The sequence below is a fragment of the Nipponia nippon genome, unplaced genomic scaffold (assembly GCF_047370975.1).
Source record: "Nipponia nippon isolate SJK-2023a ecotype South Korea unplaced genomic scaffold, ASM4737097v1 scaffold_11, whole genome shotgun sequence".
NCBI classification, from domain to species: domain Eukaryota; kingdom Metazoa; phylum Chordata; class Aves; order Pelecaniformes; family Threskiornithidae; genus Nipponia; species Nipponia nippon.
This window is the reverse complement of record NW_028262302.1, coordinates 10,546,666-10,618,754: the sequence shown is the minus strand read 5'-3', so window position 1 is coordinate 10,618,754 and position 72,089 is coordinate 10,546,666. Positions and strand designations below refer to the sequence as shown.

The 72,089-nt window shown below is 36.9% G+C and overlaps 1 long non-coding RNA gene across 1 annotated transcript; it reads left to right on the top strand.

The window, feature by feature from the left end:
• The first annotated feature begins 20,855 nt into the window (after window positions 1-20,855).
• LOC148056819 (uncharacterized) lies at window positions 20,856-49,906 on the top strand. The gene is made up of 4 exons (XR_015702211.1): window positions 20,856-21,034; window positions 35,109-35,163; window positions 36,819-36,962; window positions 49,618-49,906. It is a non-coding gene; the product is annotated as an uncharacterized LOC148056819 (long non-coding RNA).
• Window positions 49,907-72,089: the final 22,183 nt, after the last annotated feature.

The window sequence follows — 72,089 nt, the reverse complement described above, 5'->3', positions numbered from 1 at the left end:
AGTGAATGACAGACAGTGTTACAGAGTAATTTCAAATCAAACTAATGTAGTATTACTGCAGGCCTTGATAAAGGTATACCTTAATACAGGCATACCTTAATAAAGACATTTGAAAAACTGGGAAGACAGGCAAGATTCTGGAACAAATTCTTTTTCTCTTATAGAAATGTCTAGTTCCTTGATCAAGGTAAGATGTACTTTACTGATGTTCATTGATTGTATTGTAGTAGTGATTTTCACATTCTGAGTTAGCTCACTGCTCCCAGAGCTACCAGCTCAGTGAGGGGAAGGAGCTGTCATGACTGACAGACCTCACTCTTTGCAGAAAATGGAATAAAAAAGACTGGTAATTACCAGTTTGCCTTGATATATTTTAAGCAATTACCCAAGCATTGAAATGTCATTCAAAATAACAATATTTGCTGATTTAACAGGTCTATCATTTTAAAAGGTGAGCAATTTCTATGAACTGGATGTCAGAACCTGAAATAGAAAAGCCTAATGAATTTCCAGGTCTTTCTTGATTTTTTTGCCCCCAGTTAAATAAGTGACAATAGGCTGCATCTATCTGACCCCCTCCCCTTATTCCTTTTTATTTCATCTTCCTCCAAATTTAGCAATTACCTGACAGCAACCACGAGCACTTTGCTTACAGAGCTGGATTTACCAGAAAGGCTCCTAGAGTCTTCCATCTACTTGCTCTCTAGATCCCATTAAAGAGAAGCTGCACAGCATATATCCCTCAACCCTCCTCAAAATGTATCTGGATCTGTATCTACCCTTTGATTTCAATGCTGTTGTGAATTTTATCATAAGAAATCAGACAAATAGAGCCTGAGATTCTTTTGGCAAAGATTTACATCTCTCTGGTGCTTTACATTTAGGGCGGGGGAAGAAAACAAAGGAAAGCAAAAAACATGAAAAGTCTAACCAGTTGTACGAAACACAGGGTGGGGGGGGTGGGGTGGGGGGCGGGATGGGAGAATCCTTTTCTGACCCCCACAGGCAATTAGCTTGCAATAGTTAGCCATGCGGCTTCATTGGTTGCTCTCTGCTAGACAATATTTCTGCCTTCTCAACAAGCCCCCACACCATGTGTTCTAATCAGCTAATTACTGCTATATTTCTATCTTATCCTATTCCACCAATGGTATTAGAAAGTAGATAATGCCACAAATCTTCAAACCAACTTTCACAATCAAATGGTCTGTGACAAATTCTTCTTTGGGATTCATACAGGTACAAAGGCCCCTTTGCTTTGTACTTATATTATGTCTAACAAGTACCTCACTATGCTGAGAGATTTCAATAGATTAAGTCTGACACAGGTGACCAAAGGACTTTTTCAGAAGCTGAAACTGAAATTCTTTAATCTCTGGGGCAGTCTGGAGTGGGTGGTGGGGAAGGGCACTCAGCCACTGTTTTCTCCCTATTTTCATTCATCAGGGTAGAGTTTAGACAGCTATTCTCTCCAGGGTCTGTTTTGAATGTTGCTATGAAAAAATTGGTGAATTTTAATTTTTTTTTATTTTGATGTATTATAGTCCCAGTTTTTCAATTTTATACTAGCACATTATTTAGTTTCAGCTATAGAATATTTAAGTTTCTGGTGTTTGTTTTAATGGGACATTTTGGCAGATTACAACCAATGTAAAATTCTGTATTTCGTATCATTTATTTATACACAAGCAATATAGAAAATGCATCATTGTTTTTGTCATTAAAGTACCTTTACCAATATGTTTTGTTTCCAGATCTATCTTTTGATGCTGAAACAGTTCTTCTTCCCCAGTTTCAGTGAAATATATATTGACACATAACTCCTTTTTACACCTCAGGAAGTACTCTGATTAAGATCAGTTCATGCTAGTGAAGGACAAATCTCAAAAGGTTCAGATCAGATCAATCATGCATTTTTTTACGCTTACACAAATATCAGCTATTCTGAAATAAAACTGGTCTGGCAGTTTCAGAACTAAAAAGTTTTCTCATGAGATTTTTTGGTATTTCTGAATCTATTCCCAGGCAAAAATGTTGTAAATTTTCACTTTTTCTTAACTTTTACTTCCAGTCCCTAGTAGATCACACCCCAACATTTTACAAACTCTAAAAAGTGATTTGACACAAAATTGCTTACAAATGTGAAAGCTCTCTTCCAAATGGAAGTAGCTGCTCTAAGTTGTCTGTTTGTTTTGGGTTTTTTTTCTGTGGTGAAATTTTTCCAGGAAGCATTTTGGTTCCAATTCTGCTTTATTTATTTCTCATCCTGTTGGCTTTACAGTCAGTTTAGGCTACTGAACCACCTTGAAAGAGATCCCCAGTCTTTATTAGAATAAATTATTATTATTTTTTAAGCAATATGTAAGTAACTATTCATTAATGATTAAAAAGGTAAAAACTAGGGGAAATCCAAAACATAATTAGTAAAATTTAGAATCTGATTTTTGCATTAAAAACATATATTTACACATATACTTTCTAAAAAGCAAAAATTTAACTACAGCAAACCAAAATATTTAGATTGACTGTCTACATATGAAGCAGACAAGACAGTCTTATTTGATCTCATACAGAATGTTTTCTGTGAATGTATTTGCTCCATAAAATTCTGAGATCCTATTCTCTAGACACAGAAAGAGGTTTAATCTCAGATCAGAATGTGGTTAAAAGACTTGCATAGCCTGTTTAATTAACTTCTTTCACCATTGACCACAATTTCAATCATTTGCAGTAGCTTAAATTTCACAGGTGTGTTTGTGTGTTTGTTTGTTTTTCACTCAATGTAAAACAGCAACACACACTCTTCCTGGCTTATTAGCATTCTGCCCTCTCAGCAGATTATTGCCCTTCTGTGGAGGAAAGGCTGAAGGGCTGAGTTTGAGAAGCAAAAGGCAGGGAGAAGGAAGACTGCCATCTACTGAAATAGCTCTTCCCAGTCCACCTCCAAACTCAGTTATACTCAAAGACATCCAAGCTGAAGTTGCTTGCACCAAGAGCTGCAATATCACCGTTCCCCCAGCAGTGTAATTGCATATGCTGCTGTCGAAGGTCCCGAAGAACCTGCTACTTATATTATGGAAAGCTATGAACATCAGCAAACTCCTTACTTTTCTTTTTGTTGTGCTGCTTTGTTGGTTGGGGAACTCACCTAAATACATGTGGCAAAGCTAAAAGGAAAAGGCATATGTAGTGCTAACATCTCTAGTGCTACTTCCTTTAGAAGATATGCATGCAAGTGTTAGAAATTTTCTTGGCACTTACACCCAAAGACATGTGTCTGACCAATATGTTAGCAGGCATGAGGCCATTTGGCAGATGGATATGAGTATACTTAGCCAACAAATATGTTCATCAACTGTATATGCTGAAGGCATAATATTCACCTGGGGAATTCAAAATGGATCTCAGGCCACGGGAGTTTCCACACCCATGATAAAGCTAGCAGATAAAAAAACGCAAAGCCCAATGATTTAAGATATAAAATTTCTAATTTATTCCAAGTCAAAGTGATGTTCTTACTACCTAATTTGACTTAGAAAATGGATTTTAAAATGGGGCCTTTGAGGTATGTATTGCCATTTCTAATGCTGAGATTCCCTTACACTTTCTACTAAAAAATTGCAATCAACATAATTCTGACTGTAGCCTGGTTGCAGATAATTTTTATAGTTAGTTCATGTAAATATTCAATGATATGGAAAAAAAATCAGATTGACAAACAAAAAAATTTGGACAAAAGTTTCTCTTCTGTAAAGCATGCGATAATGCCTCATTTAGCTCATTTTTTGTTTGTTAAGACCTACAGTCTTCAACATAAATGATACAATGCTCACTGACTTTAAAACATTTCAGCTGAAGCGCAGGGTGATTATCCCATCTAGATTTTGCTTTCCATACTGATTTGATCCATTTAAGACATTATGCAGGAATATATGAGAGTATTAGTATTCACTCCTAAATGGAAAATAAACCTCAGTTAGTGAAGTGCTGTAGGAGCAGCACCAAATTTTTTCAATTGCACACTGGAAACTTGAGTAAATATAATTACTCCATCTGATTGTCCATTATTAAGCTATCTGATTTCTTACATACTCTTTCTCCTCATTACAGCTCACTAGAAAAATGAAATATGTCCTCTGGAAAATTGAGGTCCCAGACACAAAGGTTTCTTATTGTTTCTAAAACTTAAACGTTATCATGAAGATAGATTTTTAAGACATTGTCATTTTCTGATGAAGAAGTTATGTTCTGAATAACATTGAACTTTCCTTAGATATATGTGCAGAGAATGAGATTCACTCCCAGTGAAGGTTAATGAAAAGACTTCAAGGCTTCCACTGCTCCTATGGGCCCCCTAGACCTGTGTTGTTATAAATCAATGCTAAAAAAGGAAATGCATTTTTATCTCCTTGCTCTGTATACATGATTCCTGTCAAGACTGACATGATGTACACTTCTTTTTAGATAAGCCCTTCCATTGTTTGGAATTATGTTTTGAGTTCCTTTTGTTAAATAACATTTGAATACTAATTAAAAGGATCTTTCATTTTTCCATGCAAATCCTTGAAAACTGTTTTCGACTAAAAAATTTAATTGTTTTGTTTGACCTTACACTGTACTGCCTCTGGGAAAGCTCTCCATCATCCTTATTACAAATTTACTTAATGTGATCTCTTGTTAGCAGATGTGTTCTTTCTTTTTTTGACACTCATTATGTTGTTATTATGTTTCTAACTATTTCATTTCAATAGCCTCACTTATTGTTTACAGTGTTGCTTTCTTTATGGAAGCAATGTAGTATACATTCCATGTTTCTATTCACACATTTTTTGTAGCTTTTAATATCATCTGTTAATTAGATGTAATCATCTGCCTTTGGTTTGCATTTGCTTTTTATACACTCTCTTCAATGAGGGCTGTAAGTGAGGAATATCACTCAGTGCAGATCCAATCCTGGTCAGAGGTATTCATTAAATAAATTCATTAAATAAATTAATTCAATCAATTTATTAAATAAATGCTTTCCATGAGAGACCATAATTGAATGTGCCAGAAACAACACTTCATCCTTATGTAATAATTTCAATTTGGACACCGTAACATTACTTATTAAATTCTATAATATGGGCTTAAAGCACTGTTATGTAAATGATATTGTTGTTTTTGTTGGTGAAGAAAATTAGTATAAAATGTAAGGGACTAGATTACTAAATAGATTATGTTATCATCTCTAGTTCATTAAATGATCACACTCTTACTTGTATATACAGAGTACTTAGATGCCTATTTTCTATCAATTTGAAGTTGTCCCTTTGGATCATTCTGCATGTATTACCTTAGGAAAATGATTTCTTCCCTATAGATGGACTTTCTAACTTTTACTCTCACAAGTGTTTCACATTGCACATAGGAAAGAGAAAGATCATTTGATACGTGTTGCCTACAACTACTGTAATATCTGAGTATGGTAATATCTTCACAGAATTGAAAGTTTGCTCATTACAATAGACAAGGCTTTGACTTACTGTTTACATTCCCTTTTTCCTAGGGTATTTATATGTTTACTTATATATTTGCCTTTGGAAAGATTGTGTCACATTGAATGAATATGACAAATTGAACAACTGAGCAGATGTACTGAGAGTTTAGCAGACAGGCATGCATTTTCATAGATGAGGTGTTCCACATCCATTGCATTACAGGGATGTTGTCCAGAAAAAATGGAGAAAAGAACAAAAAGAGACCCAAAACCCCTAATATTAGAAAACTTCTATAATATTTTGCAATGAGTTGAAGATCTGCAATTAGTTATTAAAAAAGAAACATCTTTCAATCTAACAGTGCATGGTTTCACATGTTACAATTACTGTTACCAGGTGAATTTGGCTAAATCATACTTAATCATATAATAAAATTAAGAGAGATCATGATTTAATGTTAAAGTCTGAATATGCTAATGCATCATTTTGCATCTTAAAGAGATACAACAACAACTGCTAAATATTTTGAACATATTCACTTTGTCTTCTGAAAACAACAACCCTAGTAATCTTCTGGGCAGTTTCTTGATTGCATACACAAGAACAGCAGATCACAGTAGTGCTCATTTTATAAGTGTCAGATCTTGTGAAACTGGAAATATGAACTGTCAGTAGCAAGTTAGGGATCTTACCTTCTCTGCACTATGCATGGGAAAAATGAGCCACAAAAGCCAGCGGAGTGAGTGAAGCTCTGCAGAAGGCAATTGGTGTGGTGAGGCATGCTGAATTACTCCCTGCCTGTCACAGGGACATAAGACTTGTCTCAGCAGTGTAATACAGGGTTTTCTAGGGATCATCAAACCAGCTCTGAGGAAGCTGGGTGTTTTTGCACAGTAAAGTGGGGTGCCACTGAAAGATAATCATTTGGATCTGGGAAGCAGTACAAACATGCCAGTTAATTAGCTCTGCTCTCAGTTTACACAGCTGCACTGCTCCACGTTGAGTATGATGCTGTACTGTATGGTGTAGGCATGCCCTTGGGACTCTCCTCTGGAGATACCTAACCCTGATTTCCTCTTTTGAGATAGCCACCCAAGCAATTCTTCAAAAACCATACAGTTATCAGTCCTTTCAAAAACCAGCTGGAGCAGGTGGAGGTTGAAAACCCTCACTTCTATGCACAGTTCAATAGTTACCATCATATTAAAAAGAAAACTGGGAGAATTTCATTTCACTACCTACCCTGCTCATATTAAGATAAGACATATTAAATGGAGAAACTTCAACAATAGGAACTAGCTATAACTTCAGACTAATCATGCATAGTGCTGCTTTGCTTCCCACCATCGAAATTCTTTCACTTTGTATAAAATATCCCATTTCCACTGGTGCTGGTCTCCCAACAGGTTTCCTCCTTCTTCCAGGTGAGTGCCCTAACTGCTCAGGCAGAAGGTAAAATTATAGATAGGAATGGGAGACAGCACAGTCATTTTGTTTCCATCCTTTTTCAATGATGTTAAACAAAATAAATCCTTAACAAAATTTGGTTAACTATAAACTGTATCACAATATATAAAGTGGTATAAACTGAAGCAGCCTTGCAAATTCCCAAACAAGTTATTTTGTTACTCACGTGATACCCATGAGGCACTTCAAGGTCCTGCTATGGACAAATCTTTATTAAACACTTAAGCCAAGTCATCAGAAAAAAATAAGATATATCCAGTTTAAATGCCTGACATTTGCATTGAAGCTCTGCAGAAATTTCTGTGCAGAATGTAAATATTGGGGAAGTTTCTCAGTTTTCATTGTCTTCATCTATGAAACTCTGTCCCTGCTTTTTTTTATGTTATCCCCAATGCATGTGAACCTTAAGTCCTCACATTCCTCATACATATACTCTACGTGAAAATGAGTCAGTTTTGTAGGTGTGTCACTGAAAAATAGGCATGAAAAGATCTTGACAATTCACGTAGGTTTTGTCCCTTCTCCAGCCCTTATCGTTTCCAAAATCTAGGCTGGTCTTATGAATAACTTATGTTTTATCTTTCTACAGCCTAAATAAACAAACATAAATAAATGCTATTTACACAAAGAGTAAGTCTACAGCAGCTTGTGAGAAGATGAAGGCTTCTTGTCTTAGATTAAAAAATAACCACAATAGTTTGTGAACTCTGGGACTTATTTCTAATGCATGGCATTTGCTACAATAGAGGAATGGCAAAAATTGTTTATCAAAGGATTTCCATTTTTGTTTCTAATTTGGGTGCAAAAATTTTAGAGTTCCTTTTCAGATTATTAGAAGCACCTTGCTGACATGAATTGTTTTACAACCTTTTTTTTTATAAATAAATTTCCAGAGGATTGTTATTGTGCTGTGAGGCAGGCTGTATACAAAACTGAATGGGACAACACAGAATATTTTTAAAAGATGGCAGACAGTGATTTTTTCTAGTGAAGTACTCGTAATTTTCCTTTTGCTGAGACAAACCAAATTGATACGTGAGAAAAGGAATTAGCGTGCTAATTAACTGCACATGTGTTGTGATGTTTACCTATTCAGGTGGGAGAGACAAAAAGAGACAAAGGAAGGAGAACTATAGGGTATAACATTTTTTTTTTGTGTGTTGCAATGGGGAAGAAAGAATATCTACATTTTTTTTTTCAAACTTTTCAGAAACACTCCACTGCAAATGTTAATCCTGAATAAATAAGTTCCAGCTGTTTATGTCAGGCAAAATTTCTACACTCCTGTATATCTGAAAAGGTTTTAACATGATTGTGCTGATGGATTCTAGCAAAATTAACCTTCCCATGGAGTGAAAGGTACTTATAAAGACTCTGTAGCCATGAATGTAACCATTAAACTGCAAGTTCACCAACCCTCACTTTCCTATTCTGGTAATTTGTCTCATCTCTACAATAAATTTTTTATTTAAACATCTTCGTTTAGTCCATTCTTTTGGAGATAGAATGGAAGAAGGGCAGGATTTTCTTCAGAAAATTATTCTTCTCTTCATCTTCTTCTCTTCTGTCTCTCCTTTCTGTCTTTTCTGAAGCCCCTACGTCCCTGCAATCTGAAAAACAAAAAGGGAAAATGCAATTTCATTAGTATGGATCTGACCCAGCATTGAAAGGCATTTCCTCAGACCTTAGAGATGATACTTCTTTTATTGCTCAAAATGAAACAAAAGAAATTAATGCTGAATAGCAGTCACTGAATTGATGGTGGCTGTCCTCTGTGATTTCTCAGATTACCTGTGCTGAGATAATGGTTGAGTGCTTGGCTCTGAATTGTTACATCCTCTAGTGTTGGAGCTTATCCACTAACTTGCATTCAGGTCTCTCAAAGTATTGGGTTTGGTGTGCTTTTGTGGCATATTCTGGTCACCTAGGGTTTCAAGCAAAGCAGAAATCAGATCCTGGGCTAGTTGTTTCCATGGTTGTATAAATGTAGAGAAACCTCTTTACATATGTCCCACTCTTCATCATCCTTATTCAGTGTGTGTGAAGAAAAACCAGGATACCTGTACTGTAGTATTCTTTCACTCTGTTTTAAATGGCTGGGGACTTCTGTGGGCTTAGTATTCAGAAAATGGAAGCAAATAGAACCTTTCTTTCTAAAATCCAAGAGAACTCCACACAGAAAGATGAAGCCTGGGGTCAGTCTTTAGGACATACATACCAGAATTCCAGGTAAGTTGCAGTTTTTAGGAGTGGGAAAAGAAAGCAGGGAGCTCAGAAGAAGGAAAAGACTAAGACTGTTTCATGACCTACAGCTTCTCAGTATATACCTGGAATCAAAGTCTATGCAAAAACAGGAAAGAGGAACTGATTTTTTTTTTTTTTCTACAGGAACAATCAAGAAGGCTTCTTAAGATGGGCTGAATGGATGCTTGGGCATCACCACTATTTTTTTTTCCCTTTTTGAGACAAAATATGGACTTACAGAATTCTCTTTAGTAAGCAGATTATTATACTAGTGATATCTAAAGCTGAAGTTATGGAGAACTGTAAGTTGTCAACAGCTGATTTGGAAAACTAAAATAATACAGCTAGAAAATTTCTATTCTTTAAGTTGTATCAATGATTCAGGAGAAAATTTGAGAGAGGATAATATATTGTTTTAGAGCTTAGCAACAGTTGAATCAGACCACACTTCAGTGGGAGTCAAATTTTAAACGATCAAATAGAACTTAACTAATATGAACAAGCCTCATTTAAGTTTTGAAACTATATTAAAAAGAATAACAAAAAATAAAAAACCCCTCAGACTTATGCAATAAAATCTTTGACATATACGCTTCTTGTTTTCTCCAGAAATCACTCTAAAATCCACATTAGAACAAAGAACTACATGGATGAAACCTCTGCTAATCTTGAAAATTAATTACCAATCTGATGCATGAGTTGACCATTTCTATATAGCTTTATACAAAGACGTTGTATACTCTACAGCACAAGGAAGGAAATTTGGAAACAGTTCCAGTAAAGTACTAGGTATGAGGATCTTCATAAGGTACTAATCGCTACTTCTTTACAGTCGTAAAAGCAAGGCCTAAAGAAATTAATTCAGATAAGCTTCTGCCCAAGAACAGAAATTTGTAGAGCTTTATCAAACAGAACAGGTATTTCTACATTGAATAATTCAGCCAATGAATTTTTCCATTCTCATTAATTATCTGATGATAAAAATTTATTTTTCCAGTTTAATTATTTTTGTATTATTTATAAAGATCTTCAATAAACAATCATGAAAGTTTGAAAGGAGCCGTAAGGTCATATGTTCTTTTGGGTCTCTCTGCTTGCTTATTTCTTGAAGTGTATCTTTGCTCCAGCAGTGTTTCCAGAGACGAAACACCACCCTCCTTTAATAACAACATAGTAAGGAAGTTTTCATAATAATATTTTTATTCAATTAATTTAATTCGTATTTTAATATTAATATTAATTCCACGAATAATTTAGTTCCTTTCATGCTACACAGTCAAAGATGGATGTAGTACTTCAGTAATGCCCAGAGAGCATATTGTCTTTTTGTCTTTCCTGTACAGAAGGTCCCATTGAGGTGAACCAAAGTAGTAATGTGAACAGATGAAGGATAGAAAATGTTCATATTCAGTGTGAATGCCCATTTTGGCTTTGTCAAGTCCTCTAGAAGCTAGAAATACAAATATCTAGGAATCCAAGTGACTGGAAAAAGAAATGTTCCTTTTAAATAATTACCAAGTAAGGAAGAGTCTTTTTTTTTTTCTTTTCTTGTCTTTTTGAAATGGCAGGTGAAAGGACATATTTTATCTTTCCAGAGTGTTGTTTCTTGTCCACACACTGAGTTCAGTGAAACTGTAACTTATTGATTTATCAGCTCAGACTTACTGTTTCAAAAATAAAGATTTCTCTGAGCTAGAAGTTTATTCTCTGAAACGACTGTATTTACTTGGATACTACTGATTTCAAAGGGATTCATCTGTTACAACGATGACTAGTATAATCTTCTTTAATTTGGTAGACAGAAAAAAAGTGTTCTTTTTAACAGTTAAATATTTGCCAGTCATTTGCAACAGAAATCTTAAATTTGCATTCAATTTTCAGGAAAAATTGAACCTGAACATCTGATGGAATTTAAAATACTCTTTTCTAATCAAATAGCTATTTGTTCATCTGGAAGATGTGCATTTCTTGATTCTAAATGAAAGCACCATATGGTTTGTCCAAGGATAAACTACAGTACCAAAATTCATGTAGTGGAAAAGCTGTTAACACTATTCAACTGGTCTAACTTTGCAGACCCAAGAGGATCGTTTCTCATCATCAAGGAGCCTAGTATAAGTTATGTTATATGGAGTAGTAATTAGACAAGAATATAGAATTCCCCTAATGTAAAACATATTGGGATCTTAGCCTCTAAATATAGCAACAGTTTCCCAAATGTATGGCTAAGGACTAATGTCGATAGCGGGGTTTTCTTGCCCCTGTCCCTTTTTCTTGCCAAGTAAACATGCTTATCTATAGCAATATTCAGAATTGAACAGTACTTGCTTATTTTGTACATGCAAATATTTTCATTTTATGGTAATAGAAAAGAAGGTACCATACTGGTACAACTCCAGTTGTGTTTCAGTGGTTTTGTTGGAACCTGTGGTGGGTTAACCTTGGCTGCCAGACCCTAAATCAGCTGCTCTATCACTCCCCCTTCTCAACAGGACAGGGGGAGAAAAATAAGATGGAAAAGCTTGTGGTTAAGATAAAGGCATGGATATCACTTACCAGTTACTGTCACAGGCAAAACAGACTCAACTTGGGAAAAATTAATTAAATTTATTGTCAATTAGAAATAGAGTAGGATATTGAGAAACAAAGACAAAACTAAAAACTCTTCCCCCCATGCCCACTTCTTCCCAGGCTCAACTTCACTGCTTCATTCCTGACTCTTCTACCTCTTTTCCCCCAAGGGGCACAGGGGGATGGGAATGGTGGCTTGCAGTCAGTTCATAACCCAATCTCTGCTGCTCCTTCCTCTTCACCCACTTCCCTGCGCCATCATGGGTCCTTTCCATGAGGTACAGTCCTTCAAGAGCACTCACAATCACCATAGTTGACTTCAATACATTCAATAGACTTCAATACATTCAATACATTTAAGGTTTTCCTTAATATAGCCATTTCTTTAATATCACCATGTACTAGTAAAGGAGGTTTAGAGGTGATCTCATCACCATGTACCAGTACTTAAAGGGGAGCTACAAAGATGATGGAGACTCCCTTTTTACAAGGAGTCACATGGTGAGGACAAGGGGTAATGGGTACAATTTACTTCCAGGGAGATTCTGATTGGACAGGAGAGGTAAATTTTTCACAATGAGAACAGTCAATCATTGGAATAATCTCCCCAGGGAAATGGCTGACTCCGTTACACTGAACACATTTAAGACTCAGCTGGACATGGTGCTGGGCCATCTCATCTAGATTGTCCTAGAAAGGTTGGACCAGATGATCCTTGAAGTCCCTGCCAACCTGGTATTCTATGATTCTATGATTTTATGATTCTGTGATAAGAGCAGACTGCTTCTGCATGGGCTCCTCTCCATCGGCCACAGTTCCTTGGTCTTCTTCATGGGTTGCAGGAGAACCTCTGCTCCAGCACCCGGAACACCTCCTCCCCTTCCTTCTTCTCTGATCTGGGTGTCTGCAGGGTTGTTTCTCTCACATTTTTTGTCACTCCTGTCTCGCACAACTGCTGAACAGTGTTTTCTACCCTTTCTTAACTACATTTTCACAGAGGTACCACCAGCTCAGAGGACAGGCTCAGCTGTGTCCTGCGGTGGGTCCATTGGAGTCAGCTGGAACTGGCTGTATCAGGCACAGGGCAGCCCCTGGCCTCTTTTCACAGATGCCACCCCTGCAGCCCCCTGCTACCATAAACCCAATACAGAACCATCCTGGAGAACATCAGCTGACAGTTTTGACCAGAATGTGTTTTCATCAAAGAAGATCTTCTCAACATGCCTTTAAGTGTTGTAATTCCATAGGTAGGTAAGGTTTAATTTTTACTGGCACTAATGAGAATAAGAATGAAATGAAAATAAGAATTCAACTCCAAATCACCACTTCCTTCCCTAGGCTTCCCTTAATTTTTTTCTATTACTTTTTAATTGTAAATTTCCTGCTACTTCCACATCTTGGACAGCAGAAAGCTATGCAGGCACTGGCAGCAGAACAAGAAAGTGCTATGAGTACCTGATTTATTCACTATAAAAATAAGAAACGTGGCATAGAGACAAAAGCTCTTTGGACCTTCTAACTGATAACAGCCCTAGCACTGACTTCAGGTTCCAAATACAGAACATGTCACATGATGGGGTGGGTCATCCATTTCACCTGAGCATCCAAAACTTTCAAGTACTTGTTCCAGAGCAAGGTACCAAAATCAGTAAACTTCTGTTAGTCTCTAAAATAAAGTAAGATTTTCTGATTTCAGCTTTGTCATCAGGGTTTGTTTTGAGACAGGCTTGTTAAACTTGGAGGGAAAACTACAAGGCCCAGTTCTTTCTCCTACTGATCAACCTCAGCAATGAAAGAATTTTAAACACTTGTCTAATGTCTGCCCCTAATCACCAAAGCCTACCATAAAGTACGTATTTTGGTTTTATTTAAGTAAGTTCAATTAATGGGCCTAAACTTAAGCATATATTTAAGTGCTTTGATGAATGGGAAAGAAGGAGAATGCTTATCTAAGCATTCATGGCATTTTTTGATTGATACAAATGATCATAGTCTGGGATTTCTTTTTTATTTCCAGTTGCAGATAAATAGCAACTGTAAGGTCTTAAGGGGAAACTCTTTTCTCATTTACTTTGATGTTCTTTACACTTAATTTTCTCTGACTTTCCTTTGTTACCCCAGATTTATTCCAGTGTAGCTGAAAGCAGCAGTTGGCTCTTACCAATTGAGACAGAAATAAAAGCAAACACAATTTAAATGCCAGTTTGAAAAACCCTTGCCAGACATTTATTGAAAAGAAAAGTTCATTTTCTAATCTCTCTTCTTACTTTTTCTGGACAAGGGAGGAGGTGGTAGTGGGGAGTATGATATCGCTGTTTATAAAGCCAAACATATCTGCAATAGGGGATTAACATTCTTTTTCCTCCCAGAAACAGGCCCACTTATATTCTCTTGGAGCTCTGTAGGTGCTCTTAGATAGTGCAAAAACGTTAAAGAAAGATAAATGAAGCTACCATTTTAGTGAGAAGGTTTTGAGATTTTGGCAGAATTTGTAAAAATGTGTTTGAAGCCTCCGATTCCTCTTCAGTGCTATAGATAAAGAAGTTAAAACCTTAATGGGAGAAGGGATGCTGACAAAGTCTGGTAACTAAAATTAAATCAGCCAGTATCAACACGTTTAGTTGACAAAAAGGCAGGAAGAACAATTGGGGTAATTATTTTTCAATTTTTAATGGTCTTTATTTGTGATTTTGTGTTGATGTTTGTTAATGATAATTGCCTTTCCCTGTACTGTTTATTGTTAATGAGCCCCTCAAAATAGAGCATAAATACTGTAAAATCACAACAGTAATTATTCTGATCTACTTATAAAGGAGTATTAAAAAAATAAACAGGACACTGGTGAATTTAGGGCTTAAATGAAGTTTGATAAATGATTCAAAACTCTGTTTAACATCACAAATCTGGGGCACAGACTTCCATTTATTTTCTGTAAAAATGATCCAAAGCAGTATCTTGAGACAACGGCCCAGCTTTCTAAACATTTCTAGTTCCACTCTGGTTGGTATTTGAAAGCCATAGTGAATACTTAGAGATGTAGCACTGAGAAGCTACCCAAACAACCTCAGCGCCAACTTTTATATCTCTATTAGGGCACAACTTTAAGTCCCATCAAAAAGGACCAGCTAGACTATGTAGTGTCTACTGATGCAGCTATATTGCTTCTGAAACAAACCATTTTGTACTTATTCAAGGATCCTCTGAGTTTAACCATAGGGTGTAAACAAGCCCAGAAAAGAAGGTGCTCAAGCATCTCTACCAGCACTGAGGGGGCAGTAGGGCCCCTCCAGTATAGATGTGGTCAGAGACAGGGAAATTGTAGGAAAGCCCTTGAGAGTGTCAGGGTAGGTTTGCACTATTAAATTAAGCAGTAGGAAGGAATGTTTTCAGACACCAGATCATCATGTATTTTCAGAATAGTTGTAAGGATGTTTTGTGTACAGCACTCCCAAACAGTGTCAAGGTATAAATCAGGATTTACTATGGTGTAATGAACGTTACCAGCAGGCAAAGTACATTCAGGCACCCTATAGTGACAACTAGGAAAGTTCAATAGCACGGATGTGGAACATTGGTCCTGGCTGGTCTCAAGGCCAAGGAATAGTCTCAGGTGCACTAAATCTACTGGTATAGATTTAGCCACAGATTACTTTAAAACAATTAAGGAAGTGCACACTAAATTCCATATATATGAAAGGGATTTAAGCAATTACTCCCGTTTTCTTTAAAGTTACTGAATCAATGGAAGCTAGATCTTTGGATTTGGGACCACTTTCAAGTCACTGTGATTTGTCTTTCACCACTGGCTTCACTGCGAGATTAACATCCTACTTCAGAGAGACATAAGCCAAGTTTTTTAAATGTTATTCCTTTAAAGCAAGATTTATATGAACAATATATCTGCATTAACTAAATATATAGGCAGATATGTCTGTATATATTTGTGTACATCATCAGATATAAAAAAATATTTATAAATATATAAATACATAATTTCACAGGTATGTGAAATTAGTGTTAAGAAGTTAAACATTAGTTCCCATATCTCCTCTCAAATCCATTTTGAACCAATTGCACCATGGAGGTCACAGAGGAAAACCTTCATTCTATTAATTCTTAAAGTAGTAGCGAGTAACCTCAATACTTTTCTTCTTCAGTGAAGGGTTTTTAATTGCTCTGTACTAAGGACCCACCATTCATGTCTCTCACACATGTTACCTTCAATGTTACTTTCTGTGATACAGTGGAGGAAGGCAGAGAACTCTCTCTTGTCATAACAATATGCTGCTGGGAAGGGAAAGGATCTGTTCCCAGATCTGAATGTTGGGTAAGCACTTTTCATGCTCAAGAATCATGAAAGCCTGTTTGCTTTATACCCATCTCTATGTTGTCTTGTGTTTCCACTTTATAATTCAGCATGTCTTCCTGTGAGTTCCTTTCCCCTAAGGAGTGACAGAGTTCAACGAGTGCTAATTCTCCAAAGCTTTTTGAGTATGTGTATGCTGGGCTGTCAAGATTCCCCAGACAGAGTGCACGGTGTAACTGCTTAATGCCTTTCCATCTCCCTGCCTTGGCACATTGTCCTGAAGTTGCAGTGCACCAGCTGCAGGTTCCTGCAGAGTGCTTTGTTAAGATGTGGCATGCGGCTCCACACCGCTTCCTCTGATCTGCCTTACAGGGGTAGATTTCTCAGTGGTCTCTCAGTTTTGTGCTGCACAGTGGAGAGGGTGTGCAGCTTTCTAAATGGGAATACATTATAGAGATCTTTTTGTTTAGCTTGGGATATTAGGAGGAAAGTCATTAAATCGTATGGGGAAAACATGACTTTGGTGTCAGACCACATCCTCTGATATAGAGTTAATTTCTAACTTACAAGCCTCGCTTGCCAGGGCTGTCCATGCAGCTATGACGTTTCCTTTGTTTTCTGTATAGTTTCTTTTAAAATTGCTAAGGATGACAGCTCTCAATAAATATTCTGCTCTCAGAAATGAAACAAAGGACATACTTATAAGGTAGGATACTTGTTCACATCAGATCAATTAATTCATGAACCTATCACATGCTCTTTTACATCCTTGTCTCATCCTTTAACAATATTCCGAACTTATTCCAGTGTTTCCTTGAATTGCTTTGGCACATGGGGCTTCTGTGAAATCAGGGTACAGAGACAAAGTAAAAGATTGACATTTGCTATATGGGAGTACTAGTGATGTAGCAAGAGAGTCTACACCTTTTGCAGGTCTCCTTTACACTGGCTAAGCTGGTACACAGTGTCTCTAAGGAATCCCAGATCAGATCCATGATTCTTTATAACAGGCTTCACTTTTGTTCCTTCTCTTTGTTTAGCCTATCAAGGATGATCCGACAAAAAGGGTACATACCTTTTTGGAAGATAAAACATTTATAAAGTCCATGGTGATGAGAATGGGATTGTAAAATAAAAAAAAAAAAGGCCCATGAAATAAAGAGGTCAGGTACAAAAGAAAAAGAAAAATGAAACAAAGAACATGAGAAAGTATGGAACATAGAACAGAAAGATTTTGCAATACCAGAGCTAGCTCCATTACAACGAGAACAATTGTGAGCCGTAACATACAATGAACTACTGTATAACATTGTTATTAAAATAATTTCTTCAAATTGCTGTAAAGGCCTGAATTTACAAAGGACAGGAGGCTCACAAATTAATTGGAATCAGACTGCATTTCATTATTACTGTTGTCGCTGTTATTGTTGTGGAATATTTCAGATGATTTTTGTCGTGGTTTAACCCCAGCCAGCAACTAAGCACCACACAGCTGCTCACTCACTCCCCCCCGGTGGGATGAGGGAGAGAATCAGAAGAGTAGAAGTGAGAAAACTCGTCGGTTGAGATAAATACAGTTTCATAGGTAAAGCAAAAGCTGCGCATACAAGCAAAGCAAGGAATTCATTCACTACTTCCCATTGGCAGGCAGGTGTTAAGACATCCTCAGGAAAGCAAGGCTCCATCACATGTAACAGTTACTTGGGAAGACAAACACCATCACTCCAAACATCCCCGCCTTCCTTCTTCTTCCCCCAGCTTATATACTGAGCATGATGTCATATGGTATGGAATAGCCCTTTGGCCAGTCTGGGCCAGCTGTCCTGGCTGTGCTCCCTCCCGGCTTCTTGTGCACCTGGCAGAACATGGGAAGCTAAAAAGTCCTTGACTAGTGTAAATTCTGCTCAGCAAGAACCAAAACATCAGTGTGTTATCAACATTATTCTCATCCTAAATCCAAAACACAGCACTATACCAGCTACTAAGAAGAAAATTAACTCTATCCCAGCTGAAACCAGGACATTTTGAAGACCTTACAGAGTTGTAATTTGTTCATTCCATTTAAACAGAAAAGACATAGGTTGCCTTTACAATTTATGTTAATGAATATAGTACTTTATTTGTGATTAGGTGATTCTGCCGCACATGGTATAAATCATAAGTCCTGAAAAGTTGTTTCTATTTCCCTCCTTGCATGTTTAGAGTTAATTCCCTCAGAACCATTCTGTAACACATTCCTATAACTCTCCTGCTCCAACACCTCCTTATCAGTCACAATGAAGAGAAGATCCTTTCTCAGACAGTGACAACTCTTGGACAACTGCTAACATCCCTTTTTTTGCCCGTTGGAAAAAAAAAAAACAATGACCAGAATTAAGCTTCATTTTCACAGGCAAGTAAGCAACGATAAGAATGAATTACTGCTTCAAGAGGGCCATCTCATTCTTTTCTTTCCCTTCGGCTGCCCCTTGACCCTTTCGGTAGTACTGAACTGCTTTCCAGTCTCATCACATCCCAGATAACTCTCCTAGTAGTATCTTTCATAATAGAATATGCCACAGTTATGACATATATAAATGATAAATTGCAAAACAGAGGCCTAGATATGTTAAGTGATTTATTTAAAATCACCTAGAGGGACAGTGACTGAGCTAGAGCTAGACCGAGTATTGCATCTAATGCAAGGTAAAAGATTTGCATTCTGCCATGGAACCTTTTTCTCTTTCTCATTCTCTTTCTCTCTTCTGTGTTGCAGCTTTTATTTTCTCCCAGAATTATATATGTGTGAAGTAAGAGGTTTCTCTCCTCCCTCTGAGCACAGACACCAGTCTCTTTGGGGAAGGAATTATGAGTTTTATTTTGTAAAGCCTTATCCTAGCACACTTTCATTTGTCATAAACTGAACAAATAATAACAATAAATAGCAGTAAGAATGACTTTATTTACATTACCACAAGTGTGGAAGAAAGCAGTAATTTACCACTACTTTGTAAGCATAAATAATACTTGTACAAGACTTTTTAGTTAAAGCTCCTGTAGCCAGCTGAAATGTCAGGGGGAATCACAAATAAGCTGAAGCGAATTGGGTCGCAGCTAGAGTCCTTTATAGGTGGACTTTGTTAGATTTTAATATGAAGTCAGATGATTGCTAGTGTTACAAGAGAGAGTTGAAGCGCTCATTCTAGCTACTCAAAGGGTAGTGTAGGCAGCTGACGTTACTGCTGTCCATTCTATCTTTGTGTGGAAACGTGTATGTATTATGGTTTAATGATTATGGTGCAGTGGACAACTGACTTCTGCCAGCTACTGCCATTTCTGTCAGTACGTTTTTTGGTGGGGGAACTTATTAATACAGCATCCCAGTCCATACTTCAGTATTGTACTGTGAGCTCTACAGATATACAGAAATATATTACAATGCACCAGCAAGATTTCATTCTTAATCTTAGGTCATTAGAATCTGATTTGGGACTCCTAATTAATTTCAGCCTGTCAGGGCTGCTATTTGCATCTATTCCAGACCTGCACTGACATATATATGACATACGTATATGACATGATCCAGGTCTCATATCTAATCTCCTGCACTGTTCAGCCTCATGATTAAAAAGCAAGCAAAACAAAAACACCTTTTAACATGCTTCCTAATAGCAAAGAATTAATAGACCTTATAACAGAAAGGCAGATGTTTGGGAATAGATAAACCATAACACAGCACAGTAAAATAGTCTCTGAAGACAGCACTGTACATCAAGGCCTGCCAAGTCCTTTTCTAAACCCCATTATTGGAAAGATTGTTAAGAGTACTTAAATACACTGTCAGTATGGAGTTGTTTGCCTCCAAATTGGAGAAAGTTTACGTGAAAGTCTCACACAGTGAGGAAAGAGGTAGCAAAGACAACAAAGTGAAAAGCTAGGAGACCACAGGGGGAAGCCAACAGACTGTTCCACCAAAAAGTTGTTAGCAACTATTCAGCCAAGACTTGGGAAACCTTACTCATTCTTTCATCTTCTTTCCTTTTATTATTCATTAAGTGTGAACGTTTGTACATATGCATATGCATGTATGAAATTAGTGCTCACAGAAAGGATTCAATTTTCTATGATGAAGCATAAAATCTTACAATTATATGAGACACCGTATTGTAGAGGTGAAACAGTTTAAGTTCTCCGCACATTGCCTTAGTGAGATGTTCCAGTTCTACTATCATCTCCAGGATTGAATATCTATACGGTTCTTATACTCTTTCTGCTCACTGTTACTAAACAGGATTTTTAAAGAAGCTAGAACAATTAGACACAGAAATTCTGATGGGATTGAGGATGTAACATTCTCAGATCATTTAGGATGTATAAAAAGAAGTGCTTTTTAGCTTGTGAAATAATCATTTGTAACTGTGCAATGTCACATAAAATGTCTGTAACTATCATGTTTTTCTTCACACTGCTTCTCTAACTAGACTTTTTTTTTTTTTTTGTCCATAATATCCCCATCAGCAAATAGTGAGGCCTACGGTTCCCTATGGTTCCTGCGAACCAGTCTATTGATAGTGGAGGTATGAGTTTTTCTCTTCTTGACAGAAACTTTTACCAGATTTTCACGCCTTTATCTCTTCCTTTTCTTCAGACTGGTGCTGAAAAAGTGTCTGTAATGAATAATGAATAAGTTTCCAGTACCGGAACTCACCGTGGTTAATCCTTAACAACCAATGCATCTTGAATTTAACTACAAAGACAGCAAAGTCCAAAAACAGATCAGGTGCTGCCATCAGATGAAAGTAATGTAAGTAATGAAATACTAAAGAGAAAGAAGAAGCAGCTTATTTGTTTCCATGTTTTATTTTTTTTTGTTTTTAATTATTATTCTCAAACTGATTCTAGAGCTGATATTTATGCATAAATTAATTGGGAAATAAAATTAAGGTTAATCCAAGAAGCCCTTCCATACACCTGTGGAGATACAGAGGTAGGATAATATCCTTATTGTTGTGTTTGCATAGCAGTATAGGATGGTCACATGTGACCTTAACCATCTGTTCCAGATGATCCAATGAAGTGAATAGTTTATAAACAAATTAGAAAAATGAGCTTTATAATTAAATGTAGAAAACACATTAAAAAATAATGGTTATTTGGGCTAATTAAATAGCTATTTATTAATATTTAAGACTTTGCATTGTGTGGTTTTAGAATACTTGGAGTTTTGCAGTTATTAATTATTGTTTTTCATTTTATGGTTATCAAACTACATAAGGTTTCACAAGTATTTGAAAACTAGGTTATTCATACATTAAAATAAATGACAGGTTCTTAATGTGTATTTAGAATTAAGGCAAGCAATATATGAAGGAGGGAAAAAGTAAGTACACCATTTTACAGGCATAGTAATCTCAGAAGCTGTGTCTTAGATGATCTCATGTCTGCAGTATCTAAACAAATTAGTGGAGATGAGTTACAAAGAGGATAAATAAATATTCAAGTTCATGTAAGAACTTCAAAGACTGTCAAGAAGTTGAAACTTGTATGAGTAAGTCTAGCACCTGGACCTTGAAGTATTTTACCAAAGGACAAAAAACAAGTACCACTGACAGATTGTCTGTAATTGCACAGTATAAAATGAAAGCAGAAGCTCTGACTTCTAATTGACTGGTCTAATCTCTCTCCAAGGAAGATTCAGCTGCAGTAGAAATGACTATTCAGACATTTGCTACTGTTTTAGCAATCTTACAGTTCAAGAAGAAAAAACTAGATAGTGAGTATGCTGGAATAAAGGTGCATATTAAATAAGGTGATAATCATTTTAGAGATATTCATCAGGAAAAAGTTCAATCAATTTAATTAAATTATGTTCTTTTCTGCAGGAGAGTCAGCATAGTGGGAAAAGCTCAGTCGAGCATCAAAGCATTCATAAACAAAAAAGCCCCCCCCCCCCCCGACATTGATCTAAAAATGCCTCAACTATGCTGAAATTCTGTTTATCATGAAATTTTCAAAATCTGGGTCAAAATATATGTATTTTCTGTAGTCACTAATGCTGGCAATTATGTCTAGTTACTTGTGAATGCATCTTGCACAATTTGCAATTACTGTACAAACTAGAGAACTATCTAGGGAGTTACTATTGTGTGCAGGAAGCTCAGCAATCGTGTTTTCTAAAAAGAGTAGCTGATTGAGCTTTCATGTGCCCCACTTCTGTAAAATTATATATGAATCGTATTTTATTTTGCTTTTTGTCTCAATACCTATTTTTAATCCTTTTCTTTTTGTCTAAGTGATAAGAACACACTCTTCTGAGACAGAAACTAAGGCTATGATTTCAGTAGGGATGAGGGTAAGCCTGTGCAATCAGACCTGTTCCTTAATATTTCCCATTTCATCCCAGACTCAGAGATTGACCCAAGCACTTATAACAAGTTCAGAGCTTCCCAGAGTTTGGGATCTTTGGTTATCTTTATGCTCTGTTATTATGGTGATTTTCACTCCATTCTCTTCTATACTGTAAAGTAACAGAAGGTAATATACTACTTCATAATTTTTACCTCACTCTTTTCCACCAGTACATCTCCTTCCATTCTTATGACACCTAGACAGGCTAGATATATCTACAGTTCTTATAGGACGCAGGAAACTCTGACTGAATGCACTTAAGTTTACTGCTTACCTGGTTTATCAGACAGAAATATCAGAACTGAACACTTTCTTCTTAATTTTCAGTGACTCTTGATTTTCTAAACTTTCATGGGAGGTGAAAGTGATAGACTTGATTGTAATACAAAACAATATATCTTTATATGTGTCTTAAAGAGAGTAAATGCAGGTTCTTCATCTAGTACAGGAAGTTCCAGATCCAAAGGCTGAACGCTGGAAATTTCTTATCTCCATGTTTTTATCTTTTTTTCCCCTCTATGTTTTGGTTACCACTGTTTCTGCTAGTGCTGCTAAGCACTAGTTTCAAGAAAAAATGGAGATAGCTGTAGACTTGGTTCATTGAGATCTTTGAAGACTCTGGTTTTATGGAAATCTCTCTTTAGTTTCTATTCAGATCTTGTCTGCCTGGCACTGACATCATTCCCAGCACTGTATTCTTCCCAACTTTTATTCAGTAAAGTTAACCTCTCTTTTCCTTTGTGATCTGTTGCTGATTTCCACATCTCTGTGCACCTACAAAGAGTTTTGAACTGATTACATGCAAAATATAATTGAGCTGAATATTATTGTAAGTAATTTCAGTTGATACTGATTATGTTTGTACAAGAGAAGGAAAAAAGTGGTTTCAACAACAGGCACATAATTCATCAGAAGAAAAGCTGCCTTTTATGTTGTTTGACAAAATCACATCTTGGCATTTCAACACTTTTCTATGTTCTGAATATGCTACTGACTATAAATCATTTTTATTATAGCATGCACTGTTCTTGATAAACTTTTAAACACTATTTATTGTGCTACCCATACAAAACCAGTACCTTTTGGCTAACAGCAATAGTTTGTCTCACAACAAGTAATGATTTTAATAAAAGACTATGGGAAACATTGATACTCCAAGAAAGCCTAACAGTACCCCCTGATAGATGTTTTTCCCCTCCAGACCAGTTTGTTATACACAACTGCCTAATTCTGTCCTTTCTCTGAAAAAGTCTAATTATTTCCTCCCAACAGTTGTAAAGTAATTGTTGTTGTATGACCAGCAAATAGCTATGCAAGCAGTCAGGCACAGATAGAATAAAAAAAGGCAAACTGAACAACACCAAACCCTTTGATTCTCCCACATTCAAACACCAAAATAATTTTTCCATGACTAACAGACTCTATTGAGACCATTTAGTGTCTCTGTCAGTTGGACTTTGGAGGCCACATATGACAAATTTAGCTACCCAACACTTCATACTGGATTGATAATCCTAATAGTACTTGAGTGATATAAGAGATAACAGAACTCTCTTAAACTCATCCACTTGTGGAATACAGGATAAGCATTAAAACAGTGCGGATGGGCTTGGAGTGGAGGGATTTGTTGTTTCCACACAATTAAGTTTCTAAGAGGTCTTCTCAAACCCTTAATCTAAAATACAAATCCCAAGAGGTTTCATGCCTCTCCCTCTTGGAGACTTCAGGCTACAACTCCCCTTTTTTGAACAGACTTATCTTCTGACAGATAGCAGTGGTCACCTTCTTACTCTACTCATTTGTGCAATTGCTTAGAAAACACTGATACAATTTATTACCGTTTAGAAGGTATCCGAATAGGTCCTAGGAAAAAAAGAAGTCTACCCATTGCCTTCACATCAAAATGTCCTTCCTGCTGCCTGCTTATGCATTAGGATAGTAAGTGCTACCTTCAATGATATGTCACAAACTTTCTTTTGAATCTTTTTTTGAGTTGAGAGTGAGATACCTTGAGAGACAGCGTAGAGGAAGTGCATACTGTTTATACTGTGGTCATAAAAAAAATAAAGCTACCTGACTCTGACTTCAAAGGCTTTCAGTTCAAGACCCTTCATGACATTCACATTCAATAATCTCAAAAAAATCACAAATCGTATATAAAAGTATCTTAACTATGGACAGTTTACCTCAGCAGCTTCAGAGAACTATTTTTCTTAACACACATAGATAGAAAAGTAATTCATTAAACTTCTCCCACAATTTCTTCAACTCCTTTTAGATAGTGTTGACTTCACACCAGCAACTCTCTCAACTTCGAGTAACCAAGTTAACCTTTCTTCCATTATTCAGGACTCTTTTTATGTCTCATACCATCTGATGCATGTCAGTTATACATCCTATTAACTTGATATTTGTAGGCAGATGAACAACTTCTGCAGAGATGTCTCACTATCCAGAGAAGTAATCAGATTTTATTAATATCTTTTCACTCTTCTCTCAAAGACCTGTGTAACACTTGTTAGGATCCTATCTAAATTCCATAAGACTGTGAAGGAGGTAAAAGCTACTATGTTCCTCTAATCTGACCTGCTACATTACTTGGGCAAATCATTTTCACTGTGACTTCAGGAAAATGGTAATTTGTAATCTTATAGATGATTTAAGCTATAATTTAAACATTTATGGTGACTTCTTATTGGTAAAAACCACAAAGCGTGCTTCTGGGTATTGTAAACCCAAAGCATTAAATACTTAATCATTATTAATCATTACTATAAATAGCGCATGGAATTTACAATTATTGAACTAAGTTATGCATACAGAACATAAACTGACTGAAAGAAGCTTAGTCAATGAATCCAGGGAACTATTGCTGTGCTCCTTCAATGTTTTTATGTGAACAGGAAAATATATGTCACCTGAAAAAGCAAACATATGAGTTATTTCCATTGATATGAAAACATAAGTTTTCCTTGCTTAATTGCAGTGCTTCTAGAACCTATTCCACCATGTATGAAGAATTTATTTTGTCTGGAAATGAAACAAGTCAGTGAACTTATTTCTCACTAGTAGGTTCAGGTTAAGTCACATAGGTATCTACATGTAAACTAAAATCTCTGCTGCCATGCTAGTTAACCAAGACCTAATGAATAAAGTCAAAACAGCTTAGGCAGCCATTCAGCTTATCCTAAAACAGACACCTACAGTATGTTCAGCAAAAAAAGTCTGTTAGGCTGCACTGAATATATCAGCTAGCTCTTTGTTAACCACAGAGGCAGGTCTGTCACTTCACTCACATGTAGACACTGACCTGTAGGCACCTAATCTCAGATTTCTGCACAAAATTCACCCTGTCTGAGTGTAGTCCTTCTTGTTTCAGGGTAGTCCTTCTTGTGACTGCAATGAAAACCATTAAAAAACTGTAATGCTATTAAGAATCTTCTTGTTAGGAAGCTTAGGAAACAAGAAGAATCACTGAGAATGTACAGTAATCAAGACGGGTAATAATGAAAACGTATAAGAAAGCATTCAGTGTTGTGAATCTCCATCAGAGATATATCTGTCCTTGAATGCAAAATAAGCCGCCATAGTCATGGAGAAAGATGTCTTTATGACAATACCTTTCCATTATTGTTATTTGAGCAGATAAAGAAAATATGTAAGAAGCATAGATACTTCCTACAGTATAGATACTTCCTACAGTATAGATAGTCTTTTATTACACATTCTCAAGTTTCTGTTCTGCAGTACGTACAAAGACACAGTACCTAAAAGTGAGTCCCATAGTGCAGTATCAGTCATTTTAAAGAATTCAGCAATCCACATAAGTTTTATGTGGATTGAGGCTGTGATGCATTACTTTACTTTTAAAAGTAATACATTTAGGCCAGCTATAAAGTAAACCCAAGGCAAACCCATTTAAATTCCTGAATATTCCTTAAGAATAAGGAAAAAAATGTTCCAAGCAAATATAGTGTTTCAATTTCAAATTTATAAATCAATTTTCCAAAACAGATTTTTTACTCATTTTACATATGCACATTCAGTGTATGAATTTTTAATACTCAAGTGAAATAGATAAACATCTTTGTGAATACATAGCTACTGATCCCACAATAGAGTGTCAAACATTTAAAACAGCTGAGTAAAAGCTGTATACCTCAGGCTTCCTAAACTGTTCTTAAAGAAAAAGTCGTGTTTGAGTTTAGCAATACAGAAACAAGTATGTCAGCAGATCTGCATGCTTCACATTTTAATAACTTTAGAGGTTGTTTAAATGTTCTTTGAGCCTTTCCTAGGGTTTAGCCAGAACCATCACCACACACAGCAAAAATGGAAACAAGGCACCATTATCAACTCAGCCATCACAGTGTGTCTTTTATTTTTATATTGGCAGACCTTCAATACTTGTCACATTGTGAGCATAACTCCCTATTAAATCATGTTGTTGGACCTGAAGGGAGAGGAAGAAAATGAACAAAACATGAACCAACTTATTTCCCAAATCAGTTTGAAAACTTAATTATGAATTAGAAATAAGATAGTCTGTTCATGCTTTGGATATTTAGAGGACATTTTAAAAGAAAGAATGGCTGAGCCTTGTCAGTTAAAACAATTACTGACCTATGATTTCAAGCTAAATTAAAACCAGACTGAACCAAAACACTTCCTGTTACTTAGACAGTATCAGTGAAATGTGTAGGACCCTTTTAACTGTCACAAACTTCACTTCCACACTTTTTAAGCTGTTTTTAGTAGTCACTTCAGGAGAGATCAACAGAACTTGACATCTGTGGTGTAACCTCTGAGTTAGTCATTTGATTCAATTGCCTCTATATAGGCAACTAGTGACAGACATTTGTAATATCTGCTTGTGGGTAAATGAATTATGTCAATGAAAACAGACATTTGTAGGATGAAATTTGTCTGAAGAAGGTCCCTAAGACATGTAAAGTAGACTGTTCTGAAGCACCTAGGGTTCTTTTGTGGGTGTCTGATGTTAGATGAGGAAAATCCCATCTGAATTCCTAATGGAAAAGTTTCTGATGACTTCCATCAACTACATGAGAGGTTATGCAGACCTCTGCTGGCAATCTTGCACTAATGGGGAAGCAAAGAAGGTGTAAAGACACAGTAGTCTAAGATGAACAGAGTAGACAGTAACTAGCCTGGGCCAGTGGCACTAAAATAAGATAAATAAGTGGACAGGAACTTAGAAATAGTGTCCTATCATGTGTATCTGTATAGCCCACGTAGCAGAAAATCTAGACCTCAGATATTTACTGCTTCCTGTTATTCAGAAGGAGGGGAGGTGTTGATTTTTTTTGGGGGGTGGAGTTTTTTTCTGTTTGTGTTGTGGTTTTATTCTCCCAGAAGTTGCAGATGAAATAATTAAATTTCCTGCAGGTTATTTTGTCCTTATACAGTAATTAGAACTAGTAACTGCTGGATAATATTTTCTGACAGTTTTTTTTTCTTACAAATTCCAGTTTGAATTAGCTGGTAAAGAATTTTAAGAATTTAAAACAATCATCCAGAAACTGGGACTCAGTCTGAGAAACAACTTTCTTAATGATGTGATGTATCAGAATGAATGTGAACTTTTACTGTTTGGGAAGATTATACATGATTCTGTGACTAGTTAAAGAGGGAAATAAATTGAAGCAAAAATAATAATAAAATAAACAGAACAAAACCCCACAGCCTTATATATATGTGTGTGAAGTGATGTACTACTCAGACACTGAAGAGAATAATCAGCTGTTCCCTGCAGTGATAAGAAAAGCCTTAACAGCTGTGAACCAATTATGGCCCCTGAAACCTTCACCAAGCCCTAATCAAGAAAAGTGTTTGTTATTGTCTTCCAGACATTGCAAAGTAAACAAGACAACTGAATGCCTTGGAGGCAAGGAGGAAATTTCTTAGGCATAAAACCTCAGAACTGTCTTTGAGTGTGTTTGTATTCCTCTCAGAAGATGGAGAATTTTCTGAAATAATAAATTAAGTGCATTCCCAAAGAGATTCCCTTAAGAAATAATTCTGACATTAAGTTTTCAGCTCCCTATCTTTCTGTTACTGAACCTTTAATTCTTTTCTCCATGGAAAACTTTCATCACGCCCCACTTTACCCATCTGAGCCTACCCCACCCCTTCCAAATTCCTAAGTGAAACCATACCCATAGCCAGAAATATTCGTAGCACTTGTCCAGAGTACTTAAAAGTTTGCAGGAAAAGGCTCTCATTGATCAAACCTGACTAGTTTACTGCTGCAAATGTTTTCAGTGAGCTTCATTTAAAACTTGGATTAACCAGCTGCTGTATTTGGCTCCAAAGATCCTATCCAAGGAGGGTGAGGTCAGGGAGTCTGTGTGAGCATGGGAAGCTACAAAGGGCTGGGATCTTTGAATTCAGTGTACTTGAAGAAGTAAAGAGCCTTAAATCATGGTGCAAGGGTTATTTTCTGTTGGTAGAACACAGAAACATAACTAGAACGAAGTTAGTGACTAAACCACAGTACTGAGACCAGCTCCCTGACTGCAAGCTCGTCTAAGATTTTGTTCACAAGAAGCCTTGAAACTGTTTTCTCTCTGGACACGGCATTTGTGTTTGATACTTACACAATCCAACTTTATCACTTCAGGGCAGTAAACAAAGTATATCTTAGCCTGTAGTGTTAAATAATTTTTGGCACAATTAAGTAAAGCAGAGCTGGAATGAGAGAAGATAAACAAATTTCACTTGCAATAAACTAAAATGAACCATCAGAGATACACAGTTGTTAGTGGGAAATTTGGATAATTTTTGTAAAAGATTACACCCTTTCTTGATTTAAGCTGAAAGCAGAAGTCTGTGAGATTGGGTTAGCTTTCTTAAAAACATTTCACAAGGAAGTGTTCATTTCTTTGTCTAGGTCCCCTTTCTAAGTTTCAAGATCAGTCAAATTCAAAAATTAAAAAGCAAAATCTAGACAGAACAGTTGACTCTGACCTGATTTTGACATGGAACCACAAATCGTCCCCAAATTCATTCCAGTCTGGACCTACCTTTCATTCAAAGATTAGAAAAACCTCAGTAATCTTCTTGATGAATCTGGGCTCTGGGCAGAAGTTTCAATAAAACTCTAGGCTAAATTATGGTCGTTCCTGAATTTGTAACAGAAGATCTACAAATTCCAGAAGTCAAATACCTCCAATATCTTACAGTATTTCCCATTTGTCCTTGGAAATGATTTATCTTACTTGCTGTTTGTATTGGGTAGGTATTTCAACCTTTCAAAATTTAAACAGAAGAATCATGGATTGATGAGGGTTTATCAAGTTCAAGATCTCCTGAACTGCTTTGCTGTTATAAAAGCTTGGCATGTACATGGGACAACTGTGTCAAAATTTATACTCCTGCACAGCTGTGGGGAAGCTGGTCTGACATTAACTGCTGCTAAGGGAGTGGACCTAAGCTGGGAATGCTAGAACTATAGGCAAGATAATTCAGAGGACATGAGACTATATTCAAGTGTTTTTTGTGGTATGCCCTGAGGCACTGGTCCTGCACTCATAGAGACCAGAGATCTGTCAGGACGCTCCACAGTAGTCAACCATCCAGTGCCTGATTTTCACCATCAGTAAAACATGGAGGAGGAGGAATGAAGGGAATATTTAAGAGAGTGAAATAATGCAATATATCTAGGCCTCCCACTGGGGATGGAAGTGTCCAGAGGAAACTTGAATCTGAGCATCAGAAAACCCCTGAAATTTGGTATAAGTTAAGTTCATATCTTACTCCTATTTTAAGTATCCCTATATATCCAGTTTAAAAGGTGATATTAATAGGTATTATTTAAATAAGAAAAATGTGATTTGCATGGATTTAGAAGGTAGAATACTCTTCTGGTTTCTGTGTTACTGTATGAGAGACAAAACATGCATTTGAAAAGGATACAGAGTATGCGTTCACCAAGGATCAATACTTGGTCCCAAAGAGACCAAGGATGTGAATTCTATGAAATTTGCTGTCACTTCATGGAGATCACAGGATCTGTCTTGTTTTCTTGTTCCATAGCATCCATAGGAGTAACTTTTGCACCTTTCTAGAAAGCATATAGCTGCCAGAATATTTCACTAGACTTTCCTAGCCATAATTCAATATAAGATAATATTTCATTTTAACTGCAGTAGAGGGAAACACAAATGGACATGTCGGTCTAGAAAAATATGAAGTATGTTTGCAGGCATGCTCTTTGGATTCTGAACATAGATTATTGGAGAGGGGAAATGGTTTTTTGAACCTGTGTTTGTGTGTTTCTTAGTCTTGAAATTTCACCTCATGAGTCTCAGTGGAATGATGATTGATACCTTTATAAGTGTATGATGAATAGGAACTTCCATCCTTTGTATCCCTTTACTACCTTGAATCAAATACTGAAATACTTCAGTTTTGCTCTGAGAATATTTTCGTGGTAGTTTTCATGTTTACCTCTACTAGAGCTTATGAGATAAGTTCTTCTCACCAGTACTTATTTTAGCAGAAGCTCTGAGGATGCCAGAACAGCAAGGAAACCAATCAATTCAGTATACTCAGAAATGAGTGATTGTTGTAGGTCTTTCAGTTTTTAATTTTTCTCTCTTAAGACCTGTTTGTAACATTTTCTTGGTTTTGAGTATGTCAGTGTGGACAGGAGACAATTTCATTTCGTTCAGACTAACACAATTTAAAAATAAAAGAGTCCACATGTACAAAATGTATCATATTGCACAAAGGGAAAATAATAAACAAGTAAATTCTAACCAATCTCAGCAACGCATGTGTGACAGAATGCTTTTTTTTAACTGTTTCAATTTTACAATCCCTTTGAAGTGTATCTCCAAAGTGCTGATGTCAAGAGGCACTGATGGATTGTTCAGGAGAAATTTCTGCTGTTGTGCAATTTAAAACATACCTTATTCAAAACAAACAAAAAAGCACAAACCTTCATATTGCAATAGTAAATATGATTCTTTTCAAGTATACTTTGTCCAGATCTGCTGATTTTAGTTAAAACAACAATGCCAACTATTTAATTGTGCTTAACCTATTTTTTTTTCACTAAAATCCAGTTCCAGGTTGAAAACGTTTTTCTTTCCTGATGTGAGTATTTTTCCCATTTGGCAAACATCAATATTTTTCCTCCTTAACACAGATTAATCTGGCATGATGATTGTTTTCTTGTAACAGTTATAAGAATTATGATTTTTCTAGCATCTTAGCAAATCAGTCTTATTTGTTCAAACTCATCTGTTGGTTATTATAATTCATTTTTGATTTGCACTCGTGACAAGAAACACTCTCTGCTCAGAGTTAGGTGCCTGTTGTACTCTATAAAATACAAAAGAAAAAGGTAGAGCCTTCCCAATAGACTGATGAAACCAACATCGAAGGACTTTTGAAGGCCAAAGTTAACTGCTTTGTTAAATGATTTGATATACAGGATTAATGGCTTCATTTTCTTGATTTTCTCTCTTGCTTCAAAACAGTGGAGAGAAACAGCTCATTTAGAAATACAATTATTCATTTATTATTCATAATATCCTGTGTGATCATCCTTGTTCAACACATTTGATATATTCTTGTTAATTTAAGAATTTTGCATTTCACTTTTATTATTTGTGCTAGAGTTATACAAGCATTGTGAATGAACCTCCTATGAACTAGTGAGACACACTTAAGAAGTACAGATTTAGATTATAAAACTGTATTAAGCAGCCACATCATCCTAGAGTGTTTTCAACATACTGGATAACAACTATCTGCTCTTTTCCATAGATGTCTATTAGTTATTTTTTATAACAAGATCTTCCTATTCAACCATTTACTACACACTCTGTTTCAGAAGCCAAAAATGATTGTGCAAAATTATTTTATATATCTGAAATCTCCAAAACACTTTCCCTTTATTTTCTTTTGCTTCATATTTTTACCACATGCAGTAGGTAAAAATCAGAACCTCTGCTAATGTGTTTTTCATTAATTATAAAAATTTTCCTAGAAGCACACATGACTTGTTTAATCTGCATTTAAGGACAAAACTAAACAAAAGTATAATAAATCTGTAAGGAGTTTGATTTCATATCTTAAAAGAGAAAGATAAAGGTTGTTTAACACCTTTTTTAGGTATCATTTTGTCCAGATCAGGTAACATAAAACTCCAAAAACAAAACGTTGTTGTTGTTTGGTTTGGTTTGGTTTGGTTTTGTTCTGTTTTTAAGTAATTATGAATTCTTAAATTTGCATTCAATAGCTAGATTCTTGTTCTCCCTAGTCAACATATTTGGTACTTAATCCCTCTAAAAACACAACCAAATCAGGACCTATAGGTGGAAGGATCCTTGTATTCCAGCAGGATAGATTGTGATTTGGATGGTACAACAGACACCCGGGAAGAAGCAAACAATTCTCTTCTGTTTAGTTCTCTCCAGAATGGAGAAGAGTTTGTGGAGGGATGGAGGAAAGAGAAGATATTGACTAGCTAGCAATTATGGTAGGATGCGCATAGCTAATATAAATTATTAATGGCATAAAACTTCTGCAAATGATTTGCCCTATTCACTAAGCCAAGAGCAAGAAGGAAGAAATTTTCCTTAATATTAAGAATACTGAGATGTCAATTTATATGGCATTGCCTCCTGGCAGTGATTTCTGTCAACAGTAAATTTGTGCTCTGAATATTAGTATTGCTCTGATTCAGCACTCAGATAATAGAAGAATGTGATAAGTGACAAGTGTTATTGTGAATTAAGTGCAAGTGGTCATTCTGTCCTTTCGGAGTTCCACTTTGTTCTTTTTATGAGTTTAGGAAGATTATAACTTTCAAATTAGAATAAATAAATCAGAACCTGCTGTGACTAGAAGTATCCTCCTGGAAAGAAGTGTGTCCAGTAAATTTACAACTTCATATTATCTTCTTTCCATAGAGATCTCTTCAGTAACACAAGATTCAATCCACTAATTTGAGTTATCTAAAGGAATCTAGTCTAAAATAGTCATCTAGGCTCTCTATCCCTAGTCAAGGAATAAATGCTATCAGAAAGTGTTTTGTCTGACCATGTACTTAAGGTGATAGAAAAAATTCCCTGCTGGATGTCATTGACGGGCTCTGAAATGGAATCAATTTTGAACTGGTGACCAAAATATTGATCAAGTAAAACTGAACTTTTTATTTTTAATAGCAGTAATAGTAGTGGTAGTAGCAACAATAGACTTAATATAGAAACAATAATGACAACAGCAGTCATAACAGTAACAGTAATAAGGGCTAAAAGTAATAATACTAGTCATGGTAATAGCATTACCGGTCAGTAATGATATAGTGAAATTATACTAATTATAGCAGTAATTTTGACTTGCATAATGTTGAAGTTTCAGTTTTTTAGCATAATTTTTAAGGATAAGCATCACCACATCTAATTTCTCAAGTAGCTGTAGTAGCAACCAAACAGAATATTACTTTCTTAGTCACTAGGAGGAGTTATTCTTGTTAGAGGAACACAAAGAAATCTTTCTTTAAGAGAAACATGGTCTATTCCCAGACTTATAGGTTTGTCAGTCGGTTGCATTAAAGCAAAAAAGAAAGAAAAGACAAGAACAAAATGCTTTAAGTATCTTGCTTAGATTCAATACCTTTTTTTTCCAATTAAAACACAGATTGTTAATTAAAGCTTCATTTATTAAAGTAAAACAACTTCCAGAATGAAAAGGTGTGTTGCAGTAATGAAAACATAAATGGTAGCAGATGCAAACTTACACGTGTTTAGCATTCTGAAAAACTTTCCCACTTTTAAGCTGAGCTTTCCAGCTTTTCAGTAGCACCTGCCTTCCCAGCCATGCCTGGTACACATACAGGTTAAGTATCATAGTGATTCTGTCCAGTGAGCCACTGAAAGTTCATACTTGGGTGCTGCCATACCTGCCGGCCTTGAAAGAAAGCAGTGAGAGGGCTGACAGTGTGTTACAGACCTCAGGCTGCATCGTGAGGAATAGTTGGACTTTGGCTGTTCCCCAAAAAAAATCAAAACCAGAAACCTGAAATGTAGTATAGAAATGTCAGGAATGTTGTTCTGCAGTTGGGCTTGAGTTTCACGTAAACAGAAACACACAGTCTTCCAGTAAGAGATTTTATTAAAAAATCAAAGGATTTCTTGCTTGAGAAGATGTTTAAAGACTGAAGACTTTTCGTTGCAACCTTGTCAGTTTTATAGTGAAAGAAAAAGCACAAGATGTGACACCTTGCATATGTTCTGTATTGGAGGACTTTCTGGATATCTTTTTATTTTCCATAAGAAAATGGTGCTTATGATCCTTATGGATCTCATGAAAATACATGAATGTGGGTGCGAATGAGGATACAGATATGGTCCTCTTAGTGAATTGTTTTCCTGTTCTTTTCCTCTAGCCATCTAGCTCTATAGTAGCCATCAGTGCTATTATTAGAGCTAATTGCAAAACAGAATTATTAGCTTGTGATAAATCCATTTTTAAATGCTGTTTTATTTGAATCTGGATGAAAAATAGAAGTCTCTGTTTTTTCTTTTTTAAATATGACATTAAATATATTATGTGTATTTTAATGTATGTTTTAATTGTAGCAATAAACTTTCTGACATTAGTTTTTACCTACCATTTAGGTCCTGCACACTGACAAAAAGAGGAGAAAACAAAGACGTTTATAAGTTTTGAAAGGTACATATCTCTAGAAGCTGTGTAGTTTTATTCAAATAACTATGAAAAGCTAAGAAAGGTTAGGTAATTGTTTTGATGGGTGTTTCATAGATAAAACCCAAGATTCTCCAGAAAATAGAAATAATATATTAGAAGGGGTTAGTAGAACCTGCAAAGATTTTTCAGCATCAGAAAATAAATATTCTTCAGGGATAGATATACTATAAGTCTGTCCCATTAACACTCACATCTAGAGAGTGTTTGCAAATGACCTGTATTTCAACGTATCTTGAATCTTATCTGAAGTTGTCACATGTACATGAATACTTCTCTTCATTAAGAGCTAATATCATTTTGGACACATGGCATTTCATTACCTAAGACATGGTTTATCAAACATGACATTACTGAGTTGATACCTAAGCTTCACTAATATACAAAACTAAGCTAAAAACAAAAGCAAAATGGGTTTACAATATGTATTTCTTTGTGAGGTTTTGGAATAAGCTTGCAATCAGGACAATAGTGTTAAAAAAGCAAAATTATATTTGAGATGTAACTTAATTATTCAAATAGGATTCATGGCGTAATGCCCTTTAATAAATACATGGATTCCACTTGGTTCTTTATTTCTGTGTTCCTAAATCACTATTTTCTTTTAGTCGTTAAAAATTTTATTAAGTTGCACATAAGCATGTATGTGAACATGAGTGACCTGGCTAGATTTGTTTATTTATATTTTACGTTACTAACATTCTGGCTGTATCTATCACAGGATATAAAATTATTTTTCCTATTTTGTTCTCATGAAATTTTCCTTCATACAACAAACATTTGAATCCCAGTATTTCAGATGTAGATGATTGGGGTGAAATATAAAACAAAAATGACAACTGGTTTTATGTTTAAAAAGCACACTATTACATTATAGTAGCTAGGGCTGAAAATGTAAGAGGTTAACCTCTAAACATAATTCCACACATACTCACGTATACATTCCCACACAATCACAGACAAGCCATACATAAAAATGTCTCAAATTGCTAAGAAATAAAAGACCCATTCCTGGAGCTCTTGACTGTCCCACACTGTGTTACATAGTATGGAGTAATAGCTGTTTCACATCACGAAGCCATCAGGTGTTTCAAGACAAACGAAATATAAAAGGCATGTTTGGAGGGGGAGGGAGGTTGTCAAAGTTTGAATGTACCTATTGAATCTCAGTAATTGCCACTTAGTGTTCGATTTAATGAAAATCACTGAATAAAGGCAACTATTTCCTTTGTCATGGCTCATGTTCCCATTTGTGCTATACCTTTCTCTGTCTTCCAAAGTCAAAGCCAAATCCTCCATTTCTATTGGAGTATCACTTCCTTCCCTTCTCTTGCATTCATCACCTGCATCTCGTTCCCACACACTAAATGGTTGAGTTAAAAATTACTGTTTCCAGTTATCAGCTCTGAAGATAACAAACTTGCTTTTGACTCAGCCTTAGACAGACTGAAAAGACATAACCACAAATGCACTCAAAACTACATGTCTCCCTGTGCGTTCTAGCAGAAATATTTGGCCTTCGCTATAGAGGTTTTTGTCATTCAAGCTCCTTGCAAAGTGACCATTTGTTTATCATAGAAGAGACTGTTTACATTTTCTTTTTTTTTTTCTTTTCTCAATAGCTAAAAGAAATTCTGACAAACCTACCAAACTCTCTGTGTCAATATAGCAATGGGAGAGTGCTGTTTTCATCACACTCAATTTTTCAAATTGTTTAAGTCATGTTCTGATGACAGCATTGGTAAGAAATCAAGAGGATAAACATGGTAAGAAAACTATTTATTCAGATGTTGATTTATTTTACTGTTAACTGCTACTGAGTCTCTCTTGGTTAAGGTTTCTTGAGGGACAAGGGGACTCCTTTATTGTTTCAAGAATTAGTTTTTTAGAATTTAGAATCCTTATAACTCAGTTAATTTCTATCTGGAACATTATATTAAATTTCAAAGCAAACATTCCTTAAAAAGTTTAGAGATGGAAATGGGATTGGAAACAAGTTTGCTGAAACACCATGAGAAAGACCTTTTTATCTTTCTCTTCTCAGGAATTACACTGAAAAATAAGATGATACTTAACTATATTTCCTGTACTGCTGAAAATTCCTCAACTGAATTTAGGGTTTAAATTAGCTTTAATTACAAAGGTGGGGTACAAATGAGGACATACAGAGGACACAAAATTCTCCATTGTTTTTATTCTTATTGAGAAACAAAAGAAAAATGAGGAATGAGTTTTGGAAGAGGTGATGAAATGGGCCAGGAGGCAAAATTTTGCAAATACTGTGCATATATATGTCAATAGGTGTTTAGGATGATGAGGACATGGCAATATTCTTACTTCACCAGCACATCCAGATCTATGGATATGACTTTCAGACTACTTAAACTCTGCCTACATTTTCTCTTAGGTTCCAGAATGTGACTGAATCCTTTCCTTAGAAACAAGTGATTTGGCTCTCCATGATATATAAAACTTGCCTGTAAGGGGAAAAGTTGACTGGCATAGCAATTTCATTATAAAGGCTTTGTCATAAAGGCCTGTTCAAAGCAGAACAATTATTCTGGAATAAAGATATTTCTCTTTTAAAATAAAGTGTCCACAGGAGAACTGTTCTAGTCAATTTACACATGGAGGCAAGTCTCTGGGGTCCTAAATGAATAATTACTTCAAAAAATGCAGTAATGCTGCAAAGTCAGATGGGTGCTTTTGTGAGGGCAAAAACCAAGCCAAACCAAACTAATCCAAAACACCCAATAAAATTATTTTGAATAAATAGAAATATTACACAGCAAAAAACTTGCAACAAACTTTTGGATGTCTAACACACATTATTTTAATCTATAAAATGAATTCTGTATTTTCATATTTGAAACATATTTACTGTACAGGCATGTCATGGTTTAAGCCCAGCCGGCAACTAAACACCACACAGCTGCTTGCTCACTTCCCCCTGGTGGGATGGGGGAAAGAACTGGAAGGGTGAAAATGAGAAAACTCGTGGGTTGAGATAAAGATAGTGCAATAGATAAAGCAAAAGTTGTATGCACAAGCAAAGCAAAGCAAAGCAAAACAAGGAATTCATTCACTACTTCACATTGGCAGACAGGTGTCCAGCCATCTCCAGGAAAGCAAGGCTCCATCACATGTAACGGTTACTTGGGAAGACAAACACCAAAACTCCAAACATCCCCCCCCCTTCCTTCCTCTTCCCCTAGCTTTTTATTGCTGAGCGTGATGTCATATGGTATGGAATATCCCTTTGGTCAGTTAGGGTCAGCTGTCCCAGCCATGTCCCCTCCCAACTTCTTGTGCGCCCCCAGCCTACTCTCTGGTGGGGTGGTGTGAGAGGCAGAAAAGGCCTTGACTCTGTGTAAGCACTGCTCAGCAGTAACTAAAACACCCCTGTGTTTTCCACACTGTTTCCAGCACAAATCCAAAACATAGCCCAATAGTAGCTACTATGAAGAAAACTAACTCTAGCCCAGCCAAAACCAGCACGAGGCATAATAAAACTTATCCTTCTATCTTCTATCTCCCAAAATTGGTTTAAAAAAAAAGAGAAAAATTTTCAGTAAAATTGGAGTGGATTTTTATAATTGTTTCTCAGAGATGTTGAATCTCTCTAGTCTGCTTCTTCTTTCTCCGTCCGTGTTCCATTTGGTTGAAAAACAGTATTTGGTCTAGCCTAGTCCTGACAGTCAGTTTATTTAAAATTAGAAGAACAAAGTATAGGCTTGGAAGAAACTTGACAGAAGAGACAGGTATTTCTAGACTTAACTACTTGATTGCTTCAGAACTCTCCGTGTAGATTCAGGTAGAGTGCTCTGGCTGTGCTGCTGAGCAAACACCATCTGTGTTAGAGACCGTGCCAAAAGCATCCATGTAGAATGTGTCTGCTGGCAAGTATTTCCAGTACTGCATAGCCTGGTAAACTACATCGGCTGCAAAGCTGCTTCCCCCTCCCCCCCCCCCCTTTTTTTTTTTCTTTTCAGGGGAAGTTAGGAATGTCCAAGCAAAATGAGATTGTTTTGCTGAAAAATCGTAGGTAGCCAACAATAGGAAGTTCCAACTGCTCTTCCCAGTTCTCTGGACATGTTGAAGCAATACTGTCTTTCCAATCTTCCAGGACATCCAGCAGCAAGAACATGACATATACAACTCAATAACTCGTATTCACAATCCATAAAACGGCCATGAAATGCAGTGGGAGTCCCAATGCACCTTTCATGCAAAAACCTCTCTACCCAAATAGCTAAATAGTAACCTAAATATTATTTTGCAGTTGATACTGAGAAGAACAAAGTAAAAAGCAAGAGTTCTGTTGGTTTGAGTTTCACAGCAACACAGAGTTCTCTCTTCATCTCAAGACCACCATTACATGTGTGAAATTATACTTTTATTAATTGTTATAGTTAAATACACTAAAACTCATCATCTTGCTTTTCATAATCATTCATTCTAATTGTTTCTGTCTGTAATTAAACTGCAAACCAGGGTAGGATCTTTTTTTATGATGTGTGAAACAAATATTGTTGGGGTTTTTTTATATTAGAACGTATTCTGGTAATGCCTGTTTAGGAGGGAGACAGAGGATATGGAATGATGTGCAGCATAGCATGCTCATATAAAAAATTTCCTGTCCTGGAACCAATGTCAAGAATCACAACTTCTGGGGCAGCAAATCTGAACTGGATGTATGCAGAAAACCTGAATTGTATGTGCATATGAGTGTTTTTATTACTACTTTGGTTTTTTCTATGTATTACATCTCTGACTTTCTAGGAAACTTGTTTGTCTGTAGATGCAACAGACACTTTAGCAAACTTTTCATATGCTTGGAGAAAAGAGAAAAAAAGGCTTGTGATCTTACCTGAAGCTTTTATTCTTATTCCTTCTTCCTTTTTCATAATTAAAAAGTTCATAATTTAAAATTGAAAGTCAATGTTAGCAATGTGTGTGAAGAAAAATAAACAACTTTACAGATTTATATTTTTAAAAACAGTTAAATTCTTTAGTCTTTTTTTTGTGTGGTGTTTTGGGTTTTTTTGTTTGTTTTTTTCAGAGGTAATTAAGAAACACATTTCTCTCTATGTGCCTACATGCTATGACAACCTAATTGAGTGGCTGGAAGGCTAATGAAGGCTGGGTGGGAGGGAAATCCAGGTGAGCAATTCAAAGGAACAGCTCATTTTGCTAGTAGGCTGCTAGAAATCAAGGCAAATAGGCATGGGGTGAAGGGAAAGTAGGAGGTGTATAATGAAAGCTTAAAAAACTTAGAGAAGAATAAGAAGAGATAGATGCTGGGTTTTAATAGAGGTTGTAGAATTAACATTAAGCCTTTTAAATGTTAATGTTCATTAGCATCTGAAAAGGACTACCAGAAGAAGAAGAGAGTAGAATAGATCAAGATTCTTATTTAGGTGGGTGGAACAGGGGAATACCCATTTTCTTATGTGTGAAATAGAAGGGTTTCCTAGGGTAGGCAAGTAAGAAAAGCTCTGACAGTTTGGCAGAATCCTTGATTTGAAGATCACAGCTGCAATCCAACTGAAATATTCTACAGTCATCTCTCTTTTCTCCCAGTAAGAGATTTTTGAACTTTACAGTGGTAAAATAGGTATTCTATTAAATTCATAAAAGCAGATGGATTAGAACAGTATGTGTGTGTTTAGAGCATAAAACCCTTTAGAAAATAAACTTCATTTAGTTTTTTTTTCTCTATTGACTATCCTGGCATTATTAACCTTACATATACTTTGTGAAAAATGCCATACAAACCTAAATCTTTCACTTTTATAATGGTATGCTGACAGACCTGACAGTGCCCCATAACATTACAATGTCTGTTTCTGTAGCAGTGATGTGGAGGGAAGATTGTAGAAATCTGTTATAAACTAAGCTGTTTAAAGCTTTATTATGCTTTATGTAACACTCAACGCTGCACAACAGGTGAAAGATACTTATCCACAAAAACATAAATGCTAAAAAGAAAATGAGGATAAAGGTAAAAAAAAGGAAGATACTTCTGGATGTTGCATTACCTTATGAATCTTAAACTTCTTTTTCCTTATTATGAGAAGTGCTATAAAAGTGGAGAAAATGGTTTTATTTATGCCTTACCTGAAGAATTAGGAAAATTTCTGTACAAATGAACATTCTCAAAAGTAGAATTCTGATGTATAATTAGAAAATATATACACACATATAAAATCATATATATTATTTATATTTATATATATTATTTATATATGTGTGTTTAATTTTACTTGTTGTTCAGTTCTACAAAGACTCTTTTCACTTGTTTCTCGCCATGGACTTTGGGTTAAATTCGAAAGAATGAATGAGACAAAACATATGACTTACTAGTAATATAAACTTATTAGTAAAATGAACATTGTTGTTTCACACACAAAGTGCTACTGAAGGCAACATTTTAATTTTCTCATTTTAAAGAAAGAAGAATGTTATGGTATTTTGGATACAGTAAATTTATCTAAAAAGTGCTTTTCAGTATAGAAGCTACTAGCACACAAGAAATGTCAAAGTAAACATAATCAGAACTTTGCCCATATTAAGATGAATCTCATTTTCTATAATCACATCTGTTCTGTCACTTTTTGCTTTGCCATTAGCTTTAGACATTTCATATTTTGTTACATTATCTCAACATTCACTATTAGCAGTACTAGTTCTTAAAAAAAAAAAAAAAAAAAAGCAAAACCAAGCTTAGCTCTAAACTGCAAATGATTGCCCTTTTAGGAAGTGAAAATAAAATGTAACTGTGCTATATGGCTGTATCAGCTATAAATACTTGTTTGTAGGTACTCTGGGACCAAAGAAGTATAAATGTAAAGTGGAGCATTGAAGTGGTTTGAGGGAGAGGAAATGGCACTTGCCGTGACAGAGCAGTTGTCTGGAGCAGACAGCACTCAGTTAAAATATTGTCCAGAAGACATGTATAATCCAGCTTCTTCTCCAGCTGCTGATTTGATGTGCTCCAGCAGCTGGACAATGTTTGCAACATTTTAAAAGCCAATATAACCTTGACTCAAAATCATTTTGTTCACATAAACAAAAGCAAACATCTTGGGCCTGACCAACCAAAGCTATAAATGCAACCTGCACTCCTCTGTACCACTTCTGCACCAGGGGTGGGAACTGGAACCAGTGAGATGTTTCTGCTGAAGGTTTTTTTTTAAATGATCACCCAGGCATTTCTACTCTGGGCATCCAGAACTGAAAGCCAACATAAATTAAAAAAGGTTTATGTTTTAGAAGTTTTTTCTCTAAATAAAACAAATTTTTCATTCTTCCTCCAGGTACCCATTTTATCTCATTACTGGGAGAATATCTGTCTCATTCAGGTCCAGGTTATAAGGTTTATTTTAAAATATTCTACTTTCATATTGGAGTATGTCATACTTCCTTTTCTTCCTGATAACTTTTGGGCAAGGACTTTTTCTAAATTCCCAGAGAAATTGTTCGAACTGCCTAAACCAAAGTCTGATACGATGGATGTTCTAGCAGTCTACCCCTTACCTGCTGCTGTTCAGTTGTCTTTCTGAGCCAAAGACCTAACAAAGTTCTACTTTAGGGTACAGTATGTACTCTGATGGTATCATTAGTCCAGACACAAAACTGTTTCCAGCTATTTCATTCCCATAACCTTTTGAGATGAAATTCCTTCCACACACCAGGAATCTCACTAATAATAATACTGATCTGTTAAAAAGTCTATTTGTTTGTGGATTTCAAGTTGCTTTATATAGCATGGTTCCATTTAAATCCAGGAAAGCAGTCACATGCAAATGCCATGGCTCCTATGCCACAGCCAATAGTCTGTACAGCAAATTGCCTCACCATCTTAACACCCATAAAAATAATGACCAAACTTGGGAAACTTGCATGATTGGCTTCCCAGCACTGTTTTCCTTTCATGAAAAGCCTTGGAAGATAGAAACCTGTGCAAAGTAAGGGCCCAGGAGCATCGGGCGATGCTAACTTCAACGTTGTCTTTGAATATGTTTTTATTGGTTGACAGACCAAAATGTGCTATACTGGCTCACACCAGTAGCCACTTCACGCTGCTGCTTTTTCCCAGCCTTGGTGTCTATGCCTCGACTCTCAGGTGCACAAATAATGCAGTAAAGATTCCAGCATCATTGTCCCGGTTTCAGCTGGGATAGAGTTAATTTCCTTCTTAGTAGCTGGTATAGAGCTGTGTTTTGGATTTAGGATGAGAATAATGTTGATAACACACTGATATTTTGGTTGTTGCTGAGTAGTCTTTACACTAGTCAAGGACTTTTCAGCTTCCCATGCTCTGCCAGGTGCACAAGAAGCCGGGAGGGGGCACAGCCAGGACAGCTGACCCAGACTGGCCAAAGGGCTGTTCCATACCATATGACGTCATGCTCAGTATATAAGTTGGGCGAAGAAGCAGGAAGGGCAGGGGGGACGTTTGGAGTGATGGCATTTGTCTTCCCAAGTAACTGTTATGCGTGATGGAGCCCCGCTTTCCTCAGAATGGCTGAATATCTGCCTGCCGATGGGAAGTAGTGAATGAATTCCTTGCTTTGCTTTGCTTGTGCGTGCAGCTTTTGCTTTACCTATTAAACTGTTTTTATCTGAACCCATGAGTTTTCTCACTTTTATTCTTCTGATTCTCTCCCCCATCCCACCGGGGGGGAGTGAGCGAGTGGCTGTGTGGTGCAGTGTGGTGCTTAGTTGCTAGCTGTGGTTAAACCACGACAATCATACACCATAAAATGATTGGAGAAATTTTGGTGAGGAATTAATTGTTCAGCACAAGAATAAGTTTTCCCATTGCATCTCTTTTTGGGATGCACTCTTTCTAATCTAAATAATGTGCAGTAGTAAAAATAATAAATTTTGTGAAAAGCAGGCCTTGAATACAGCTCTAAAGTAAGGAATGCCTATAATGGACAGCTTTGTAATTTTTCTGTGACAGAGAAAGAGGAGAGAGTAAGCGTCTATGAAAATTTCTTATCTAAACAAAACAAAATTTCTTCTCAGTCATAAGAATAAAGCTAGCCATGCAGATTGTTGCTTCACTGAACGTCTTTTAATTCTCTGTTCATCGTTTCAAACAACATAACCTTTCAAAGATTCTCTTTTTTCTGTTAAAACCAGTGCTAAACTGAGCTGAAATAGACCTTTTAAAACTTTGGAAGTCTCAGTTACACTGCACAGTTTTTAAAAAGTCATTTTCTCACTACTGTTGGTTCTTGCTGCATATCTCTATCCCCATTTATTTTGTGGCATCTCTATGTGTTTCCTTACCAGTGGTACAATCTGTTTGGCTTGGGAACCTGGGCAAGGAATGAAATGGAGCTTTACCCTTTAGCTAGCTGTATGAATGTGTTCATGCTTGTGCTGTGGTGCAGTTTGCAGTTGTCTGTGTCACCAGTAAATTAATCTGTTATATAAATGAAGTATAGAAAAGACATTGTGACATGACAAGAGTTTTCTAAGTATGAATTTGAGATCGCTGTACTCATAAATGGCAACACCATGAGTGACTTATACAGACTGTCCCAGTAGGGCATTAACACAGTTATAATACCACCCCACACTACAAGCGATCTGAATGTGCCATGTATATTACAGGAAAGAAAGTGAGGTATTTCATAAATATGTTTTAAAGAAGTTTAAAAAAATTATGGAAACCATGTCTTTATCCGCCACCTGTGAAGCCAGGTGCTTTATTTATTACAAGAAACTGAAAGAGGTATATATTGTACTAATAACACTTTAAAATGTCTGAAGTCTCTTAAAAAGCTCTTTCTTTGTATTTGGAGACCAAACTTGTAAAATACCAGAATTACATGCAGGGAAAATGTTGCCGTCAGGAAAAAATATTACAACTTCCCACAGCATAAAGAAATTGTTCTCAAGCTTAATAATTTATAACAGTCTCAGCAATAAACTCTAAAAGTGTTTCAGGATTGGTGCTGTCTTTTCTGTCCTTTCAGAGTGCCACACTTTCTAAATAAAAGGAGAATCTTTTCTGAAGCAGCAATAGTGTGTACATGTTGTAATGTGTACCAATAAATGGTGCTGAAGCTTTTGTGAGTTTCTCTGCGTGAAAATTTAGCATATCTGTCTTTTACCATAAACAGTCAATTTTTTGCTACACACTTGTGGTCAGTTCCTGTGGTTTTTACGTTCGCATATCCTTCTCTCATGTCTTTGTGATACATACCATTATTCTGACTTTTTCCTTCATCAATTTTGATGCAATAAGTATATACTTCCCAATGCAACTGATGGTCTTTATTCATAGCCTCCAACTCTGTGATAATGATGTCACTGAACCAATGTTCAAGATTTGCATGGAGCATGTCTTTGCAAAGAGGGTAGATTAGCCTACTCCTCACCCTTTCTTTGAATTTTAAATGGTTATACAAAGTGGCTTTGGGTAGCGCGTTTTCTGGCACATGCACCATGTAGTGAAGAAGGAAGCTGCATTGTGTCAATGATAAATGTTTGACAATTCTATAAGACTCTAGTATTTCATACTAAATCCTGTCATTTTATGCTAGAAAAGGCAAAAAGATAGCATAGTTGACTCAGTCCCTTGAAACAATAACTGTAACATGTCTTGGTTTTACAGTTATACAGTAGGGTAGTCAGTAGGGTGTCAGTGTGACATGGTAACTTAGACAGAAGACTGCTGAGGTAGCACAATTATACTGTTATTTCAGTGTACTTTAAGGCCTCAACATTCTTTTTAGCAGGGAGAGGGTTGCAACAGACCTGTGTTTTTCTTATGCTAATAGTCAAACTTAACAACTTGGCATCTTGATCAAAACAGACAGAAATGTGCTGAACATATACAAGAGTGCTTACCAGCAACTTGCCATTATCAGTAGTGTCCATAATACAGTAAAGCAGATTTGGAACAGCACAGAACATCTGCCATCTAGGAAAAGTTGAATAAAGATGCTTTTATCTTTCTTTGTCCCTAAAAGCATTATGGAAACGTACCTATATTCAAACACAGTGAGAGAGCACAGCTTTGCTTACTGCCATTTTTGATAATGAGAGAATCTATCAAACTTTCTACACCAAGGATCCTCTGCACCATACCATCAAAAGATAAGCAAACAATATTCTCAGGCTTGTGTGTACAGCCAAAATGCTACAGAGGCCTCAAGAGGTCTTCAGGACTGACAGGATGAGAAGCTTTGGTCAGTTCATATATGGGTACATAAAGATTTTCATTCCATTCCTCAAAAATATCTTGCATTTATTCAGCTGCAGAAATCATATTAAGATTAATTTAATTTATCATTGAAGCTGAATTGACCTGCAGGAAGATTTTTCTGAATAGCTCCACTAGCAACTCCATTGCTTATGTTTCTGGAAAGACTTTTCAGGAAACAGAGAGAAGCAAGCTAGTCCATCATTTATCACAGCATGACTGATAACCTTTTTGTTTGGAGAGGTCAATGATGCTGGCAAACTTGAACTCCCAAGTCATTATCTCCTTATTTAATCTCCTTTTGGGGTGGTGACTGCTATGAATTGGTAAGAATAACATCAGACCTCATTGCCTTGATCAGCAACAGCTATGTAACCCCATAAAGACATTGCAAATAGCTGCTGGTTTGCTAGCTGGCTCCTAAATAGAGCAGTGGAATTTTATCAAAAGTTTCATTACAGTTAACATACAAACAGCTTAGCAAAGCATGGAAGTATCTACATCAGTACTGCTCTATTTCATATTTCTTCTTAACAGAACATGGTCATCTTCACCAAAGAGATGCAAAATGCCACTGATTTTAGGGGAACAGACTGTTTTGAATGCTGTGGAAATGTGTGACCTTTTTCTGGATTTGAAGCTTGATGAAACTCTTCCCACCTCTTCTACCCATCATTTATCATTCTTGACTTGAAGCCTTGCGTGTTTCTTGTTTGGCTGTAAGATAAACTTTCCCCTTCACCATTTTTTTTTCTTTTATCCAAGCTTTTTATAATTCATGCATAACAGTTAAAAGAGAATCAATAGACTTCTCTTTTTGTCAAATTAATTTTGATGATGGCATTTGACAAGGTAAAACCCCTTGTGAGACACTTCATAAAGACTTGTGAATCTTTTCTACTCCTGTTCAACACCTTTTGATTTGATTTTTTTAACTGAACTATGAAAGGATTGAACTTGGTCTCCAGTTAGTTCTTACTCTCGGCATTTTTAAGTAATTCAAGATTTAGTGCTTTAGAGAGCTTGATTCTCTGCAAGATATGACAGTGGCAGCCACTTACACTTAGCATTTCACTAGGCTCTGTCCATACTGGTTATTTACATGGCTTGGCTATTTTTGATGTTATGAATGTCAGCTTTTACACACTGATTCAATCAAAAAGATGGCAGAGCTTGGAATGCGGATGTACGTGTACACTGTCAGTTGTTGGAGTATGTGTCTGTGGTTAGCACCATAGGGTGTTAGTTGTAAGATGGAAGGTGAATTTTCCTTCAGAACATGTTGTCCTTTCCTAAAACTTTAAAGTCCTGCCAATACATGTATTAAAGTATCTCGGTATGATGAGACTTCGTCATTTCAAAAGTTCAAGGTAAATATGTTCTAGTAGTACAAACTGAAGTACTCTTTGATCATTGTATGTCATGGTGTGTTCAACAATACTAATAATGAAGTGACAACTACATAAGAAGCCTGTTCATCATACCACCAAGTTGGCTTTGAAGTCCATTGGGAAGTAAATCCAACCCACAAGGAATACCTATCACAAAGTCTGCTCAAGATAGATAGCTTATTTTCTCACTTTCTCATCCAGTGAAAACAGAGTTGACTCCAAATACCTTCAAGGTGAGCTTTACCAAGAAGGCAAGTTTTGTCAGAATCTACTATGTCACTATTGGAGCAGACAATCTGAAAGTCCAGAAATGCTATGAGTTCTTCAGGCCCTGCATCAGTATCAAGAAGTGTTCAGACTTTCCACGTCTTGGTGTGAAGAAGGCTGCAAACTCACATGTACACACAAGTTTGGAGTTCTCTATGCTCCGTGTCCATTGCCATTCACTCTTTGCCATATGACTTGCAATAGCTAAGGATAATATGAGGACAACATAGCATAAAACTGCTGAAAAGCATACACAATTAACTGAGTACTAGTTCTGTTCCCCCATTTCTCCTGTTCAGTCACTGTATTATCTGTGCTATGGTTCAGTAGAAAATTATGACAGAGGTCCACTTGAATGTATCTGATAACCGTGGTACATATGGGCCTAATGTCAAAACTCCCTCCCTCTACAACTCCATACATCATGTGTTTTTTTTTTAAAAAGCGAGTTGCTTGAGAACAGGGAACAAAATCAAATATAATAAACTGTAGTGCTCTGGTATTTATGCATCTTGAATCTTCATTGGCTTGTGTGAAGCCGTGGCCAGTTCCGTAGCTTACTGTGCTTCACATCAGGTCCAATAGTATTGCAATAAAATACACAAACCACTGCCTAAAACTTCCAATTTTGACTGTACTTCTGGGATGACAATGACGAGTACATGGGATATATTGGGAACTATATCTTTAAAAGGGTCTCAAACAAGCACAATTTGTTTTCTCCATCAAAGATTGCTTCTACCAACAGAAGGAACTGCTTCCAGAAATGGCTTGCTGTGGGCCTGGAGGTCAAGGATGGAACAGGAAAAAATACTTAGCATGTGCTTAACTGTTAAACAAATATATTAAATATTTGTGCTCCATGCAATACCTTGATTATAGAAACCTTGGCAAATAAATTATATAAGCAACCAGATTAAAGAGGCAAAAATTCTGTGAATAATATGACCAAAGGGTAGATTGGGTGTCCTACAGGTAAATCTCAGTTAACACTATTAAAACTTCACTTCCTTTACAGTAACACAATATCTGCCCTTGCACTGCAGGTATAAAGGCAATGTGACCAATGTGGGATATTCCATAAATGAGGCTAAAGACAATCAACAAAATCAGCTTACTTCCCAGGCAGTGAGGAGCTTGGAAACCAAGTGTGGGAACAGCAGAGAAGGACAACAGGAGGAGATAGGACAGTCATATTAAAAAGCAGGATTTGATTCTATGCATATTCTTTTGTCTTCTCAAGAGGTGTGTGAGGGGAGCAGGACAGGAATCCAAATATAGCTTTGTTCCCTCCTAACTGCCACCCAAGCACCTAATAATGGCCCTAGTGTTGCTGGGTAGGTGTGAGTCTCTGGATTTTGGCTTGAAATTAAAATCTGAGCTGAAGTTGAGGACACTAAATCAAATCAAGTGCTTTGAGTTCATGCTTGAAAATCTATTTTTCTTTTTTTTTTTAATAAAAAGCCTTAACACCCAAATGAAAACCAGCTCTGTATTTGATTTCATATATTCTTTTCTCTCTCTCTCTCTATCCAGGATGGAGGAGGAGCAGGAAGACACAAGCACACATGATATGGAGGATGAAAGCAATTATAATGCATGATGTAGGAGGAAGAAAATTATGGGGAAATTATCTATAGCAGTTCACTGATAATTACATTGCATAGATTATAAATGAGTCACTGAAAATGTATATGTAAATTACCTAAATTTTCTATTGGAGTTTTCCTCTGTTCTCTATATTGTAAAACTTCAGTGAAATTTTGTGAATTAAGGACAAAGATAAAAATAAAAGTCAATTTATTTTATTTTATATGGTTCATGATGCATGGCAGATGTAAAAGTGGTTGGTTTGTGTATGTACAATTCTTTTGCAAAATATATATGTGATGAGTTAATTAATGTACTACTGAAAGGGAATTCAGTTTGGGAACGGTCTACAATTTGGAGTGATGAAGATAAAGCAGAATAATTGCACCTGGATTTTAACTTTTTTTTTTTTTTTGAGACCCTATTCTATTAAACTTGTGTATAAGTGGAAAGATATTTAAGCTATTCATGTATTTATGGGCTATGGCTTTGAAAATGTGTAATTTCACAATGTTTTGCATACACACACAGTCTTTTTCTGCTGTATGCTTAGATATCACAGTTTAGATAAGTTCCAGTAAAGCCTTTTATTTAATCTACTGTTCAAGACAAGTATGCAGAACAGGATTTTCCCTTTTTACATATTTATTTTCTTTTTCACACCAATATTAGTACGCTATTTCACAGAAAGCGTGTCACTTACAGGAAATCATTTGGTGTACCTGGAAGAAATGAAACAGAGGGATGAAAGATCTGATTTTCCATTATAATCTGAGCTTCAGAAATGATGGTTATAAAGGATGTCCAGGTAAAAACCTTTTGAACTCTGAGTTTGATTCAGTTACACTGATATGAATCAGGAGCAGCCCTCTCTAAAACAAATTACTTAAGAAGAAAAGCCATGAGTTCTGAACAGAGGCTTGAGGTTTTGTTGTTCTCTGTTTTTTCATCAAAAAACTTTTATTTTATCCAGCTCCTCCATTTGTTTGTTTTTTTTTGTTAATTTGGTTTTTTGGTTGGTTGTTTTTTAGCCATATATTCCCACTTCATTATACGTATGCAACTGCTGTGTTATTTGGGGCAAAGATTTTCTTTAATTTTAGTCAGACCTAGATTTCTGACTGACACCTCCATAAGTTACTGTTGACAGAATGGTATTTCTTTTTTCTCTCTCTCTTACTTGTTACGCTCTAATTCCTGCTAAACACTACACTAATATGCAACAAATTCATTTCCGCACTGGTATGAAAAATGACATTAGAGTCAAACTTCTACCTGTCATACATGTACAGTTGGTAATTGATCACTTTTTTGTATCGCCTAGGCATCTCCATGTCTTGGAATAGGAGTTTGCATCTTTCCATAGAAACAAGAGGTGTGATAGGCTCCAGTCTATTACATGCAGATGCAGCTATTTCACATTGGTTCCCTTTCTCATTCTTCCCTTCCCATATTTCTCCCCTGTTCTTCACGCAGGGGTGACAGTCTGACCATAAGAAGTGAGTGACAGCTCTTGCAAGAGTTCACAGACTTCTTGGAGGAAGGTATTTCATTCACCACACAGCTTTTCTCTATTAATTTCAACAAAATTTCAACAGCTTTGGTAGTCCCCATTACAGACTGGAACAAAGCAGGCTCTGATCAGATACTGTTACACAAAAACAAACACTGAAGTTTCCCAACTTTCCCTCTGAACTAATATCTGGCACTATTACTTTTTCACAATGAACCACCCTGGAAGGTATTTTGAGATCACAGTTCATGTCTTCATGAACTTTATGTGTGTTCCTGAAACTATTCTCTTCTCCTTTAAGCTGAAAACATAAAAATCTGGATGAAATAATAAACACTTGAACGATTTCCTCTGATTCTGTTTCCTTACCTCACTGAAGTTGTCTGGGACCAGGTCAGAATATTGTTTTCTTTAAAGCTTCTCCCCAGCACTTCCTGGTTTCTTTCATAAATCACAAAGTTTTACAACTCAGAGAATGTTCCTGAGATGCTTTGGGTTTGATTCCTGCCCCTTTGGAATGAAATAAAAAAATATTTTTCTTTTAAATAGTCATGTCACATGTAAATGGTCATATTATTAAAATCCCTTATTAGATAACTTATTGTTTAGTTATCACCCCACAGAGTCAGATTTTATCAATACCTTGTTTTGGATGATAGTCTTCTCTCAATTCAGGGATTTTCATTTAGCAAAAGAGAATTTAAACTACCATAGTGCCACATGCAAGAATTTCTCTAGACATTTCCTTGAGGTTTTATCTCAGCATGGAGGCAAAGGTAGCAGGGCTGGCAATTTCATCTCATCCACAAAACAGGCATAGGTACTGGCACAGAATTTTCAATACTGAGCATAGTGAACAACCTGTAATATAGCCACAATCTACAAATGTTGGTGTTAATAGATCATCAAAGGTCAATACCACCCCTTTTTTAAAGGGAAACTTCAGAAGGGTCATCTTGCATTTGTTTCTGCATCTGATTTTTGTGATGATGTGCAGAATACAGATAAACTTCACAGAAAGGAAGAAAGATGAAGATGATCTAAAACCTGTACTGTACTAATTAAATGAGAGACCTAGCAGCAGCAACAGTAACAAGATGTAGTGAAAATCCAAATCGAGTTTTCTGCCTGTGAGATCAGACTTGTGTACCTAGGAACTGAAGCTCTGCCAGTATTCAAGAAAAATGTATCTGTTATAGGGTGTGCAAATACGTCTTTTACCCAGGACAAGTCATGAGCTCAAGAAGAGGGCCCATGTGAACCTCATGAGGTTCAACAAGGTCAGGTACAAGGTCCTGAACCTGGGTTGGGGCAACCCCTGGTATCAGTACAGTCTGGGGGATGAACAGACTGAGAGCAGCCTTGTGGAGAAGGACTTGGGGGTACTGGTAGATGAAAAGCTGGACATGAGCAGACAATGTGCTCTCGCAGCCCAGAAAGCCAACTGTATCCTGGGCTGCATCAAAAGAAGCATGGCCAGCAGCTTGAGGGAGATAATTCTGCCCCTCTACTCTGCTCTGGTGAGACCGCACATGGAGTACTGCATCCAGCTCTGGAGTCCTCAGCACAGGAATGACATGGACCTGTTGGAGCGGGTCCAGAGGAGGGCCACAAACATAATCAGAGGGATGGAACACCTCTGCTATAAGGAAAGGCTGAAAGAGCTGGGGCTGTTTAGCCTGGAGAAGAGAAGGCTGCAGGGAGACCTTGTTGTGGCCTTTCAATAGTTAAAGGGGGCTTATAAGAAAGATGGGGACAGACTTGTTAGTAGAGGCTGTTGGGATAGGACAAGGGGTAATGCTTTTAAACTAAAAGAGGGTAGATTCAAACTAGATAGAAGGAAGAAATTTTTTACAAAGAGGGTGGTGAAACACTGGAACAGGTTGCCCAGAGATGTTGTAGATGATCCATCCCTGGAAACATTCAAGGTCAGGCTGGATGGGGCTCTGAGCAACCTGTTCTAGTTGAAGATATCCCTGCCCATTGCAGGGAGGTTGGACTAGATGTCCTTTAAAGGTCCCTTCCAACCCAAACCATTCTATGATTCTGTGATTCTATGAAACAGTTTTTTATAGAGATAATGGAGTTTGTGTTATCTGATTCCTCATATCATGTAATTGAACTGTTCATACATCATGTTACCAAAACGCTGCTGTTCTCCAACACTAAATGGCTGTATGGTAAAGGGCAGCATGATGTATGTACATCACATAATATGAAGGCACATTGCAGAACCTTTAGAAAGGGACAGCTGGGAATGGGATGTCAAAAACATCCAGACAATATAAGGAAAGCCTCATGTTCTGAGGAGAACACGAATAAAAAAATAGCACAGAGCTGGCATCCATTTCCCAGCACCGAACAGGGAAGAGATAAAGCTTCATACAAGCATGTAGATTAAAGAGATGACGTGCTCGTCACTCAAGTCACCTAAGGGCCTCAGCATCTTTAAGAATTAGGGTAGGCGTGCCATGATTTTGATCCAGAAAAAGGCTGAAAAGATTCTAGAAAAACAATCAGACAGAATTTGCAGTACTGGGAGATGAATGAGAGTTAAAAGTCATGAAACTGAAACTGGTGAATCATCAGTAGAAAAACGTAAGCATTGGAAAGCACACTTCAATCAGCATCTAACTGTGTGGAATGGTCTAATGTTATTCTGTCTATCAAACAATAAATGTAACAGAGAAACATTTTCAAACCTGCAGAATGACAAAAGGTTTCCCTAATCAGCCCGGCACCTCTTGAACATGGATCTGTCAACATACCTGGGAGTAAAAAAGGCCTTTTTATACTAACTGCAGACCACCTACAGTATTTGTCTTTGAAAAGCAAGCCCAAAGTCTTGGGATAAACAGATTTCAGGGTTGTGAACTGCTGGTGTCATTTATTGTTGTTCCTGACAAAACCGCTCATAACAGGAATGATTGAGTCTGAGCACTCTTTCTTCTTTTCTGTATGCAATACTGCATTGCTTCTCCTAAGACAATTTTTCAGACGTGAAATAAAGCTATTCACACTCTTTATTGGAATGAAGAACAACCTGCTTATATCAGAAGAGAAAAGGGAACATAAAGACAAATGCTGCCTTGCAGGTCTGTCCCAGTGCAGTACTCCTTCAGACTTGCAGTTCTACCAAGTTATGCTTCACTAAATCCAACACCATGTTGCAATTCATGGTATTGTATATCCAAAAAAGATGATGTTGTGCTTAGTCTGCCTCAGAATTGCACTCTGGAATGATGTCACTAATATTCCAATGTTCAAATTCTCAGCTGATTTAAACTACCTAAAGTAATTTCCTTCAAATTTAATTTAGAACTAAGTCCAATAGTTCTAAACTAAGCCTATAATCCAAATTTGTGTTGTCCTGAGACATTATGTGCAGTGAAAATGCATCAAGACAACCACCAATGTTTAATGAGGTTTCTTAACCATAAAGCAGCATCTCTCCCTAGAACTAGATCATAGAGTCATAGAATCGTCAAGATTGGAAAAGACCCTTAAGATCATCGAGTCCAGTCGTTAACCTATCACTGCCAAGTCCACCACTAAACCATGTCCTCGACCACCACATCTATCCGGTTTTTAAATACCTTCAGGGATGGAGACTCAACCACTTCCCTGGGTAGCCTGTTCCAATGCTTGACTACCCACTCGGTGAAGAAGTTTTTCCTAATGTCTAACCTAAACCTCCCCTGGCACAGCTTGAGGCCGTTTCCTCTTGTCCTATCACTTGTTACTAGGGAGAAGAGACCAACCCCCACCTCCCTACAACCTCCTTGCAGGTAGTTGTAGAGAGCAATAAGATCTCCCCTCAGCCTCCTCTTCTCCACACTAAACCACCCCAGCTCCCTCAGCTGCTCCTCATAAGACTTGTTCTCCAGACCCTTCACCAGCTTCGTTGCCCTCCTTTGGACACACTCCAGCACCTCGATGCCCTTCTTGTAGGGAGGGGCCTAAAACTGAACACAGTACTCGAGGTGCGGCCTCACCAGTGCCGAGTACAATGGGCACTATGGTGCACCAGGGCACCACTCCCTGGTCCTGCTGGCCACGCTATTCTTGATACAGGCCAGAATGCCATTGGCCCTCTTGGCCACCTGAACACACTGCTGGCTCATGTTCAGGCGGTTGTCAACCAACACCCCCAGGTCCTTTTCTGCTGGGCAGCTCTCCAGCCACTCCTCCCCCAGCCTGTAGCGTTGCATGGGGATGTTGTGACCCAAGCGCAGGACCCGGCACTGAGCCTTCTTGAACCTCATACAGCTGGCCCCAGCCCAACGATCCAGCCTGTCCAGGTCCCTCTGCAGGGCCTTCCTATCCTCCAGCAGATCGACACTTCCACCCAACTTGCTGTCATCTGCAAACTTACTGAGGGTGCACTCAATCCCCTCATCCAGATCATCAATGAAGATGTTGAACAGGACCGGCCCCAACACTGAGCCCTGGGGAACACCACTCGTGACTGGCCGCCAACTGGATTTGACTCCATTCACCACGGCTCTCTGGGCTCGGCTGTCTAGCCAGCTTTTAACCCATTGCAGAGTGCACCCATCCAAGCTGTGAGCAGCCAGCTTCTCCAGGAGAATGCTGTGGGAGACCGTGTCAAAGGCCTTACTAAAGTCCAAGTAGACAACATCCACAGCCTTCCCCTCATCCACTAAGCGGGTCACCTTGTCATAGAAGGAGACCAGGTTAGTGAAGCAGGACCTCCCTTTCATAAACCCATGCTGGCTGAGCTTGATCCCCCGGTTGTCCTTGCACATGCTGTGTAATGGCACTCAAGATGATTTGTTCCATGACCTTTCCTGGCACCGAGGTCAGGCTGACAGGCCTGTAGTTCCCCGGATCCTCCTTCCGACCCTTCTTGTAGAGGGGCGTCATGTTTGCTAGCTTCCAGTCATCTGGGACCTCCCCGGTTGACCAGGACTGCTGATAAATGAGGGAGAGTGGCTTGGCCAGCTCCTCCACTAGCTCCCTCAGTATCCTCGGGTGGATCCCATCTGGGCCCATGGACTTGTGCGCATCCAGGTGGAGGAGCAGGTCAGTGACTGCCACCTCTTCAACAACTGGGGCTTCACTCTGCATCCTGTCTCCATCTCCCAGCTCAGGGGCCTGAAAACCCCGAGGATGACCAGTCTGACTATTAAAGACTGAGGCAAAGAAGGCATTAAGTACCTCTGCCTTCTCCTCATCCTTCGTGGCAAGGTTACCTTCTGCATCCAACAAAGGAGGGAGATTCTCCCTGGCCCTCCTTTTGTCACTGACATATTTATAAAAACTTTTTTTGTTGTCTTTAACGGCGGTGGCCAGTTTAAGTTCCAGCTGCACCTTCGCCTTTCTGATCTTCTCCCTGCAGATTATGCACTGTTGTCCATATTTTTTAAATTCATTTCCATCTCTTTATCCCTCAGTGTTGTAAACCTACAATCTATCAGAGGCATAATGGTGTCACATTATATGAGCTCAGACACTAAACATCCTCTCTGTAGTTTTAATCTGAAGATAAGAGAAGCAAATGGAGTCTTCTGCTCATGAATTTGATTCCTATGTTGACCCTTGAGACCAAATTTGTTGAATTTAAGACTGTCAGAAATACAGCAACAGTTTCTGAAACTGAGGGATTTTGTCCCCTGACATCTGTTCTTTTAAGTTAACATCTCCTTCCTGTTGGCAGTGCTCATAAGGAAGTCTCCGGTGGTTACATGGTCATGCTCATGGTGCAGCTGTTTTACTAAGTTTCTAAAATGCATATCAAAATTCAAAGTGAATTTGAAAGCAAAGAGAAAGTCAGACATGTATAAAATTTTCCTTCAAGTTTGCCTTTTAACTCCAGAATAAATAGAAAGGTTTTGAAAGGAAATACTAGCAACGCTACTTGAATTTTATCACTGTAAAAAGATCACTATGCTATTTTTCCTCCTTACCCTCTTGCTGGCTGAGCTCTGGAAGCTGTTCTTGCTCAGGTATGTTCCTTTACTAAAATCTCTCTTCTCCCTTAGATGGACAATGCTTCGTAAAGCAAAGGACTGTATGAAAGAATGATTAACACATACTGATAACTTGAGAAGAATCAGAGTTAAGCAGCAGTTAAGCCAGCAAAGCCAGTCAAACAACGAATTATTAAGTGCTCTTCAACAGCTTTGCACAGGGAGTGGAATGGCTAATCTCCAACTAGTAAAAATCCATTTTCAAAATTAGAAAAAAAATATCGTATTTCCATACATAATAGAAATATCTTTTGCTGTTTTGGAAAACATTAAATATTTGGTCACAGAAGACATTTACCCAAACTTCACAATTTCCAGCTATTAAAAGGTGATTCCTGGTGCCTTGGAAAATCTTTACAATCTTCTAAGGTTTTCTGTCATCCTATGACTGTGGTATATGGCCATGAACATTTCAATCACTTGAGAAGGATTTTCAGATGAACTAGTTAATTTAGATTCAACTTGGCAATAGGAAAGCATAGTCCATGTAACCCATTGATTAAGGAGATCAAAGAGAATGCAAATGAATTGAAAAGAGAGCTTTGCTCACAAAATCTTCAGCAGTGTTCAAGAAAAAGAAAGAACAGAAGAATGCTTGAAGATTCATTTCTAGCTAGGTGGCTTTTTTTTTTCACCCCCCCACCGTCCAGTGTTTGAAACCCTCAACCTAATTTTTTTTTTCTGTAACTAGCATATCTTATGTTTATTTACTTCCTTTTGCTGTTCTTGCCCAGTTCCTTACCTGATGCTCTTGCAATTCTAAACAGAGTCTAACACCAAGTTACCTAACAGAGCCTTAGAAGGAATTGTGTTTGAAGAGAGTTTTGCAAAGGGCCTTTCACTATATTTTGCTTCTATGTAACAGAGGCTGTTCTGTGTCAAGAGAAAGAAGAAAAAAGGAACCTAGGCTATATCTATGTGTGTGAGCAAAACAAACAATATCAGAGCCCATTCTTTGGTCTTTTGGTCAACTAGAAGGATCTAGCTATGCCACGCTATTCTTACCTTTCAAAGCAGCTGAACATTTCCAATCTGCTTAGTAGGAGCAGTTGCTGATTTGGGCTGACAATAAAGATGTGCCCAAAACTTGTCTTGAAGGTTTCAAGTTGGGGCAGAGAGGTGGCACAGGGTGATTTAATGACAAAATTTACACGGCTTCACCAGCACGAGAGAGAATAGGATATGTTTAATCCATAAATGTAAACTGTGTACTATTATCTGCCTCCAATGGAGCTAATAAGTTTCATGGAATTCAAAAACATGTTGGAAGATGGGTGGTGGAAGTCATAAGTAATTGAATTACCTGCAGCTGGAGTTTAGAAAAGATAGTTAGATTCTGTGCAATTCTGGCCACACGATGCCTTTTCAAGCATGATTTTTGTCTTAAGTTGATAGGGAATCTTGTAATGATCTGAGTTGTGTTTATTTATACTTGAGGAAGGGATAAGTGACAGATATAGAGAGAAGAAGGGTTTTAATTTGTGATTTTTTAGCATAGTGGTAGATTCATTATGATTTATCTTGTTGCTGTCTCAGAGATGTAAACAAATATATTTACCCCAAGTATAAAAGCCAGCGAATGCAGTATGTTATCTACTGACTATGGCAGATTTTGTTGCTAGAGAGCACACAACTTTTGTAGGACAAGATATTGTGTATTTGTTTCTAGTTCCTAAGCTTTCAGTAGTGCGTTTTTCCCACATACATAAGTGATAGAAGGCTTTCACAGCACAAGAAACAAGGAGCTAAAAGCTTACAAAATGTGTAAGGGATTTTTTTATAGATGAATATTAGCCGTACCACATTTTCTGTCTTTATTAAAGACAATGTACAAAATCTATACATAATGCATTGCATACTTCTCTCCTTGTGCCTACAGAGAGTCCAGCTGAGATTTCATTGTTATCTAGCTAGAACGTGACCCAAAGACAAAATTCTTTGCAGTTAGCATTGATGAAAAACCATTTGGTAGGTCTCAGGTTTTAATAGTTATTTAAACATCATGATCAATGAGATGTGTTGCTAAAAGGACCCTTCAGTGGGTTCAGTATCTGAGTTTTCCTTTTTGAATGGAATAAATAGGTTGAAATATTACTTTTGTGGTTTGCAATTTCTATAGTCTCAGTTAGATTTTTTTTTTTTGTTTTTTTTTTTTTTTTTTCTGTCTGGAGATGGCCAATTTCTGTGAAAAATACTACACTCTACCTACACATTGTCATTCATGTGAGTTTAAAAAAATATTTACAAAAATACCTTAAATCTAAATATTTCCCGTTATCCTCCCAGCTCTACTGGAAAGGCCTTTATTACTTTAACCTATGTCAGAAGGTACAATAACCTTCCTACTTGTACCATCCAGAGGCTTCAAGTATCGTGAATCTAAGACTTGCAGCAGGATTTATCCTACAGTAACAGTGTCAGCATGGTTCAGAATACAACAGAATGTCTAATAGAATGCCTTTTGCAGAAGTTATATATTATGTCAACTGTATACTCAGTGTGTTGACACAGTGTAGAGAAACAGACCGATCCTGTTCTAGTTTTCCAAGTGCCACAAATGACACAGGATTTAGTTACATCCATTACATCTCTGATCCTTTAGCAATAAGGATCATCATCTTAAATATCTCCTACTGGTTTATGAAAGCTTTCAAGGACTTCTGCTTGCTCCCTGTGCTAGAGAAGACTGTAAATTCAGAAAGAAGAAAGATTTGTTTAATGTCTCTGTGATGGGTTGACCTCGGTCAGCAACCAAACACCCACCCTACTCTTGATCACTCCTCTCTCCCATGGGATGGGGAGAAAATAGAAGGAAGCGCAGAAGACTCATGGATAGAGATAACGGCAGTTTTACAGGGAAAGTAAAAGCTGTGCAGGGTAGCAAATAAAAAAGAGGAATTAACTCACTACTTCCCATTGGCAGGCAGATGTCCAACGACTTCCCAGAGAGCAGGGCCTCAGCATGCATAACGGTTTCTTGGGAAGACAAACACCGCAACCATGAATGTCCCTCCTTCCCTCTCCTTCCTCGCTTTTCTTGCTGAGCACGACATCATATGGTATGAAATATCCTTTTAGTCTGTTTGGGTCAGCTGTCCCCTCCCAATCTTTTGCCCACCCCCAGCCTATTTGCTTTCAATTCAAGTTCCTTCAGTTTATTTGTGGAAAGGCCATTGCAGTCATCACTTCTCTAGATTTAGAAGAGGTATTTAACAATTAAGCAAAATTTATTCATTAATTATTTTATTCCAGTTGATGTTGTGGTTTTCTCTATTTTTCTTCTCTTTTCTGTTTATCTTCTCCTCCACACTCCTTCCTTCCTCTGGCTTCTTTTCAAGTCCTGAATACTTCTATGGAGGCTCTGATGGAGAGAGAAAGGTGCTCTCCATATTCAGATAGTTCAGTGGGCTCTGTTTGAAGGAGGGCTGCAAAGCATGTACCTGGCATGTATGGAACGATCCTTACACTTCTCTGAGTGGGAGCTGGAGCTCTGTTCCTGTCTCTGTCCCAAAACTCAGCCAAGCTTGGAGAATATTGCACATTAATGAGCACACTAACAGAAGTCAACATTTGCAGCTAGAGGATAGATATTTACTGGAGCACAGCCCCGGAATTCTCCTTTCCCAGCTGATATCATGTAACCATGGGGCAAAAGTCTAGCCCAGAATATGTTTTAGAAGTGAGAGGTCACATAAATATATTGTTATATTTTCTAATAGTCATATTAAGAAGTACAGAACCTTAGGGTGGCACGTAAACAGGATTAACCCTTAGCTACTGTTGGTTTTAGATTTTGTTTCTTATTAACACTCAGTTGGGTTTAATATATCTCTAGCTTTAGATTTCTAAAGGCCACTGGTTAAAAGATTTACAGAAAAGCATCATCTGCTGTTTGAAGGAAAGCTCAGCTTTCAAGAGCTACTATTACACAGCCACATAGTGGCTAAGGAATTGCTGTTAACATATTTCCTTGGAATGTTCTGCATGTGAACACCAAGTAGACATTTAAAGAGTTATTCATTGGCTGTTGTACTTGGGATTGGATAATCTTGCATTAATAAAATATGTTTTGTTTCACCTCTCTGTCTAAAACCCCAAGCACAGATCTACTATTTTCATTCAGTAGAGGAAAGAGAGCGCTATATGTTTAAGGAGTTGGACATGTAAACATGCAGAATTACTGCTAGCTCCTATAAGTAATGTAATGTTCAACACCACCAGATACTGGCCAATGAGACAGGCTCTTTTTTTTTTTTTTTTTTTTTTCCCAGTAGGAATTAAATTCCCAAAGAAAAACAAAACAAAGCAAAGCAAAGCAAAACAAAACAAAACAACACAGCAACTCCTAATGAAAAAAAAAAAAGCCTTTAGAACTTGTAAAATTAGGCACAGCGGTAATGAAAACTGAAAAGTCCAGAATGCGAAATCTGACATGCTGAACAAATAAGATTGCCTGTGCAGTCTTTAATATGACTTTTATATACACATTTCATGCAGAATTGTATGATGAACTGTAAAACTGACAAAGCTTCCTGTCACAGTGCACAGGAGAGACAATGTTTCTTAACAGCTATTGAATATATTTGTTTGTCCTTAGTGTTCAAAATGGATGACACTTTTATTCTGCACGATTATTCAACACATTCAGCAGACAGGATTATTTATTTTGTACAGTACATAAGTACTTTGCAGAAATTAATTTCCCTTTACAATACTCTCTTTATTCAGAGGAATTGAGGGGCAGACCAATTTGACATCCTACTTGATGTACGTGGGTTGTGAATTTTACTTTTTTTGAGTACGCATTAGTACCAGCTATGTTCAAAAGGCAGATCCCCTCAACTTTATTTGCATGAATTAGGAACATGTGAAACCCAGAAACAACATATACATAGTTAGGGACCCTCGCTAAAAAGTTTTGATTTTAAAAATGGATCATGTGTCTAACCTGACAAAGGAACTCTTTTGTAGGAGCAGGAATTCCCTTTCTCTTTTCAAATCAAACCTTCTTCCATTAATTTCTTCTCTACACTATCAAATGTGATGGAGGTCTTCAGGTCTGCCTGGCAGCCTGCCCTCCCGATGCCTCCCCCCCCCCTTTTGTCATTGATCCTTCTTTGCTAGTACCTTGGAGTAACTGGTATATCAGATTATTGATTGGTTCTGGCAAAGCTTGCAAGGAAAAGTAATATCTCTTACTGGAACATCTGCATATAATTGGAAAAAGGAGGCAAACTTTCAAGAATCCAAGTCCTTCTTGAAGTCTGGAATAAGAGTAGCAAACTTCAAGATATGTATAGGTCAAGAACACTTATGCCAATTTATTAGATGAGTTGAAAGGAAAATGTAGTTGACAGTTGTAGAGTAGAGGAGGCAGAGAGGAGGGAAATCTCTAGCTACTATGGGGTAGGCAGATATTTATATTGCATGGTTGGCCCTTAGCACAGGAGTCTCTTACTCCGTTCTCCTTGAAGAAGGTCACTGGGCATTGATGATATAGTATGGCTGCCTATGATCTGGAACCAGTTTAACCCCTGTACTGACACTCCTGGTACTTTAGAGGGAAATGCTGACTTTACATCTATGAAGGATGGATCAGATGTTTTATATTATTCTAGAAATTATGTGATTTTCACTAATTTCTGAATGGGTCATCACTGTGTATTAATAACCAGTTTTGAAATGTGCCTGAAACTTTCCCAAATCATAAAGCAGAAAAATTCAAACTCATTTAAACAATGGGACATTAAACACTGCTTTTATGTCTTAAATATTTTCAAATCCAAAGCTATATCTGATCAACCAGATTCTGTTCTTAGTAACATATGTGTAGAGTCAAAATAACCCAGATGACATCAGCAAAATATGCTGAATCCATAGTAGAAGCTGATGGCAATGTATCTCTTTCCCATATAGGTGATGATGGTGCTTCCATTCTGATTCAGCTCGGATCTTTGTTCAGACTCCTGGTTTTCTGCAAGAGCTGTGCAATTTAGGATTCTTCATAAAACTTTCCAGTGTCCAAAACACTGTGCTACCTCTTTTGCTTTCTCCTTTCCTGTCTGTCACAAAGTTTCCTTACAAATCTGTGAATTTTGGGTTTTGAGATTTTTGTCTCTGAATTCTTTGGATAAATCCTAATTTTTTCATACCATGAAGTTAGATGTCCAAGTTTGAAAGTTTGTTGCCAAATTGGAGTGACTAAAAGTTAAAACCAGCTACTGGCTTTCTAATTATTTTGTCATTTCGCTATCACTATTACTGCTATTATGATTTATATTATTATTTACTCCTCTTTAAGTTACAATACACAGTTAGTATTAATTATTGTTTGTCTCCAATAATTCAGTGAGTCATTTGATGCATCAAGACTGAACAGACTACAAGAGATAACTGTAACTTTCATTAAAGCTTTCTCAGTTCTCTGGTATCACAGATTTCAGTCACCAAACTGAAACCTTGAACAGCAGTATGTGCTCTATACTTTCTTCTAGGCACTGAGACACAAAACATGGGCTAACACATAAAAGAGCACAGAATAAATTTCATGCCCTGACACTGTTACAGATTTCTGAAGCAACATGCAATGCATATAAACATTCCTTCTATAGCTTTTCATGAGTTCAGTGTAGGTTTTATGTCATTCTGAAAAGAACAAGTGTGGGCAGGTGCTGTACACTTTTCTCTTCATGGCTCTGCAGATGCTTTAAAGCTTTCCTTTAATGGAACTGCATGACAGTACATGGTAGTGCTGTGAACACCTGGCAATTAATTAAAGCCATGAGGTTCTGTTCTTGACATAAACCAGTCTCATACTAAGCATCAGAGAACTGAAAGACCACATGCTGTATTATTGCCTGCACAGTCTCTTCCAAAGGTAGTTTAGTGCAGTCATACCCATTCAGACAGATTGATGTTTTCCACTCAGTGAATTATGGGAAAACTCACCCTCTTCTTAGGACTTGTCATATTTGCATACTCATCCAAGAAGACCATGAACCTTCACTAGAGGTCTCGCTTCAGTTTCTAGGCAGATTTTAGGCTTATTACTAGCAGATATAACTCAAATTCTTCACATTCCATTCTGTATCACTGGCAGCTAAAGTCTTTACCTTACAGTTAGTGATGAATCAAATAATTTTACATAGGAAAGGGCACTGGTTATCTTAATACCTACTTCTGTGACAGTAATGTTTCACCTAATGCACTTTGATGACACAATCACCATTACAGAACTTGCTAATACATTAATTGAACTTGCTCTTGCAATCAATATATATAAATTATTAGCTCATTTTAATGAAAAGAGCTGAACATTCTCGAAAGTATATACAGCAGAATAATCCTAATTTTATATTTCACTAATCCATGCATTTTGCAATTTACACACCTAAAAATGAATGGCCTCTTTCCAAAGAGATATTTAAGACAGGAACGGTTGTGACATATTCCACTAAGATTTTTTTTTTTTAATAATAAGCTTAATCACTCTTTGCACTGTGAATATTAGTTATGAAAATTAAATTATGCTTTATAAAATACACAGATAAATTGTTATTTATGATCCATTACATTTAAAATTTTACAGTTTGTTGATATTATTGTGTTGGTTTTCTTACCTACTAATATGCAGTATGAAGTAATTTCCCTTGTTTATTTCTGTCAGCGAGTTAGCAACTACCTCATAACGCTGTAAAGGACAAAAACATTGGTGTATGGGTTCAATACTCTTACAAACAAATGTTCTGGAACAGTGTAAAGTGGTTTCTTGTTTGTTTGCTTTGTTTGTTGGCTTCAAAGAATTATGGGAATCCAGATAGTCATCTCATAATTAAAGTTTGAAGATATTTTTGTGCATAATATTATGGAAAAAATAAAAAGATTTACAAACTTTCATAGTGAAAGTACTTTTTTCTGGTTACTGCCATTGTCAGAAATCTAAGCAGGGAGACTTATTCTTCCAAAATTTCTCAGTCTGGAAATTTAAAAAGGATTTAAGAAAATGATTTTTTAAAAGTCTAAGATAAGTGCTCACCTACTTGTCTGCAATTCTTCTTTTAATTTATGGCTAAAGGAAAGGCAGCCCCCCCCCCCCCCTCCCCAAGTTGCTAAGCACCCTCAAGTTCCTAGTAACTTTATGGTCAGATGGATTTACTCAGCTTCAGTCAAGATCACCACTGATCTCTGTGAAATGTTGCAGGTCTGCTTATTACCAGTTCCCAGGTTACCAATCTACAATTTATTCATATCAGAAACCTTTTTTCTTTCTGGCCACTCTGATTCTAATGTGGACTGTATATGATCAGGCAATGACAAGAACAGAGGAATTGATCTCTCATGGCATGATAAGCTTTTTTTTGTCTTCAACCATGCCCTGGTAGTGGAGGAAATATTATAAACTGTTTGTCACTTATTTGGAGATGTATACACAGAAGAAACAACTCCCAGCAGTTTCAGGGAGTGAGCTGTGTGTTCTCAAGTACAACTCATGAAAACATTTCATAATAAGCTTTGGAACAAACAAAACTTTTAATAGGAGAAATGATCTGTTCCTACCCCAGAAGCTTTTAATAACTCTTCTTCTCCACAGATGAGGTACTTGGGTAAATTGGCACACACTGACCTGGATTCGGGGACAATGACTGTAATCTGTCTGCAAAAAGCCCAGTAGGCTGTACAAAGGCTTCAGTGTCAATCAGAGAAAGAAATGGAAGTTAAACAAGCACCAGTAGATTTTGTGCTTTTCCCCCCTATGCTCTGTTTGCTTAACCAGCAGGGTGGCACCAGGTGGATGTTAGCATTCGTGTACAAGGCTTTCACAGAGATTGATGTTCACAGCAACAGCTGAGTTCATTTACAATGCTGTTCTCTGAAAGCCTCGCTGAATAGATACCTAAAGACGGTAATTTGCTGTCTGTCTTTTCTTCTTTTATTATGTTACACCACCAAAGATGTCTATTCTTATTTGATGACTTAAGTATCCTTGCTCAAAATTGCTTATACGTTTGCAAACTCTGTTACTATTAGAAAAAGGACAGAAGGAAGAATTAAGACTGAGTGGTCTTTGAGTGGTTGCTGTGGTCTTGCTGTCCTGTAACTATTGCGAAGTGTTGCATTGTCATACTATTACTGGGAGATGTGAGCAGCAAACAAACTTGAAAGAAAAGAGTGCAGCTTCTGGAGAGATCCCTCTGTATTCTCTGCCATCTCCTTTCCTATTTAATGTGTGTGAGTACATCATCCTGAGGATTAACGCTGGATAGGGTTTAAATCACTGAATAAAAGGTAGCAACACTTCATAGAAACTTAATAATTGCTTGCCCTAGGACAGCCAGTCTTTTTAGAAGAATTTTTGACCTTCAGTCCCAGCAGTAAGGTGAGCACATATTCCTTCATTCAGTTTGCAGACGGATAAAACTGACAGAGTTGAACAAAGTTTACTATCTGTTTGTAACATTCATGCTTTAAATACTTAAACTGTGGAAAAAACAAAAACAAAAACAAAAACAAAACCCAACAAAAAGCATTCTATAAAACTACAAACCTTTATTCCTGACTATTTGCGTATTTGATGAGGTGGGTAGTGGTTTTGATGCTAGGGTGGGGGATCCAAAAGGTATTTTTATATCCTTAAATCAACATCTAGAAATAAAGATAACTGACATGGACCAGCTTCTGGATCTCCAAGGGTCTCATATGAAAGTAAACAGATACTCACAGAGGAACTGAACCAAAGTTTGAGGTCACTGAGAGTTTTTCCACTAATGGTATTGGGTTTTGTACCAGGCTTTTGAAAAGCTCTCTCAATTTAGCAGCAGTCCCATCACCCCATCCAATATCTAACATACAATGTACTTCCTAAGAGAATATACATACTAATTTCGGTCACCAGAATGCTACATATTGTTCATATCTTTGTTTCAAGTTTCTGTATTTTAATTTCACTCATTTAAATGTTATGAAATTAAAAATAAAGTTATACAGGGAAAAGTTATACAGGAAAAAATGGACAGCACACTGCTGGGTATAGCTTATAAAGCTCCACGCTATAACTGAGATTTGCCAAACATAATGCATATTGTGCAATTTTTGTCTGTATTCCAGAAGGAGAGATATGCTCATTTTAGTTTTCTCAGATAGAAATTGCATTAAATTGTTGTGAGGAGCTGTTATAAGTACCAAGAATTTGGGTGAATTTCCCAAGAAAGGTGATCTAAAATCTCCATTGTAGGTGGATCTGCAGCTTAATAGAACTTGCCTCATTTTAAAATATGAAGAAAAAGGTACAGAAAAGGTGGAAGACATCTCTGTATCCAAGGATGATCCTGTTAAGAAGGGAATCCTCAAAATTTAATGATCTTGTATTGCCAGAACTATATTCTGTGTGAGTCTTTTTTTTACTACCACCTCCAGGTTTTAGCTTTCTATGAAAGTAAAAATATGAAGAGAAAGGATTCAGTCTTTTCACTGTATAATTTCCCTGGCTTTATTGTAAAGGTAACTTGTGTGCTGATTTTTTTTTTTTTTTTGTTTACGTTCAAGAGCTTGGCTTCCTTTTTCTCCTTCTTGACACAAGCTGAGGCAATGATATTAATAACAGGAGGAAATTTGCATTATTTTTGCTTGTGCATATATAGAAAAGGCCAATCTTATAAGCAAATAGTCTATCACCTTTAACTGGTGCCAATGCTCTCCTCCTCTATAAAAATCAAAAATGTAACCCTAAGATTACAAAAGGCAAAAGTAACTAATCTCACATCAAAAACAGCAGACAAGAATATGAGAGGGACACAGTATTTAGCAGTTTCATAAAAAATCCTCTCTTCTAATCCTGGTAACACAGATGCACATCCTAAATTGTCAGAAAATCAAATACTGTTCCTGTTAATGTTTTGTTAAACAATTTTGACAACAATACACATTTGGACAACTCACAAATATAGCATGCCTTGTCCTTTGAATTGTGGATGGTTTGCACTATGCTAAGAATAAAAAAAAATTACAGAATTTGCATGCATCTGCCAACAGAACAGATGGCCTTGTAGTTGGAGGACAATGGAGAAAAAAGAAGGAAAAGAAATGTTCAAATGAAATCCAAAATAACAAAGAAATCTTAACTAGATGCTGATATAGAACTTAATTTGAAAATATTGCAGTAGCAGGAGAAGGAAAGAGGCTGAAATGGATTTGAGATGTTTTCTGAGGAAAACATTGGAAGTGGATGGCCATGCTTCCACCACATTAAATCATGTTTGTTCCTTAGCCCTCTGCTGGCTGCAGCTGCTCAGAGTTCTATTGGTGTAGCTCATTCAGACCTAACCTTAACACTGAAGTTAAGGTTTTGATCATGACAGGCATGTGAAGATATCCACAATATGGAAAGTTTATTTGTAGAAACAGATATTAGAGTGTAAATACTGCCAAAGTTCTCAAAAAAATGTTTGAAATAGTTACTATAGTCATGATTTTGAATAGCTGAAAAAGCTAAAGACATATGCATAGTGCTATTTCTTTTATCTTTATACTTCAGTAGCTAACTATTCAGATAATCAATGGCAGATAGCATATGCATACTGGTACTGATATTTTCCAATAGCAGAAACTGTTCTTCTACCACAGGTATCCCAATCACACCTCCATTATGATAGATGCTTTACAATATACTGAACAAGATTATATCTCTGACCCATTCATTTTACAATCTAGGAAGCAAGCAGACTTCTGTGTGTATATGAAGAGCAAGACACAGGGAAGTATATGATACAATATTGAGCAGCATGGAAGACAGATGCCACAGCACATCAGTAGTTGAAATGCTACCTTTTTTTTTTTTTCTTTTTGATTTTTAAAGCACTGGAACAAAAAAAAAAATTTCAAAAGGAAGATTTTAGTGATAGAATGAAATAGATCTGCAGAAATCCACAGTGACCTCTTCCCACCTATGACAGTCAGCATGGGAAAAAGAGCACAAAGATCCTATTTGAAAATATAATGAATTGAATGTAGTAGCATAGCCAATTAGAACTGGGACTTGACCTCAATACCAAACAAAAGACAATAGTAAAGGTGAATATCAGCTAAGAAATACTATGAAAAAAGCTGTGCTATGAAAAATGAAATGAGAAAAAGGGATTCTTGATAATCCACTAAGGAAACAGTAGACAAAATGCACCTCTGATTCACAACAGTTCCCTATGATTCAAGGTACTCTTAACAAATGAGAGTGGAGCAAACCATATGTTAATACAACCAAGTTTTTCAAACTGATGGTTTGTCCTTTTGGGACAAAATCATAGCTGGTGTAATTTGGGACAAAAGCTACTTCTTTGTTATCTTCTGAATTTCTTATCCATTATTCCATCAAATCCGTATTTAGCCCAAAGTATTTTACTTTTATTAGTATTTATTGTAGGTGCTATTTGTCCCCTTGTTGTCTTGCCACTTGTAAGTATCTGTAATTCCAATTTGTTCTCCTGGACAGCATTCGTTAAGGTCTAGCAACTCTGTATGCACACACTATGTCATCTCACTTCACCTAGCCAGGCACTTCCATATGACTGCAAAGGATTTTTATTGAAGAGGGAGGATTTAACACTGAAGAATGCATCCCATGAATTCATCCGTGAAGTGTTTTTTCCTATTTAGCTATATATTCAGATGTAAATGAGTCATATTGTTGTGGCACCAGAACACCTCACAGAAGCTGAAAATAAATACACATTGTCCCAGACAAAGGACCTGGGACTTAATAAGACAAATTTCATTTGCTTCATTTTCCTTTTCTTACTGTATTTCCTTATTTTTGTCTCTCTCAGTATCTTTCTTTTTTAGTTATTTATTGTTTTTTTAATACTGGAAAATGTATTTGTGTTTCTTTTTTACATTTAAAACAATAAAGAGACTGAACTCATTCTTAAGAGATGCAAGTAGAAGTGTTTATATAACAATTTGGAGACTCAACATGGTTAGTCACATTCTGATCTCATTTACATATGTGTAATATTGGAGAATTTCAGTTAAGTTGAATTAGTAGTAGAATCTAATAGATTTTTTAAAAAATATTGTTTTCAAAGATCAAATAAACAGAAGTTACTGTTTGAATTTAATGTCTCCTCCCAATAGGTAAGGTGAATAAAATCATTGCCATATCGTAGAGCTTCAGATCCTATGGCTCACATACCATGAGTATAATGGAAACCGGAATATAGTCTGCCTACAAATTCCATCTACCTTTGTCGCCATAAAAAAATAGGTATCCTGCATGCTTACCACTGGCCACATGATATCCCCAAAAGGTCCATGTACATATTTATGCATACATTCATTGTTAGAGCACCAAAGGTATGATTTGCTTACATCAATGACTCTAGAAGCAGAAGTACACTTCAGCCCAAATTAAAAGATAATCCCCTTACGCATTTATTTGCCTTTCATCCCTTATACATCCGAACGCTATCCTGAAGCTTCTGCAGCTCACTACAATAGCTTCTGATTGATTTAGCACTTATTTTTACATATATATATATATATATATATATATATATATATAAACGGATATTGTATTTCACAGAATCATACAATGGTTTGGGTTGGAAGGGACCTTGAAGAGCATCTAGTTCCAACCCCCGTGCTGTGGGCAGGGACACCCTAGACCAGGTTGCTCAAAGCCTCATCCAACTTGGCCTTGAACACTCCCAGGGAGGAGGCATCCACAACTTTTCTGGGTAACCTGATCTAGTGCCTCACCACCCTCATAGTAAAGAACTTCTTCCTTATATCTAATCTAAATCTACCCTCTTTCAGTTTAAAGCCCTTATCCCTTGTCCTATCACTACTTGCCCTTGTAAAAAATCCCTCTCCAGCTTTCTTGTAGGCCCCCTTCAAGTACTGGAAGTACAGGTACTATTTATTGTATACTGAATGTATACTTTTATACATGTTACCCATTTATAGCTCATTATCTCTCTCCCTGAATGTATACACATACTGGCGTGTGTATGTAATAACTAACACATATTATGTGTTTCCATTCTTTTTTCTGGGAACTTGCACAAATATCAGGACAGTTAAAAGTCTGATTTTGTTGAGTGAAAGTAATCTGATATTTGAAAATACAGTCATTTGAAAATACATTTATTAATAAACCGGTTTGTCTATTGGACTCTCAAGAATATATCTTTATTTTCATTAAGGAAAATCTCTCCTATTAAAGGTCAAGTGTTAAATAGCTAATGGCGTTGATTTATAGCTAATAGTCACTTCATTTCTTTTATGGGAACTCTGAGGACAGGCTTGGTCTCCACACTGTGATAAAGTGTAGGTTAAGTATGCCATTTATTATTTGTTCCTTTGTGATTAATTGATCATTTGGAATGTTGATTACTTAATCATCCAAACTATTAATCAGCAGCCAGCTAAACAATAGCCCTAAACTGGTTTAATACCAATGACCAGGTGGCCACTGAAAGGAAGAAATCTGTCCAATTAAGGAGCTGACTTTAGATTTTGCTGTCAAATACTCACTGTTATCCTCACCTCCCTACTTGCTGCTGAAAGCTCAGTACCGATCTGGCACTTCACCAAAATCAGCCTTCTGAAATGCTGGAATGAGGACTTTTACTCAGCAAATGCCTGAGTTGTTTCAAAATCCAAGGGAATTCCATGTGGCCCAGACAATCTTTTGTAACACCTTCACAAGATCTTCTGTATGCAAATAAATACGCCTGCAGCTCACTGTAAGCTAGCTGATCAATGTGATAATTCAAGTAACACTGCAATGGTAGCCAAACTCACTGTTGCTATGTGAGGAAATTCATTATCACACAATTAAGTGTCCAAAAACATTCCATCTATATCATCTTTATTATCCTTGATGAAACAAATTTCCTGCTTCAAACTGGTGTATTTCCTTT